Consider the following 60,948-nt stretch of genomic DNA (forward strand, 5'->3'; position numbering starts at 1 on the left):
CCCATCCTCATGCATACATATGTATATACATGCGAAGATTAAGCATCGCAACTTATAGCGCCTATAACAGTCAGGAAACCCAATTCCCAACACTGATTTCCATAGTGAAAATTTAAAATTTTCTTTAATACCGTTGCTTGCGGTTCAGCGTCATTACCCACACACTCGTACATACTACCTATGAATATGCAAGTCGTTAAAGCGCACACGAGCTGCTGCCTTGTTTACGATTTTCACTTTATTACTACAGGTCGACGGCGGTGAGCATTTGTACGTAAACATTTGCGCTTCTGCCTTTTTTGTTTACAGTGGAAATTGCCACCACAGAAAGTGCAACACTTTCCAGGGTGGGAAAATTTATTGAGAGTTATTTACGGTACATCTTCGTCTTTCTGCATAATTCGCAGTTCACAATTAATTGCTTATGCTATGAAATCCGTGAATTCCACATTTTCGAACTGATGCTCTTCTATAGTTAAAACTACTAAACTACATTGCAATTAGTGTCAACCAAAAGCACATCGTACTGTACTGTATAACGCCCACACAAACTACGAATATTTGAACTTTTCAAGTCCGTATATGAGAACGTCAATGGCTATGGCTTTGAGATATATTAATGAAAGTGCATCTTTTTCTGATAATAATGTGTTTTGGCATCAAAAACGGATAAAAAAAACATCCAAGATGTTAATTGTGCGATTTGTGTCAGGAATTCATAACAGTCCCGTTTCATAATAGCTCGAAAAGATTATATAACTGTGTAATTTGCTCATGTAAATGGAGCTAAATTCATCTCTTCCGTGTTTTAATTGTAAAATGTTGATTTTTCATTGTAACTACGCCCTCTAACTTACACGTATTAAAAATTATGCATAAATCTGTTTCGTTTCTGACCAATTCGAACTTAGTTAGAATTTTTATTGCGAACTGCTTTGAGGGCACAAACACATGCATCCATCTCTCTCGTATATTTAGGTGTAAAAACTTCTGAGAATACATAATATGATGATTCATCAGAAACACTCTCCGCATCGGTGTTGGAAACAGCACTTCTGAGAAGGGGAGCCGTACATTTCTACTTTGGCATACAATTTTCTTCAGATAAACAATAAAGTACTTGATGAACGGTTTTCAATTTGGGCAAAAGTCGTGGATGCACTCTAAACGTATGTTTCCGAATTTAATCTCTCCCTTTCTTTCTTAAATAAGAGCTTCTTCACCGTTCGAAAAAAAAAATATAATTGAATCATTGCTAATTGTATTTGTTGTCCAAACAAATTCGAAAAAAGAGAAAAGTTAATTCCTTAAGAGTCTAATTAAAACTTTCTTCGAAGAAAATAGCAGATTTTATCAGAATTCAAAGCGATATCAATTATTTCTCAAACTTAAAAACATGTTAAAAAACCCTCGACATTTTGTAGGAAAGCCATTTTTTCTCATAATGAAGGTATTTTTGTAACCTTTGCTGCGTCAATAAAATGATTCATAATTTTTTTTTGGGAATTTTTGGCAGCCCAAAGTATTAATAATTTCATTGAAACTACTACTTGTCCCTAACTTTCGAGCGTGCTTTGTGTCCTTATCATACAGAAAAAGTGATCGGCATATTCTTAAAACAATATAGTTCTAGTAAATTTTATAATACGCTTTCAAAGTGAAAGTTTTCCATTATTCCTTGTATTCTTAGAAGTGTGGCTATACAATACGAAGAAAAGACAGTTAGATCATGTTAGATCCGATGCTGAGTTCCATCATTTCTACAGTGTACCAGGCCAAGTAGATGTCCATCTCATTTACTTTTTTCTCTTTACCAGCTATTAGCAGCTGTTTATAGTAGTGTAGGGTTTCAAACTGCTTTGATGGCCATTTTCAGAACACTGCTCGCAACATGTTGCACAGAGTATTATGGTTATACTCTATTTAGATAGAGTACTCGTATAAGAATATATTTATTGTTTAGGATGACGAGACGAGTGGAAATCCAGATGTCTGTCTGTCGGTCCGTCCTTCCGTGCAAATCTTGGTACACATATTAGAATTATTAGATCATGTGGAAATTATTTGAGAACAAGTCTGGCAACAAAATAAAGAACAATTTACTCTAAAATGTAATAAAGAAAGTTTAAGAATCATACATGAAATATACTAATACGAATATCATCCATAACTGGCTTGAGAACAAGAACATAAATACCAATGATACCAAAGCTGATAAAGAATCTTCATTTGAAAACTGGGTTAAGTTGCAAAGAAGAACGCTATGAAGAAATTATCAAGTATAGAATAACAACTATTCCATTAAGTAGTCTGGAAAAACTGGTTGAATAAAAACTGAAAGGATTCAACATTGGCACAACGACACGCAAACCCGCCATCACATCTCCTTTCGGCCCAGGAATGCGGGCATGGAGAGCACAAGTCGTTGCTACACTCGCCTTTGTTATTGAAACTGCAATTAATATATGTTTGTGGAGAAAATCATTAAATTCAATAAAAGTAGTCTGCGAGGATAGAAATAGCAGTAACCATTTTACACATTTGACAAGCGCACAACTCACCAATCTACTAACAGACTGACTGACATATTGACTAGCTGATAAGTTGCACAGCTGCGCTGCCATTTAAGCATTCGCTTCATATACGCGCAAAATGCCATGTTTGGAGTTGTGGCAAATACGGCTAATGTTGCATTGTAGCAATTTCACTACATATCTCTAATCGGCATTCGGCGGTCCCTCCACTGCGCCATCCAGCTTGCTGAGCAACTGCATTAAACACGCGCCACCTTGCGAGCTAGTGACGCTGTCAGCGCATAAACACCAGCCGCCAGCAATTGTTGCAGCCAGCTTTCTTTCGAGTAATGTTGCTTGGCTGTAACAACAACATTAACAACAACAATGTGGTCATGACCATGGCGGTCGAACAACGTTAAGTGGCGACCGTTAGTGGCATGCAACTTGTGTTTTCATACAAACAGTATGCTATACAAGCGTGCGCTTGGTGGTGCGCCGTTAAGTACCTTCAATGGTAAACATTCAACGCTTTATGGCATTAAGTTTTCACGCGAGACACACTCATGCCAACAATAACAACTTTGGAGGCTGGAAATCGATTTCTGCTAACGATTCGGTTGATGCCACTTCCCAAGCATTGTTGTAATATTGTGGTTGTTTGTTTTGGCAACATCGTGCTTTGAAGTGACATGCATCTTGAAGAAGAGTAGTGGATCCAAGTACCAAAATATTTATAAATTAACAAGTAAGGAAAGGCTAAGTTCAGGTGCAACGAACATTTTATATTCTTGCAATATATTGCTATATTTTTATTAATAAAACACACTGATACCTGAGAGATTTACCGAAATTTTCGGTGAAAAGTTACTATGGGGCACTAAGTTCTTCATATTCGATATCCGGGGCATTGAAAAGTTATAGTCCGATTTCGACAATTTTTTCAGAAGTGATGACACAGCTCATATACAGTATTTGTGTAAAGTTTTATTTCTCTATCTTCATTGGTTCCTTATGTATATCTTATAAAGTGAAGGAATTAGATGGACTTCGAAATTGAGTTATATAGAAAGTTGTAGTGGTTGTGAACCGATTTCATCCATTTTCCACAAGTGTCATCAGGGTGTAATGAAAGTATTATATACCAAATTTCATTCGAATCGGTCGAGTAGTTCCTGAGATATGGTTTTTGACCCTAAGTGGGCGATGCCACGCCCATTTTCCATTTTGTAAAAAAAATCTGAGTGCAGCATCTTGTGAAAAAATTGTCGAAATCGGACTATAACTTTTCCATGCCCTATATATCGAATATGAGGAACTCAGTGCCTTAGGATAATTTTTCACCGAAAATATTGCTAAATCTCTCAGATATCTTAATTTAATTCAAAGTAAGTCTTTTTCTTCTAATAGTGTGTCTTTGTACCAAAAATAGTTAAAATCGGTTCATAACTTCCCCTAGCTCTCATATTACTAATTATAGGATTTTCAACAATACGATGGTCTTAATAGTTTATAAATCGGTTAATATGTGAAATATCTTAGCCAAATTAAATGAGCATATAATGTTAGATATAATATATGTTGGTGATAAAAATGTGTGAACTCGGTTCAAGAATTACCTCAGCCTATGTACTATATAAGATGATTTTCGATTTCCTATTGGACTTTATGCCGAATATATGGGTCAAATTGTGTGTTATCTTAATAAAAATATAGCAATAAATGGCGAGAGTATAAAATGTTCGGTTGCACCCGAACTTAGCCTTTCCTTACTTGTTTATTATTTATTAATTTGTTTTATTATTTGTTTTTATCTTAATTAATTATTGACTTATTTTCTTGTTCTTCATATTAAAAGCTAAAGGTATATGCGAGAGCCCCACTTTTCAGAATCAAAGCCATTTATGTTTTGTGGGTGTTTCTAGTTTTATAAACGTGCCTCTGTGGAAAATGTCGAAAACGCCCAAAGACCCAACCGTTGGCCGTAAATGGTTTAGACAGTATTTGTTAGGAATATTTTTATCGACTAAATGAAACATGGTAAAACTTTGGAGGTTCAGCAGGATACAGTTAGGACAAATTGTTAAAACATGTGCTTTTCAGCTCGTGAGGTACATTGTTGGCAAAAAACATAACGATCAAATAATTTCTAAGGTGTCAAGACTTACACCAGATCATGCGATTCTTTTACTACATAATACTTAAGTAAGTGTCAGTATAAAAACTTAGTGCTGTATGGTGAAAACTTTTACCGGATGCTAGCTGTAGAAGCTGCCTGGAGGAATACGAGGTGGAATCATCTTATCACTTTCTTCTGGAATGTCCCGCATTCGCGAGATCAAGAAATATATTTGTCGGATCTCACTTTTTCGAACAACCGAAAATAGAAGTCAGAAATCTGTGCAGCAAGAGCGCTTTGTCGAATACCTAACCAAAGGGTCCTGGCTTCACAAGGGACTGTCTTTTATATTATATGTATTTCTCTTGCGGAACAGCCTTACAACCTACCTAGTACTGTGAAAACTCTAGTCGAAATTAATCCATAATTTTCAAGACTCCGTTACAGATCCCGTTACTCCGAATAAAGTGGTCAATATAACTATAATTTGGTTGAAATCGTATTAGATATTCCCTGGCTCGGGCGTACCGACCGAATTACATTATACTGTATATATCAATAAGTGGATGAAGTCAGTCCAAAGAGTTCGCTAGCTTCCATGTATCCAATAAAATGATGTTAGCCTTTCTAATTAAGTTTACCATGTAAATACACTAATATAGGCATAAATGAAAATAAGTTATATTTTTATATAAGGGTGTGGGTATCAGCCGAACGCCTATATAAATATTTGCCCTCGCCCATTTACCAATTTCTGAGCAACAAAAGTTATCTTAACTTATAAAGTGAACCAACACACAAAGTGCGTTAAAAGGATAGAATATTTCCTAATACAAATTTAATTATTAACTTACCGTGAACTCACACGGGTGGGATCATTGAAAGCAAAATGGAATAAAGAGGAGAAATCCACATTAATCTTCGAAATTGGCAGTGAAAAAGTTTTCTAGGCGGATATTACAATTAATTCAATAAAAATAAAAATGTGTTTGTAGCTATTTCGTACTTACAGAGCTAAAAACAAAGCAAACCGAATCGTTAGGATCAGAAACCATTTTAAGGAAATTGCATTAATACATGATATCAGCAGCAGTATGCTGAAGTGTAAGTATGCGTGTTTGTTCAATGTTTTCTCTGATTGAATGCTTATTTGGCGTTCTAGAAGATTTGTTTGACAAAATCAAGCTACTCAATTTGTATCAGGCCGAACTCAGAGCTTTCGTATGGGAAGTATGCTTGACAAATACAAACATACACGAGTAAGTGGGAAAGATTTTGAGAAATGTCCTCTAGGAAACCACTTGACGTGCTCTGATGCTTATTGGTAGTGTTCGATTTCAATATATCTGAATAGAGAGATAGAGAAAAATTGCACGATGTTGGTGATTCTCTTTGCTAATTTTAAGCTAAAATAACTTTTTATGACTACTTTAGATTAAAACCAGAGCTATTAGTTTCTAAACTTCCAGTTTTCCCGCCGGGTTGCATGCACCGAAATACCAGCCGATTCCCGAAATCCATTAAAGTTAAACCAACCCAAAAGCAAACGCCAATTCAATTTACGAAAATGGCTTATAATTTATTTATATAAAATACATTCAAACATATGTGTAGGTATAATAAATAATTTAGCTAGGACATAAGATGGGCGCCCAACACTACAGCTACATACATGTAGAGATTGAGCAACTAAAATATTTACAATTCAACTGTCGGTGAAAACACGCACTAGCATATAACAAAATCAATGAAAACAACAAAGTCAACACTTGGATGAAAACAAAAACGAAAGCACAACTTCAAAGAGTCATGCAGCTGGGATGGCAGTGTAGTAATGGCTGTGTGCGGCCAACTTTCGTCGCAACCTAACTCTTCTGCTCGCTCTGTATATCCTTGCCGGTGTTGCGGCCATAATATCCCGAGTAAGCGGCTTCGTGAGCATCACCAAAGCTTACAGAGTTACCGCCATTGCCAGCAGTTTGGTAATTTTTGCTGTAGTAATCTGTGTATGGCTTCGAGAAGGAAGGATCCTGACGATAGAATTGACCATGTCCAGCGCCAGCACCTTCGTAATGATCGTGATGGTGATAATATGTGGCCGAGCCGACGCCTTGTGGTGAGTATTCGGGGAAGTTGTTTTTGTTGCCAAAGAGGCCAGAGAAGGCGCCGCCGCCAAAACCGGGACCACCTGGTGGACGACAGAGTTTGAAGTAGGCGAACAAACCGGGCAGTATGATAGCAGCCAAGCCAAGTATCTTTTTCAGACCAGCAATACCAAGGATGAAGGGCAAGAAAAGCAACAATTTCAGTTTGAAAATCTTGAGTACCAACAACAATGGGATGATCATCTTCTTCAACTTCTTGCGAGCTATTGAGAGGGGAAGAGAAGAAGTTCAAATATTTAATATCACATCCATAGATTTAAAAAAACAAATTGATGTGATGGCTTATTTACATGTTTTGGAGCGCGACTTACTGAAGACGGGCGCATGTTTATCCTCAATGACGTCCAATTCACTGTCAATGTCGTTTCCAATGAAACGAGCTGAATAGCGTCCCGCCTCGGTGAGCTCCTCGGGCACATCGATTTCCAACGCTGTGGACTTGACAAAGCTGCATGGGTTATAAAGGGAGAGAAAATGAGAGAGATAAAGTGAGTAATGACGATGGAGAATTAAGAGCTTGTGACACACTCACCGTTCAGCGCGCCTCAGGGCGTATTTAACCAATTGGTCCCAATCGCTATCCTCGTTGCGTGGTTCCTGAGAATACTCGAATGGCTCTTGCAAGAGTGAACGTTGCTGTGTTTCGGGCAAACGAATGACACGCGCAAAATCAGACAAACTGTAGAAAGGAGCAAAATTCAAAATTAGTTAACTATTTATTTCACATTCATTAGGGATGTTTGTCATGTAACTCTTACGCATATTGGTCACGATAAAAAATCTCATCGAAGCTTCCGAGCGCTTGTGTCTTGAAGCACTCTGATAAATCACCGCTCACGCAATTTTGATTTGTGCGCGCTAAATAGGGGTCGTTCTCCTGCTGCAGACCGATTAAACTCAAGAACGCTGAGCCCAAACCACGCTCTTGTCCATAACTCACAGCGGGCGATTGCTGTTGCTGTTGCTGCTGCTGTTGTGGATGCAACTGCTGTGGCTGTGGTGCGAAAATCTGTTGAACATTTTGTTGCTGCTGTTGTTGATGTTGTTGTTGCTGTTGAGGTTGCTGATCGGGCAAACGCAGTCCCTGACCGGCCACAAGCGCAACGCAGCAGGTCCAAATTAGCAACAGCGCCGGCCAAGTGTGCCTTAGGTGTGTTTCTGTTCGTGTTGTCATTGCTGGAAATCAAAAGAAAATAAAAGAAAAACATTTATTAAAGAGAAAATCAAATAAAGTGCAGTGATTAATGCTGATAAGCAAGCAAAAATTTTAGTTAATCCAAATGTGCAATATTTGCATGGACTTCGCAAACAAATTTCACACTCTCTCTTTTACGGCGAGGGGTTTATAAAACCCAACACAACAACAACTCTTACTGAAAACGATGGCTAACCACGCACGATTTTCCCGTGCAATATCGATTTTATTCCTCACAAACAACAACAAAAACATACGCGTGCACTTGCAAACTTGCATACCAGTATGCATTAAAGCAAAACCTGTACCAAAGGCTCGTGGCTGTATTGACAGCGTCTCAATCCAGTTTCGAAATGAAATGACCAAAAATCGCCAACAGTTTGAGAAACTCGCAAAGTCCACAGTCGTCGGTCTGCCAACGCAATGTAAGCTTTTCTCTTTACTGTGACGATCTCGATCGGCGCGAGCGCAGCACATTTCAGTGCTTTATAATAACAACAACAAATTATGTATGTGTAATAAGAGTAAGCCAAAAACAAAGACAAGACAATTTTAACAAATCATTTCCTTTTTTCTCAAGTTTTCAGCTTTTCTCGAAGAATCTCTTCCACATATCTTCATGTGCGTACGTCTTTATGGCAAAGAAATGCAGCGCCAACACAACGGAAAAGCGGCCAATCGCCTTTTGACTGCTTGGCGTTGACCGCATTTAACTTGTGGTTCTGCTGGTGACGCGGCGCAGAATCTCGTTGACATCTGGCATACTTTCGGTAGACGACGCAATAGTGGCCAGCAGATAAACAAGAGCGCGGCGAATGTATAGACTGCGCCACAGTTAGCTGCGCATGCGCGTACGCAGAAGCCCACTGTATGGCAATAATTTAGCTTTTTGTTGTAAAGTGACCGCTACCGTTATTTCCTATTCTGTTACAAATTTTTTGTTGCATCTAGTTTATTTGTAATTCTATATTATAATCAATTTAAATTTAAATGTCTTCTCTGCTTTGAGTGCGTCTCACCAATATCACCGCCGCCAAACAAACTTGTATGAAGCGCTTCGATTCGCCTTAAAATGCGATGCAAACCATAAATAAAACCAAAACAAATGAATTTCACTTTACTCTCAGTTGTGGCTTGGAAATTGTTGTTGCAAGCAGAATACATATATATATGGATGCCCAAACGTGTACTGGACCCACATATACATTTATATATGTATATATGTACACATGTACTATATAATTTGTGTTGCTTGACTGCTTTCAGCCAGCATTACTGGACTGTGCATTTGTGTGTGTGCTTTATTTTCTATTTCATAAATTTGACTTCAAACTTGGCCCATAAAGGCAAAAACAAACCTATCATTTGTCAATTTTTATGACGTATGTATATTATGTGGTACTTTGCAACCGAGACGAATTTTAATCACAAATTGATATTTGAATATTTGTTTTCTAGTAAATACAGACGAATATATTAGAATACGTATCAACGGATAAGTGATGAGTGTTGTATAACCATGAATTACCTTTGACTCTTTAAAGCTGAGATCAAATTTAAAAAATAATTTTTGAATGTTAAATTGATTTAAGTTATCAAAAAATATCAGAATAATTTCTTTCACTATAACTCTCTTAACTCTCTATTCTCTTCTTTCCCTGCGTATGTTTTCCTGTGATTACAAATAAAATTGTCATATTTCGGTCCTTCAGCCAGAACACGTCGAAACATACTCAACGCTTGCAAGACGCGTTTCTCTTTCTCGCACATGTTCATTGACTTTTGACGACTAACTGATTGCGGCGACGCGGACAGACAGTTTAACCGATAGCCAAAAGCAACAACGAATGACAGCGACAATTTGTAATCACCAAACAACATGCTTTGATTGTTGCTGATGATGCTGTTATGCCCGGCGAGCCACAAAGAGCGCTTGTTGGCCATGGCGCATGCGCCCAAACTCACGTCTCATATCAGAAAAAGCAGTGAACTAACAACACAAAGAAATAATGCGGGTAATTACAATAAATTGTTTGGAAATATTTTTGTGAAACATAATTTCAATAAACGGTCTCCGTGTAAGGTAGTATGTAGTACATCGTATCGGTTGCTATTCGCATGGAATTTATTTGATTTCAAGAGCAAAATCGAGGTTAGGTTAATGCTTTGTAATTCGCATTGCTAGCAAATATATTGTAGCTGAATTTAATTGAAAGCTTTTTGGATCTTTAAACTAGAATATTTAAGAAATATGAATAAAATTTCGAAAAGAAAAACATAAGTATTTAAAAAAATTAAATAAGTCTAATTTTTTATTTTCATCGGTTTGTGTATAATTGTATCCCTTTTCTCAAATTAGCTAAATAGACATCATTTCATCGTTTATACAACAGATGTACATGCATATTCACGTAATCCAAATCCAATTAGTTTTCTAACCGATGTTTTGCTAGTAATTTTTAAATATTTAGTATTAAAATTCCCCCTTATTAAAGACTCGAATACTCAAGTGAAAAGCGTTAAAGTGAATGGAGCACTTTTAATTAACCACCTCGTATCCATTTACAGTTAAATGTCAAACTTTTATTTCAACCCACAAGCGCAGCAGCGCCTTTCATTTATGTTTATATGTATGTTCCACAATTGCTTTGTGCCTTGTGACGCCCCAATCGTTAAACGTTATTCACATTTATTTATGCCTGGGGCGTTAATTCTATTTCTACACGTTTTTCCATTCAATTAACTTCCCTCAATAAAAAGTTATTGTATATGAATGAAAAATGAATGACAAACACGTTGTTTGCAGCTTTTCCATTTAATACACACACGCACACAAACACAACATGAATTCACCCGACATAAAATGTGGCAGGATCAGAGTGCCTTACAAGGAACAAGTGAGTAATGCCAACTGGTATTCATGTGGACTGGTTACTTCAATTGGAACTAGTTGCCAAACCTTTTTATAATTATTTAAGAATTGTTGCTAATTTTTACAGGTAGTTCAATAAGTAATTTTCCTGACTTGATTTCTTTTAAAGAACTTAATATTATGTTTTTTATAAAATATTTGAGATGAACTGAGCTCAAATAATACCCTTTTGACACTAGTTACGTTAGTCAGCTACTACTTTTTGCCTGATTGGTACAACTTTACTGTTTGATGCGCCAAGATAAATCAACATGTTTGCCAACACTCTGGCGCTAGGATATCATTTGTCAGCCTTAACAACGCCAGGGAAACTGGGAAGCTGGTAAGCTCAAGAAACAAAATCGTAAAAATGCATAAACTTAGAAATTTTAATAAATGTACGTGATTTGTTTTATATTCGAATGGTTGGCTTTGTTTTCGTTTGTCTGTCTGGAGCAATTTGCGTTTTTATTGATTTCTCTTGCGGCTAAAGTTGCGCTCTAACGCTGCTTTACACTTCTACTTTTTTATATTTCTTTTTTTCGCTGGGTTTGTGTGGTCAGTGCTTCTTCAAACACACTTTTGGAGAGCGTTATTAAATTTTCTATTTTTGTTGAATATTGAAAGTTTTTAAGTATTCACAACTGCCCCTATTATGCTGGTACTTCATGAGTCATACATATTTGTTTATTTATATTTGCTGAGGGCTTACATATGACTTTTCAATAAATCAATAATAGAAAGGTTCAGCACTTGGAAATAATTCACTTTATATTGATTTAATATATATTTACGGTGTGTGATTTATATGAAGTTGAGAGTTGAGTCAAATATTTCGGCAACCTAACAAAGTGCAATGGAGGTATGTTTTCCATATATTTTAGATGAAATAATATGTGCATTAATGAATATTATATATTAAAATAGTATTATTAAACTTTAAATTTTTATTTCAAAATTTGTCGTAGATGCCTATAAAATAGAAATAAAAAACGGCTTTCCTACAGGATGAATGACGGAAGAACGACTGGACTGATTAGGCATATCAACAAACCTAAGCATCCTCACTCCACCGCTACACATTCCGCCAAACTTTATACTTCTCTTTCTCGTTTCTCATATTTTTCCAATTTCGCTTTTAAACTACCAGCCTCTAAAGACCAAATTATTATTGTTAAGTGGTGAACTGCCACCGCATTTCCAACGCCTTCGGCTGCTAAGTGGCAAAAATATGCTTCGTGCAGATTTGTGTTATGACTCGTATGAAATTGCACAAATTAACAAATTACTCCCATTTGTGTCGTCGTAATTTCTTTGTTGATAATGCCGCGTATATGATACTACATATTATGGTCATAAATAGCACAGCTAGCAAAGCAACCCTTACTTATCCGCGTTTATGTGCGCTTGGGTAATGAGCTAAACTTTGTTTAGAAAGGCAGCGAAGAGTTGAAAATGTGTAAATTTGATAACAAAAGCAACAAAATCCAAACTAACTCAGCATATTTAATGCAGTGACGAAATTCGGCATGAGACTTTGCTTCTTTGCAACGCGCGCACCTGATAACGCTGAATATACCAATGGAATAAAGATACATGGAGTGGCTTGAAGTGGACCCCACAAGCAAGGCACCGACAATGCTTGTATGAAGGTGAAATATACAATAACAAGCGCTTGACTCCAACAAACAGCAAACACGCTGCATGGCCTTCTAGCGTATGGCTTGCATTATCCGATCATTTGGCTCTAACTCTGGCCATGACATACGAACAAGCACTTTCAAGTGCAGCCAGCGGCAACGAATGCAGCGCGAGTATCTGTTTACAATGCACGCGTTAGAAAAGTTACCAAAGCGACCAGACACTGAGGTTAAAATGCAGCTCAAAAGCGAAGTGGAAAACTCCGAACAAAGCGGTGTTGTATGCGCCCACATACAAATATGTCTGTGTGTGCCGGTGTAAACTTTTACTTTCAGTTTTCCCGCTACACGAACGCTTATCGCTTCATTGTGACTGAGATTTCATATTTCTTCACATTTTTATGCTTTCTTTTTTCTCCACTCCGAACATTACCATAATTTGCTTTCGCAAACTTTTTATCTTCGATCGTGGCATGTCATAAACGTGCGCTCTTACGTGCCGGCATAAGCACACACATTTGCTGTGTTATGGATATTATGTATGTGGTTGTATGTGTGAATGGTAGGTATTAGAGCGCTGCTTGAAGCCATTGAACCCACATGATCTGCTCTGGCGCTATTCGCTACGAAAGTGTGAGTGTCTGTGTGTTTGAAATATAAAAAATATAGTTTCTGTACTGAACTTTGACCACTTCAATGTTATTGTAATTTTTTAACATCACATCAAGGCCGACAAGACATTATTTATTGAAATCGTTGGTCGTAGCTGTTGGGAATTTCAAGTAAGTGGGATTTAAAGCAACAGAATAACAAAATTTACTAATAATAAATTTATGGCACAGTTGCTTTCACTAGTGGAGGGGCAGAAAGGGGCGTAATTACGATCGCCTAGAACGGATGAAATAGTGAACAAGCAATGAGCTCACTCGAAGAAAGATTCCACACAACTTTTTGTAAATTGTTCATATATGTTTTGGTATATTTGTTTATCGGAGAATGATACTTGAAAGTTATATTGATAGATTGATTCCTACTAAACAATAAAATAATTGACAACATTCGGAAATCATACATGTGCCACTCGCTTATGTGTATTCCTTTCCTAAAAGCTTTCTATAATTTATATTAAAATAATAAGCATATCTACATTGAACCTGTAACCTGTCGTCTCGATTAAACTCTCATCGTGTGTTTAACTATATCACCACTGAAATGTCCTTGCATTTATAGTTATTGTAACAAGTGTCAATGCTGCCCTTGCATTATTTCATTAAAGTTGCTCGAAAATCTACTTTAATGGTCTCCGCTAGTACTCTGTTCTCAGCCTTTAATTACTTACAATAACTGCACGTAATGCCAGCGTGTAACGGTATAAACGTAAGTGAATAACTTTATAACTCGCGCATGCCTCAATCAAAAGTTTTCACCACAATGACTAAATTTATCACAGATGTGATGTCTGCAAAAGCTCAAATTTCATTTGAAAATTGTTTTCAAGGTAAATTTCGGAATGCTCGCTACTTGAATTTCCAGACCGACAGATTTTCTACCAATTAAACTTTTTAGAGACAACTTTGTCAACAAACTGTTACAGGAGGAGGGTTGTATGTTGTTAAGTGCTTGGGAATTTCTGTTTGGTCGGAAGTTTTTGCGTTGCTACGGAAATCGACCAGAATTTAATGAAAGGAAGCTCTTGACTTTTAAACTTTACTCAATTTGGCAGCGATGTGTGTGATAAGCATTTAAGAGTTGCTTCGCAGACAAGCGAGTGGTTTGCATTTAAATATATTTCGCATTTTAAGAAATTTTCAACAAACAGTTAATGAAGCGATATTTGAATTAAAGTGTGGTCAAATTTAAAACGTTTATGAAACTATTTAGTGCGCTTAATTTTCATTCCTCTAATAAAATGTTGTACACGCATGAGCTTTTTAATACACAGGAAATGCACACACAACCACTAAGCCATAGCCGTCATTAAAGCCAGCCTAAAAATATGCTTCAAAAATATTTAGTGCTTATGTAATGAAATCACGATGCGAGTTATATTTGTATGATAGTCCACTCGCCTAAAAGTATGCAACTGAGTGTACCTTTTGCTATTCGATTCTATTTCACTGATTTCTAATTTGTCCACACAGCGTAAATTCACGCTTGGATTGTTTACCAATAAAATAAAAAATAAATAAAAGTCTCCAATAAAAAAATATTTAAATGGAATCTCAAATTTTTAACTGTCAACTGTTCAAAATCTGTTTGTTTTCAACCTTACAAATTTACATACCCATATATGTATATCCATAAAATCAAAAATAGATTTTCATAAAAAAAAATTGAATTTCATAACTGTTAACGTTTTCACTCATCATGCAAATTGTTAACTCATCAAAAAATGTAAAAGCAAATCACTTCGTTTTGTAGGTGGATATTTAAGCTACTGTACTGTATGAAGTGAAGATTTCCAGCGAAATGAAATATACAAAGAAAGTATGAACGAGACTTTACAGCGACTTATTAAGCATTCCTGCAGAAACCAACGTACAACATTGAAAAATTATGAAAACTAAATTAAACTTTAATATCTGCATTTGTAATTTGTTTATTTTGACGATTCAATGTCAAATGGTAGCGACCTTTGGACAAAAATACGATGTGGAAATGTATGAATATTCCGCCTATTACAGACGAAGGTCAACAAATGCTTATGAATATTTATACGCCATAGCTCAGACTCAACGCACTTAGTGGGCATGCGTGTGTGTATTTGCGAATATATTTGCATTTCTTTTATATTAAATTTCGCATACTCAATCGTTTGCATTGCGCAACCGCAAGCGGCTGCAGAAGGCGCCCGTTCACACACCACACACACACTCACACATGAATGTGTGCCTCGCAATTAGCGCTAAATGATCGCCCATTTAAAGCCCACAACTCTTTCGTCCAGTTACACCGACACAATGAAAGCTTTCGAGCGTTGACTCACCTCAACTTTTTGTTTACTTTTATAATTTTTTTTGTGTGAACATGTACGTATGCTATTTTTACCTTTCTTTAGCGCTCGTTGCTTTTGCGAGCTTTCGTTTTCATTGCCAGTAGCCTCAGCTCGACTGGCGACCTCTTTATTTCTGTGGCTGTGTTTGGGTTTGTTTTTGCAATTTTCTTTGTATTTGCTTGCGAGATTTCATCTCTTACCCGTTGGCGGCCGACCTCTTTCGCAATTTCAACGGGTTGCAGCCGCAATGCTTAGCGTTGTTGTTGCATGAAATGTTGGCAAATGCGGTGTTAATAGAAAAACAAAATCATGCAAATAATGTGTTTGCATTGGCATTGTTATGAAATACTTGAAGCGTCTGACACATTTACACTCACTCGATTTCGTGGCAACAATTATCAACCATTATTGCGGTTGTGTTGAGATAAACTTTGTTGCAGGAAGGGGAAGTGGAAATGAAGTAGTTTGGGAAATTTTGAGGCAATTGCCGCTAATGCTTTACATCAGTTTGGTTTCCTATGTTCCTGGTTTGCAGTTAAATATACCGATATTGAAACAGAAAACTTTCCAAGTAATTTTTGCTGGTTATTATAAATATTTTTTTACACAAAGTGAAATCTTTAAATAATAAATTATTTCTCAATATTACATTTGAACAATAAAACAATATTTTCTATTTTCTAGCAAACATTAAGAAAATCTATTACTGTTGTAGTGGTAGAAAATACTCTCCAAATAATATTTAGGGATATTGTCCTTGGCTGGATGAAAATTCAGTACTGTTTCGGTTATGTAAATTCCAGAGTTTACAAAGCTGTTTAAGCTGTCTTAAACATCAATTAGTCGTATATGTTTCAAATCACAAAAAAGATGATTTAATTTAATTTAATTTCTTGTAATCGCTTTGGAGTAGGTTAACAAACTACTTGTATTTTCAAAATACATTCAAAATCCCCTTCTGTTATTCAGAAACATCTTTAATGAGCCGAATTTTAGGCATGGGACATTATTGATGAAAAACCAAAAATCGAAATTGCCATATTGTACTTCAAAACAAAAATAACGGTTTAAATTTCAGTATTACTAAAATAATTTCGATCATCATCATCACGGCTCGCCCGCTCAATAAAATCACTAATTACGAATCATGTCTTTATCCCTTCACTTCACATTCACAAATTGCAATAATTATTCAACAACTAGTTACACAATCGCAATGTTGAACATAACTATTGTAACACAAATTTTATTTTTTTTCTTTTGAAAACACACTCAAACACCTTCCGTACACTATGTCATAAGACGACTGCTCACCTTTTGTTGTTGCTTGTAAATGTTTAAGTGTTTTCATAAAATATCCTTCGGCGGTTGGGCGCGTCTACCACTACTTTGCACTGCTGGCTTTACAAATGAACTGTGCCAACTCCAATCGACCGCAAGCAATTTATATGAAACCAAAAATTTAGTGGATCACAATGCGAAAGAGTAAATTTCGTCTTGAAACGTAATAAACAATGGCGCCGAGTTGTGATGTTGGTAAAACCGAAATTGAGGAACACAAATAAGCGGAGAGTAGGAAATGTGCAAAGTGTGGAGGAATAAGCATGTGAAGGTGCAAAATCAAAGTAAGCCAAACAGTTGACACAGTGATTAGTTAAATGCTGAGCAAATTAAAAAAAACAACAACAACAAAACACACACAAAAAATAAATAATCACAGATTCGGTGCGGCGTTAAAGCGTCACTGTGATGCGTGTTGTCTCAAAAACAACAATAACAGCAGCTGAAATAAAAAACTCCAAAACAATAATAAAAGAAACAATAACAACAGCAACTCAGTTGCGGTAGGTTGTTGATTGTTTGTTTTGATTGTTTTCTACTTATTTTTGGCCATTTCCTTTTATACGGTTTCCCATTCGGCTGCTCACCGAAGTGTGCGGTGTCTGCAAACGTGTGACGTTAACCCTTGCTGCAGCGTCGCATGGGCCCAGCATGCACCTTGAGAAAACCCCAACATTCAGGTTGTAGTAACGCACCGCTGCAGCCTTGATGCTTGTACTCGCGGCAATAGACGATGGTAGCGTTGAAATTAATGCGACGAAAAGCAAAATTTGATCGAAAAACGTGTTCACCGTGTATTATTGGTGCGGGTGAGTCATCGCCGGGCGGGAAAATACCGCAATGTAAGCAAAACGAACGCATTGGCGTAACAACTGCATACAAACATACTACATTTATTTGTATGATAAATCATGCGTTCGGTTGTTGGTGTGCGTCAACATGCGAAATTATGTAATCCATTCAACTGAATCGCCTTAGCGCTTTGCCATTCAATCCACATGAAGTCGTACAACAGAAAACGCATTCATTGTTATTCATCAGCTCGATGTTTGTCTGAATCTCGCCTGGATGTGTTTGGCCTGTGGTGAATAATCACCAATTATTGCTACAGCATCGCACTGTGAGATTGTCTGTCTCAACCGGAGTACAGTTAAATATGCTTTCACACACACACACTCACGGATCGTAACAAATTGCATGCATGCCAGTTGTCTAAAATTGAACCACATTTACTTTTTCCACAGACAACTGGGTTCACTATCTCCTTTGGCCTATGAAGCCCGTACAACTTTCCGTCTTGCTCTTTGTTCGTCCGTCTTGTATGTGGCGAGATTAATGCCTTGTGGCCGTTGCTGTCGCTCTCGATTGCTTGCCGTTTGTCACAGCTGTTGCAACACACCCACTCGTTTCGTTAGTTGTGTCCTCTGTTATTGGGGTTTCACTGATTTTCAAGTGGGTCCACTTGAACGATGTTCAATGATTTACATATTTAAATATCACAAGTTGTTATGGGCTTTTGCTTCGGGCAGTTATTGAACGCGTGACATTCAAATTCGGATGAGGCTGAACTTTATCTGGGTCGACTGCGGTCAAACTTATTAAGTTTGAATCATACAAAAGCATATGTTAAGATTAAGTTAACAGCTGTGTTGAACAAATTGCATTTCTCTTTGTTTACTGTTTTACTTTGAAGTAGAAAAAACCATCAAATAGGTAAGGAATTACAATACTAATGACTGTGTTCAGCCAGGTTCCATCAGATTTATGACGACACATGGAAGCAATGAATATTCATTATTTAAGTGGAACCACTAATTTGGTTTATTTTTTTGGTGAAACTTATGTTTCTAAATCGCTAACTGTATGGCATATGAAATACTGGAAGAATGTGGATGAAGTGGAGGTTGTAATAGTGCGAGACCGTTTCTAACTACAATATGTAATTCTCAAATTTAAAAACTATCAATTGACAAATGTGACAGAATTCATCGACTTTACGATGTTCTACCACATCAATCATCATGGTGTTGATCGGTCGGTACAATACTGATATCCTCTAGCAATCAACCGATTGAGTAATTAACGGTATTGCTGACAGGAGATTTTGGAAACTCGGGCAATATTCGTGTTCAAATTGATATATTTTCACACCAGTTACTGAATTGGAGAGCGGTAAAATTAAATACAATTGCTTTGGTTTGTATGCCAAATAACTTAAGTATTTAAAGAGAGATTGTTTCATTCATCAAATTCCCGGACATCCGAAACAACTATAGAGATCTTTGTTGATATGAATAGCTAGTTAGCAATGTTAGCAAAAATTAAGATTGAAAGCAAAACTTCGAAGTACTCACATACATGCATATAAGTGAGTTGACATCGCTGTGAAAGCAAGTGAGTCTGTCCATTATGCAACACAATTTGTATACTACATTTACAAATTATTTGATCCATTTTGATTTGATCCAAAGCTTAAGATCTTATAGTTAATAAGACTTAAAAACAATTGGAGTTGGAATCGTATTCCTTGGAAGCGATTAAATTGAAATTTTTGCATTTGGTCGAAATATAATGATGAAAAAATCTCAAAATTAAGATTGGAAAAGAGTTTTTTGCATTATTTTCAAGTCAAATCCTTGAGTTACAGTATACTCTCGAAAAGTAAATCGATTGGTATTTTGGGTAATTTACTTTTTCGAATAATTTACTTTTCCAAATATATACATAAATTTTCTGTTTTTATAATATTAAATGCATTTTTAAACTTAAAAAATTCATTCATTTATTTGCTTCAATAAAACATATGGATTTACATGAAAAACATACATACATACATATGTATTTACTATGAAGAGAAAAAATCTTGAATATTCTTTTTTTTTCTTTTGCAATATATTTTCTGACCATTTTTGTACGACAATTCAAAAAGTCTGACACCTGATTTGCATCGTTTTCATTTTTAAACCAGTGGATCAAGTAGGAGAGTTTATTTACTAAAAAGACGCGATAAACAAGAGAGTAAGTGTTTTTGCAACATCGTAAAAAACGCTGCTTGCTTGCTTCGTTTCGAATTTTTTATCACACTCTCTGAAAAGTAAATTAAAAAATTTACTTTTTCGAGGTGCATGTGTAATCTTAAAGGTGATTAACTTTTCCGCGATTACTTACTTTATGAGAATTTACTTTTCGAGAGTATACTGTATTTCAAAAGCTGGACGAATGTTAACATCGACGGCAATTTGTATTTTCTATGTTGTTACGATTCAAGTAATGTCGAGAGTGATTTTTGTTAAGTAAGGCTGAATTTATATCCAACGATTTCAATGAGTGTTATTTAATATTTTAATTTGCAGTAAAACCCAAATGGCATATAAACCATTTCATCATCGAATCTGACACACCAGTTTATGGTAGAAAAGTCTGTGAGTTTACCAACTAAGAATACAGTCGGATACTTAACCATGGAAGACATAATTTCTTCTTTGTTTACACAAACTGACGTTATTTTTATTTGACTAATAAATACTTGCCACCTTCATTCAGCTAATATATGAATTAAATTCTAAATTATCTTGAAAGATTCAAAATGTTTTTTATAAAGGTGTCCACGGTCTAAGTTCGTGTGTATAGTATAATAGTTTATAAAATATCTCACAAATTTACTGATATTTTCGGTATAAAGTCACTCAGAGACTCTGGAGTCTTAAAATTTCGGGATTTTGAAGACTATTATTAGATAAGGGATGTCACATTTTGAAGGCATTACTATTTGTTTAAAGTTTATTACGATGGCCAATATAACGGGTAGTCATTGTTAATATCAGCTATAATTTTCTATAATTGAGAGCTGTGTAAATATATAAAACCTTTCATAGGGCTCACTTTTCAAAACATTTTTAACTACAAAAGCTATATCCTACTATGATCCCCTGTGCCAAATTTTACTTTTATAGTTATTTATACCACTTTATAGCTTTTCGCTTAACGTTATTCTATGAGCGTATATATGTATGTATGATCTCTCTCGTTTCTTGCGTAGAGTCATTTATAAAAAGTAAAATGAGGAAAATTCGAACATGACATTTTTGTGTAATGAGCAAAAATTTGATAACAACCTCTAGCCTTTGATGTTCGTTGTCTTTCTCTCTGATTATGTAGGCGTTGGAAACGCTCAGAGTTCGACTCCCTAGTGCGAGCTTGTATATTTCGATATTTTTTTCTTCAATCCGTACTCAAATATCTACCGCGTACTTGGGTCGTTCTGAAATTTTGTTCAGCAATCAGCTGTGATGGCTCAATAATCGATTTTCGCACATGTGCTTGTAAATTATTTGCTTAATACCTATAAAAATTTAATTGAAAAATCATAAGAAATACTCGAGTCGCTACGCTGTTTGGATAGTTCAAAGTAACAATATATTATTTACTGAAAAAATTAAAGTAAGATGAATTTAGTTCTGAAAAGAACTGAATATTAGTTCTGATCATTTTTCATGTCCATAAAATATTCAGAGTGGCAACATGTGCGAAAATCCCGTCGGATAATCCATGCTTCCGACGTTTTCATGTTCTTTGGGTTAATTGTAATTTAGCGTTGTGAGATTCAAATCAAAAACTCTAACAATATGTACCACGCGACCACGCGACAAATTTCAAATAACTTACATTTTTAAACTCGTGATTCTTTCGAATGGATTAATACCGAAATATAAATAACGGATTTTATAACGGTGGTATTTGAATACATTTTTATATAAAAAAACACTTATTGTGACATAACTATAATAGTTAGACATATGCTGTCGCGATATTTTTTGTAGATATTGATATGTTATTTAATATTGTAGAAAATACTGTTGTTCTATCATAAATAGTTTTCTCAGCGCATTCGACGAAAGATGTAATAGGGCACTTTTTTACAACTTGGATTATGTTAGTTAATGATTTTCAGTTTCAGATTAAGATTCTCCATCACGGAGTCTTTTTGATACCCTCACCTGGGAACTATTTCCAGACAGTTGAGATTCTAGCAATAAATACTGCCTATATTACTCGGGTGAATGTAGCTTTTCAATGGTGAAAGAATTTTTGAAATCGACACAGTAGTTTTTGAGTTTATTGATTACAAACAGGCATACAAATCTTTTCTCTTTATAATAGTTGTATAGATACGTGTACTTGTATACATACATATATAGATATGGAAGATTTTGCTGAAAATCAAAGTGGTGCATATAAAGAACACATTCGATTATCCCTAAAATTTCTGAAAAATACCATATTGGATGTAAACTAACTTGTAATGAACAATAAAAAAATATTTCGCTTTCCTTATACGTCAAATCAGGGAGAATCGCTTTTCATCGAGCTTCAATTTTTTTACACTTACCAAAGTTTCCCAAACCTTCATCCATTTGCAATCAAGTATATTGAATAATATTTCCGTTAAATTTTTACTAAATTTTATTGGCAATCGGCTATTATAATTATTAAGTATAACAATGATAATAATAAATATAAATAATTTAATTGAACTGTAGTGACTAAAAGTTCGCCATTCAGGCTTCAACTTAAAAGTTAAAATATACAAATAAATAGCAAATTTATTCCTCTACAATATAATAAATATAAAATAAAATTTATGAATATTTAAATATTTTCAAATTTTTCAATTAACTTAAAGCAGAATAAATCGATATTATTGCTTATATCCTAGATAATACTACAAAATTAATAACAAAGTTCGTTTTGTATGTAAAGCAAAATAAATAAATAAATTAAACTAAAAGCACAAATATACTTGAAAATTTCTATTTCGAAGCTCTTCTAGTTTAAGTACTATTGCTGCAGTAATGTATTTTTACTTTAAATTTAATATATATCAAATAGCATGAGACCTCTTCACTTTTAATGCAATTACGGGTAATAAAAGTCTAACTCAATAGTTCAATCTTCTTTGATTTATTTAATTGAGTGTTCTTGTGAAGGAGTCTTATATGAGACATACATACACATAAAAATATGCCAGCACTTGTCCCGAACAAATGGAGAACTAAACTAAACATGTATGCTTTACTAACTTCAGTTATTCGTCATACATATCTAAATAAATAAATAAATATAAATAAATATTTATTGTTATATAATAGATATTATTGTTATATAATAGATAATTGTTATATAATAAATTAATATAACAATAAATATAGGATATATAATTTCATACGAAAGATTTATGCTCAAGTATTTACAAAAACTGTTTTTCATTAAATTAATTTTATTTTCATTTTCATTTCTCATAGTAAATTCGTAAGGGTGTACATTTGGAAACTTTTAACTCTCTGCGCTGACAAGAGCCTCGTCTTATAGTGTTTTCTTTTTTACGACGAGCCTCTAAATTTTTACAAAATTTATTCGAATATTACTAGTGCTTTGAATACTGAGCAATATTTTTGTGTGACGAATGAATTCTGGATGGTTTGTTAAAGTTCTATGTACATGATTAATTGATTCGTGATTTAGCTTTCTCTCTACAAATCTTTGCATACATAAAGGCCACACTGAACTCGTACACACACAAGTATGTGTGCTTGCATGTCAATGACCTCAATTCTCGCTCGTTAATCATTTTCCTTTACGCACATTCACTTCGTCTGCTACATTTTGTCAGCTGCACATCAGTGGATACGGTGCTGCTAACCCTTACTAAGTAGGTTGTAGTAGCATGCCCATCTACGTCAACTTTCGTGCTGACACCAATTTGTTGATATCGTGATATGTTGAGACCATCGCTGGATTTTCGAAATCTTTAAATTCCTGGCAACGATCAAACGATTTTTCACAATCAATGCCATCCTGCCCGTCCTTGGCGGCGCGCATATACTTGAAGAATCTCAAAATATCCGGATTATCAGAGGTTGGTTTGCGCAGCTCATTCAACTCACTGCAAAGAATATAAAAACAAACCGAAATGAACCAAATGAGAAATGATAAGAAACAGTTAAATCACAAAATTCCACATGTTTGCCAAATAAATACAAATTATCAAAGGGGATTTTCCCATAAACTTCAGCAGACATTTGTACAGGCGATGTGTGATGCCTTGCTGTGAACTTTAAGGCAAAAGCTCGTTGTTAGCTGTATATTCACACACATAAGCATACAACTACAAAGTATAAAATAAAGTTGTACATACAACACTTCACTGCCTCAAATACTATTGGCCACACTCTAACCCCCAATCTAACATTTTATTAAACTTTCGGTTTGGGTCCAAAGGTTGCCGTGTCGTATGAGTAACCCGCTTTGAACGCCAGATGTTCTGCATATATGTATGTATGTATGTGAGTAAAGCTGTTTCTTTTGTCTTTTGCTCATCTGAGTGGGCATTACAAATGCATAAACTCACAAGTACGCCGGTAAAGTGGCTGGTTAAACGGCTTTGTTAAATCACAAATACAAAACGTAATCAAACAGAGGATTGAGTGAATTTATTATGTAGGATAAAGGCTGCTTAGGGAAGATAAGAACATTTTATTTGGAATCAAAATAGCCCGTTTAAATTTTTTCAACAACCGAATGTATAGTTTGTACAATAGTACTGTTCTCATTGATGTATTGAACAATAGTGCAGTATTTTGATTTGAAGTATAAATTTAATTGCTTTTGAGAATAATTGAAACACATTTTCATGTACATAAATCACACTTTGAGGTATCTATTAGAAAATGTGGTTTTTAATACATAGGAGATTCAGCAGATACATATGTTCAAAAAACTCAGTTTTATTACTTTCAGATTTCCGTCATAAATATACCAATATGAAACTAGTTGAAAACTTATGTACACTTCAGATTGCCAGAAGTTTTAATTCCAAAATAACACAAATCCGGAGCGAAGCGTTTCATACTCTCAGCTCCACCTCAGAAATAAACTAGCACACATTTCAAGCACTAACTGCCTACAAATAATATTGCCTACTTTTAGGCATATACATGACTGATACATGAGTCATACTTATTTTCAGACAACACTTACCGCGATAATTGCGCTGACACAAGGTTACTATAGGGCGCGTATTTCGCTGGATTCGCATACATTAGACAAATCAGTTTTTCCCTGCAGTTCTCGTTGTCCGAATTTAATTTCAGTTGTGCAAACACCGAGTCCAAACGTGAGAGCAGCGGACTGTAGAAGGGGTCGTAGTTGGAGAGTAGCAGCGATGAGGCCGGCACCTTTTGGAAAGTCTGGAAAGTGTTTGTGTTTGCCGGTGCAATTGGCTTTGTACGCAAAGGTGCGCCAAGTCCACCGCCGCCTAGCCCACCACCGGAGAAACTGCCTGAGAGCGAACCGGAATTTTTAAACGATGCTGAACCTATGGTCTGCAGTGCACTCAAGTAGGTGTCGGGCATTTTGTTCTGCTGTTCTATGCGGTTTATGCCACCCGCCGAATTGTAGGTGTAGTGAGTTTGTGAGGCCTCTGCGAATAATTTACAATAAAGAAAGATAGCGTATTTAATGGGTAAACTTACCCGCTTGATTGTAAGCGTATCCATCCTCTTTTGTGCCCTCCTCAATTGCGGCAAACTTGTCATCATCGAAATTGATGCTATTGTCACGGAAGTCGAGATCCTGAGGAGCTTCTGCTGGACGTATGAAGAGCGGTGCAGAACCGGAGACAATGCCTAAAAAACAGGTATATGAATATTTACCGTTTTACTTTTAAAAATATTATACTACTGGGAACTAAAGGTATATATATATTGATATATCGTTGCAAAAATATTCTCTTTTGACATTTCTCTTCAGTAAGGTTTGCGATTTCATCATAGAAATGTATACAATCCAACAACGAGTCGAAATTATTAAAATTTAGTACCGAAATTCAGAGTCAATTGCCACAACTTTAAGAGCGCTATGTCCAATTTATGGTCGTCATAATCGTACTGTCAGATCAACAATTGAGTGTCTAGTGGAAAAATTTGAATCCACAGGCACAGTACACAGGCGAATTTTGCGAAAGATCTTGGCCTACATTCTTAAAAGTACAAATTAACACTAGAAGTGAAACTGCTGAAACTGAATCGTCCTATGTTCGTGAATTAGGCTCAGCAACAACTTGAAAATTATACGGATTTTCATCGAAAAATCCACTTCAGCGATGACTCCATGAGTTACCATTGCATCCCGTAAAAAGTACGGTTTGCTGTGGTTTATGAGTCAAGTAATTCCGAGTTGCTCAATTTTAAATTTAAAGCGAAATAATTTCAATATTTAAAGTGATCTGTTGGGGGGTTAACATGATTGCAAGCGCCCAGAAGCAACGATTTCTCGCTTGTTAAAGCACGCATAATTTGCTTAAATATGTATTTCTCCAATGGCCAATAAACGTAAAATTAAAATCACTTGCCGCTTTTGATCTGATCAGCAAATTAAGTTTGCGCCAAAATAATGACCTTAGAGCCATTTCGGCCAGATGTTTTGCACATTAAAGCAATTTACCCCGCGTTCAATTAATGTTACTAATACGCATAATTACACAACGCGCTTGTAATTCTCTGTCGGCTGTTTAACACTCACCCGACTGTGTTGAGTCACACTTACCCTTGCCCAGGAACTTGGTAAATGAGCCAATCAATACTGGCATGAACATAGCCAAAAGCAGCGATTTCAGCACCTGTAAGCCAATATAGACTGGCCACAACGCCTTTTTCAAACCTAGATAAAGTAGTTAACAAAAAAAAAAATGAATTATCGAAATATACGCAAAAGACATATTAAAACGCACCTGAAAAGAAGAGCAGCCTTCCCGATTCCAAGGCACGCGGTATATTCACACTCACTTCGCCACTCGACTTGCGCATAACGGCCGGCAGTGAATGCTCATGGTGGTGCAGATGGTGGTGATGGTGATGGTGTGGGTTTGGGTCAGCATGTCGCGTCGGACGTTCCTTGTGCGGTCCACCGACAGTGGTGTGATTTCTTTGTAGTGCATTCACCAATTCACTAGAAGGCTCATATTGAGCTTTGTTAAAGAAATTCTCAGCATATTCGACTAACAAGGCCTCCAGCTCCTTTATGTCGCCACCGACTACATTGTGAGAAATATCCGCAAAGTCTGTTGCTGTTGCTGTGGACTGTGGCTTAGTATTCACTTTGTGGCCACTTTGTATCTTTCTTTCTTCTGGAGTTATCTGGTCAGCTGCATAGGACTTCGACAACGCCTTGCGTTTGTGTAGCATAACTGTTGCCGTTGTTGGGATTTTAGTTGGCGTGCCCACCTTTTCACCTGTTTCTGCCACAGCTTCTGGTATGCCATTTGTTTGTTCCTTCAACTTTGGCACTGTCGTTCTTTCAGCCGTAGTTTTTATTGTTTCGTCTGTAGCCTCACTGACATCCCTCACCATACTGGTATTGTTCTGTGTTTTTAGTGTATTGACATTCGCTTCAGCGCTGTCGACACTGTTTACCTTCTGCCCCATTGTCATTTGGACGCGCAAGTCGCTTGGTATCGGCTCGAACACGCGATACTGACCTCCTTTCGTAAACACATTTTGCGCAATATATTCCGGACTAATGTCCTTGGGGATAATCGGCCGGAAACTATTGTTATCTTCATTGTTCACTTCAGCCTCACCGGGCAACGGTTGGCTATATTGCGCCGCTCGCATCGCTTTGTGTCTGGCTCTGGTATCAAAGTGAGTGTTGATTATTCCCCTGCTGAGAGGGTGTGATGTTTGCACTGCTGTCGCGTTGGTAATTGCGCCGCTGTGACACATCAGTAATGCTGCTATTGTGAGAAGTAGAAGAGTCCCTGGCATCCTGACTTGTGCGCTGATGTTGAAGGCAATATTTTTGTTGGTGGGACAAGTGACACAGGAGAGTCGTCGTCGCTGTTGAGCGTGTTTTCTGCTTGTATTTTTGGTACTGTTACGTTGTCGTTGATACTCGTTTGTAAGTATCACTGTTGTTATTGTTTTGTGTTTTATGTGCGTTCTCATAACGGTTTCAGCCATGTTTGCTAACTTATTCGGCCTCTGCTCTTCTGATGACATTACTAAGCTTGCCACTTCGAATACTATCGTTCGGTTGTGAATTATGTCACTACTGCCACGGTGTGTTTGCTAGTTTTCCACAGTGCTGTTTCACTTTATTGTCCTCAACTGCATGTTATCTACCTCATCACGGAAAAATGCGGCTGGAGGACTAAATTTGCTGGCTATAACTTGTATTTATCGTCTGCTTTTTTTTCGCTGATTTTCTTCTTCTGGTTCGTGTGAGATTATATTAAGTCAATTTGTATCCTAAAATGGTCAGAAGAAAAAAGAATAAAGAATTTGCTTCAATCAACAAATCGCCAAACAAAAGTTAGATGAGTGCTAATATTTAATTGTGTGAACAGTTAACTGAAGACATAGTGGTGGTTGTAAATATCAAGTTAATTACTCAAAAAGAGTTTTATATGCGTTGTATATACATATGTATAATTAAAGGCTGCTTCATATTTCTTGATTTTTTTCGTTGTTAAATAACCACAGAATCAATTAAAGGGAATATTTTTACATCTCTTCAGATGTTATATTCCCTCATACATATATGTATGTATACAACACAATATAAAAGCATAAAAAATAGTATTAAGTAAAATACTACTCTATGACTTAGCAATAGAAGATACTTTATTTCTTTATGCATTAAAGTTAAGGAAATGTTAAGGCACATACAGTGTCGGACAAAACTCATTGGACTAAATCGAGTCTCAGACATATTCTGTCATAACTTTTTACATGGATGCATTAGAAGAATAATTTTGCAAAAGAAAGATCGCATATTCTATATTAAGAAACAATTCAATTTTATTTTTCAACTTTTATGTACAATTTATAACTTATAACAGAAGGGAAAAAAGTAAAAAGTTCTCGCGACATAACTCATTTGACTTTAGCTGAATATGAAAATAAATTCGTTTTAAATTAATATTTTATTGGGTAGCCATTATTTTTAATGATTGCAGCACATATTTTAGGCATAGATGAAATTAAATTAGTAATATATGCATCATTTATTCCATTCCAGGCTTGTTTCAGGGCATCAAATAGCTTGTTTTTATAACCGTGGACCTGTTTCCTATTAATCTGCCTGTTGACAATTTCCCATAAGTTTTCAATCGGGTTTATATCAGGAGAATGGGCGGGCCATCTAATAACACAAACTTGTTCTTCCAAAAGCCATAATCGGCCTACTGAGTGTACTATTCGCAAAACCGTCACCCTTCTTGAGACCCAGTATTCATTATTGAATAATATTCGACCGAATAGACCACGTCCACGGCGCAGTGAAGAAAATATAGCCGCCGTAGCTGAAAGTGTACACGAAGACCGATATTCGACCGAATAGACCACGTCCACGGCGCAGTGAAGAAAATATAGCCGCCGTAGCTGAAAGTGTACACGAAGACCGTGGAGAGTTGATTCGGCGCCGTTCGCAACTCGGACTGTTATCGCGCCATGATAACCGATATTTGATACATGAAATTGAAGCCCGAGATCTCGGCGACATTAGGTTTCAACAAGACGGCGCAACTTCCGGCACATCGCATCAATCAAGTAAATTTAGAAGTCTGTTCAACCAAGTTTGAAGAAAAAGCAATTTCGATAAACGTTTTGTTGTCAAACGATTGCGTTTTTCGGTCGCAGTTGCACCCGCTTTTGAGAAAAGCCGCTCAGCTGGTACAGAGGTACCAAGTAGATGACAATACTTTTTTGAAAGTCCGTACAGTTTGGGTAAACGGTTTTCATTTCTTCCCAAGCCTAAATAGTGTCTCGACTTAGTTCTAATACCTGACAATTCAAATAAAAGCTCAATTCCTCTTGTGGAGATGTAAAATCGTTGTCCTTCCTCCTTCTTTTGTGCACTAGAATGCACAAAATGGTGTCAGTGTCATCATCATTTAGGGAAACATTGTCTTTACTCCTAGATTGCAGAGTCTAATTTGTACACATATATTTATATATAACTAGTAGAAATTTAAAATGTAATACTGATTGCTCCAACTTACCACCAATTTGCAGGCTACAGTTGCATGCTTTAATTTTAAATGCTGCAACATATTTGATGTGTTATTAGAAAATTGTAAATTTTTGCAGCAAAGTTGACATTTAACGTTGCATTGCTTATTTTATTAAAAAAATGTCCACACTTCGATTTTAACTGGCGCCATTGCTCTTCAAACAACTGAACGTTAAATGCGTTTGACTTAACTGTAAATGCAGTGTTACCAGACATTCATTTGTTGATATTAAACTACGTTGACATATTAGAATTTAACTATGTTTACACCGTTTGCAATTTCGACTCTTGTAAAATGTATTAAATTTCAAAATGCTGTTTGCGATTATTTTGCAATTACTCGAGGAATAGTCGAGTAATTAGAAAAGGTGTTTCGATGCAATTAAATCGTAAATTGAATGAAAATAATCGAATAATTTAATCAAATGATTAATCGTTGCCATCCCTACTCAGGACTACCCGTTAGCTTTGTAGTCCATGTCGTAAAGTCTTAGTAAAAACGATTTTTATATAAAATGTGTCACGACCAAGTTCATTTCTCCGCTGCTTGGCTGCAGCCGGGTCTGTTCTGCTCTTTTTATTTTCTATTGTTATCCACATAGCAGCCATTTTTTAAGCTTCACAAATACTATTGCGATTTTTCAATCCTTGGTATTACAAAACTTTTTGTTGGAGCAAAACGGTATAAAAAATGTTATATACATTTTTTTCGTCTGCGCTTGCAATTCTTCAAATATGTAAGCTACCATGTTCAAGTGTGCGTTCAGCTGATTTTGGTTATATTTAAAAATCATGTTCTGTTATTTTTGTAACATATATCAACAGTCGGCATTCATAAATATAAAAATGTAAAATGTTTTAAGGAAAATGACTCTTATATATAATATTTTTAGTTGAGTTTGCAGGTTGAGAAATTATGTTATCACAAACACAGTTTAGTATAAAGGCATAAACTGAAGCAGAGAAATGCGGGGTTATACCGGAAAAATACGTTCTGTATAAAAAATACTGATTAATATAAATCTTGATAAAACCGATACATAAATATCGTGTTTCTTTTATGTCTAATATAAGTATTTTTTTTTATTAGAGATGCAATTACTAGCCCTGGTGGTCATATACTCGTAGAAGGATCGAATAGATCGGTTATAATATTTTTGAAAACTGAGTACTAACCTGGCTATATATATATATGTCTATAAATATTTAAATTATACAGATTTTAAAAACGAGTGTTGCCATATTTACCAAACTGACCTGCTTTGAACCCGGGATCTTCATAATGAATGGTAAATTCAATACAGAATGGTAAATAAAATACAGGAATTTGGAGGTCAGCTCAACAGAATCCATTTTTTGTAGTTTTACGACGCTTACTAACCCACTGACTTGTATATGACATAAGATTGAAGTTTCAAGTGTAAGCTTGAAGCGTATTCGCTCTGGAAAGCAGTTGAGATAACTAAGATATTGAACATCTGGACCATATCCTCGGCGGAAAGAAATTTGAAATTTCGTATAAAGAAGTTTCGCCGCTACGGAGACCTTATTTTCAGACTTGTAGAAAAGTAACTTATTGGGCCGCCTACATAAATATCAGATTTTATTATTTTGCAATGGATCACTCATTATTTAACCTAGGAATGATGAGTATTGTAAATGAATACGAAATTTTCGCAATAAACTTCAATTTTTATTTTGTATTTCTGACGACTTCACTTAATTAGTTCAAAGAAATAGCTGATTTTTACAGCTAAAATCAATAGTGATCCAAAAACAAATCAAATGACAATAAGAGTTCACGAAAATAGCAATTTAATAATGTTTGAAGAGAATAGATAATATATACAAGTTTTTTTACAAAATACATGAAAAGATTTCAAATGGTAGTCTATTAAAGTGCTCCATATTTTTCTTTGTCATGTCTTTATGTATGTATATATATAATATATCTATGTCTGCATGTGTGTGGAGTTTAATGTTGCCAAATTATGCCGAAAGAATGACAGTAATTTACTGGACCACGAAGCAAATAAAAATGCAACAATAAATGTGAGATATGGCAAGGAGAAAAAATGGAAAACAAAATTAAACCAAAAGAAAATTGGCTGAAATTAAAAAAACGCTTTAATGGCATTTTATGTACGCAAATACTTAAAACTGTACATATGTACGTTTGTACGAGTATGAAATATTTGGCGCCAAAGGCCCCTGCTGCATGTGAAAGTGGGCGAGGTAAGTGTATGAAATATAGAACGTAAGTGGCAACCTGAAAGCATACTCGAAGCCAACTCAAAAGTACAGCTATACACTTGTAAGTGTATACGAGTATGTATGTAAGTAAATTGAAGAGCGCACCTGCTTCTGTTTGGCGCGCTGCCGCCCGGGGCGTGTACAGTGGCAAAATATGAGCTACAATTAAGTTGATTATGAAGTGCGATTTATTTGCAAAAACAAAACAAAAAACAAAGTGGAAATTAAAATACATGAGTACCCCATTCATTTTGTTGGAGTTTTTGGGTTGCTGCTTGAAAACAAATGAAAAGAAAGTCACAAAAGGAAAGAAGAAAGCAAGAGAATTGCTAATTATATTTCACTTTTGTGAAGGATTTATTTTAAATTTCTTCAAGCTTCTTTTTCAGTTGTGATTGCTGTAAGTGATAACTATGTTTTATTGCAACTCCCACTTTACTTTTGGATTCCGAGCGCAATCAAGAAAGTTTTCGAAAATATTTTTTAATGTCAAAAAAAATAGATATCTTTGTTTCTCTTAATATAAATAAGGTTTTATCAAATGTGAAACACAAATTATTTAATATACAGACCGGATTTTTCTCATGTTTGAACTTCACAATATAGAGTTGGCAACAAACTGTAAACTTTGACACACCGTTGTTAGTGTGAAAAAATAGGCAATAACATAATATATGATGTATTTATTACGCATATATTTTAACTAGATCGTTTTAAATTATTTGTCAGGAGTAAAAGGAGGAATTATTTGAACTATTTAATGTTTCTAAAGACTAATTAAGCAGTATTTAAACACAACAAAACAAAAAATGTCTTTTACAAATTCATATAAGATTTCAAAAAAATTATGCTGTTCACAGTTAAGTGTTATCTTCCCAGGCAATAATCCCGTATTTGCCGATATCTATTTTGTTCTTATTTTACGTGAAAAACAATTTCACCACTATGCCCGCTGTGTTGGGCGTGTTTATTAATTGTGGCAAACTGGCATATCTGATCAGCTGACTTTATTTACATTATCTCATTTTGGATATCTCAGCAAACATTGAGAAGTCTAAGTTACTTGTTACGAAATTTAGTAATAAATCACTGTAGTATGGAATTATGAACAATTGATTTTTTCTGCTACAGATTTTAATTTCCTCGAAGAGTGCACGAAAGGTCCAGTGTTATTTAATATTTCTTCTCTTTATTGTTTAACTGTCTACGGTTTCCATCTCCCTCTCATTACACTCAAGTACACTGCACACTATGTGAACTTATTCGTTTATACAAAGGCAGGCAATTTGTTCACCTTTCTTTCCACCACGTGTGCTTTGCACTTTGGTGTTGTAATTTTCGTTTTATAACTTCACTAAATGTGCTGCATTGTTGCATGCAATATTTGTGCACGTTCATGCGTATTTTTGTTGTTGTCATTTAATTTGCTAAAGAAAGTGAAAATTGGCGCGCTGGCGGGGCCATTCGCCTGCAGCGATAATGCTTTATTGTTTTTCATTCGCTTCTGTGTATGTTTTATTGCTGCTGTGCAATCGAGAAATGCCGAGTGTTTGTTGTTTATTTGTTTATGTACTTTTTGCAGCTAACTGTTTGGGTAATTTTTGCCATAATTTAGCTGCCATTGAATCATTTCGCTTTCACGGCGCCAATTAAACCGTCAACGTGTGTGCCTGCACGTGAAGTATGTTACGAAAACATATTTACTTAAAATGTAATTTAATTTGATGCATATCACATGCCAATTGCAATTGTCACATAAATACATATGTGTGCCTGTGTTTGTTGTAGTGTGATATGGCAATGCCTGGCCATTACGCAACAAAGCCGTTATCTGCTTTGACATATCATCCTCCGCAGAAGAATTGCATGTTCACTGAGTTATATTGCATGTGTGTATGTACATGGTTATGTAATTATATTGCCTCTGCTATCACGTTTCTAACATTTTAATTTGCACATATACCGCGAATGTTGTAATAAAAATGTCATCGACTTAATTGCCCACATGTTAACGTGCACTTATATTTATTTATAACTGTACGTACATATGTATGTATGTATGCGCGTACGAATATCTCTAATCATAATCATTGTTACCGCACTAAATAATTGTACTCATTTTTGTAAATTACAAAATTGGTTTGCCTAGTTTTTAATGCGATAATCGTAATACCGCTTTATGTAATACTTTATCTAATCTATGTGGCACAATCAAAAACATGATTTGGTGGATATCTTTGATGTTAAAAATAAAGAATTAAAGAATTCACCGGATAACTCGAATAAAAATTAAGATATCTTGACGAAACGAAATGAGAAAAATTGGGTCAAGAATTACCTCAGCCCTCATATACTATATATGATGATTTTCGTTGTTCTATTGGACTTTATGCCGAATATATGGGTCAAATTGTGTGTTATCTTTATAAAAGTGCATGAATAAATTGCGAGAGTATAAAATTATCGGTTGCACCCGAATTTAGCCTTTCCTTACTTGTTACTATATTAATTTATTCTTTATTTATGGACTGATTTTTGGGATAAGATTAACCGAGAAGATTGATTAACCATTTCAGACTGCATTTTAGACTAGAAAGACGTGCGTAAGAATTTATCCTTGTTTGCCACCAAATCTTGCTAAATCTCATTTCCTTACAAAGTTGTATTCAGTTATGCCCGTAATTTGAATCATTTTTATATATGTGAAAACATAACTCTATACCTGTTAAAGGGCTATCGTTGGTGAAACTATATAATTTTGATTTACACTCTTGAAAACTGTGTAATTATGATTTCTATTCCAAATTGAGAGGAAACCGAAATAATTTGGTCTAATGTGCAATTAGGGTCCCAAAAACATAATTCAATAGGTGGAATAGTGAAGAGAAAGTTTTCGCTGTTCAATCCGCACGTAAAAGCAATTTTCTCAAAAATGCATTTTTCAAATCGGGCTACGACAGTACTTTAAGACTATCCCACGTATTCACTTGAAATTTAATAAATTTCACCGTAACATTATATAATGCAGTTTTCTTTTATTAGGCAATTATTTATAAAAAGTTAGCCATTTCGAGAAACATGGATTTAAAGCTAGTTTAAATTTTGAGAAACAACTATATAAATAGTAAATATAGGCACTACCAAGACTTATCTGTTTTATATTTTGTTCCATATAGCATGAGTTTCTAGATTCTCTGTCAACCGAACAAGCTGATACCGAAGATTGGTCTAAGATTTTGCATCAAAATGTCGATAAATAAAAGTTATTGAGTCTGAAAGAGAAAAAGTCTATTCCTTTTCCATTACTCTCAGAACAAATTATCAAACTTAGTCTTTAGTCTGACCTATCCTTAAAACCCTCCAACAATATACACAATATTTAGACAAGACGTTCGTAGTATACATTCCGTTATAAAGGGTGATTTTTTAAGAGCTTGATAACTTTTTAAAAAAAAAAAACGCATAAAAAACAAAATCTCATCGGTTCTTTATTTGAAACGTTAGATTGGTTCATGACATTTACTTTTTGAAGATAATTTCATTTAAATGTTGACCGCGGCTGCGTCTTAGGTGGTCCATTCGGAAAGTCCAATTTTGGGCAACTTTTTCGAGCATTTCGGCCGGAATAGCCCGAATTTCTTCGGAAATGTTGTCTTCCAAAGCTGGAATAGTTGCTGGCTTATTTCTGTAGACTTTAGACTTGACGTAGCCCCACAAAAAATAGTCTAAAGGCGTTAAATCGCATGATCTTGGTGGCCAACTTACGGGTCCATTTCTTGAGATGAATTGTTCTCCGAAGTTTTCCCTCAAAATGGCCATAGAATCGCGAGCTGTGTGGCATGTAGCGCCATCTTGTTGAAACCACATGTCAACCAAGTTCAGTTCTTCCATTTTTGGCAACAAAAAGTTTGTTAGCATCGAACGATAGCGATCGCCATTCACCGTAACGTTGCGTCCAACAGCATCTTTGAAAAAATACGGTCCAATGATTCCACCAGCGTACAAACCACACCAAACAGTGCATTTTTCGGGATGCATGGGCAGTTCTTGAACGGCTTCTGGTTGCTCTTCACCCCAAATGCGGCAATTTTGCTTATTTACGTAGCCATTCAACCAGAAATGAGCCTCATCGCTGAACAAAATTTGTCGATAAAAAAGCGGATTTTCACATTTCGAACCGAACACTGATTTTGGTAATAAAATTCAATGATTTGCAAGCGTTGCTCGTTAGTAAGTCTATTCATGATGAAATGTCAAAGCATACTGAGCATCTTTCTCTTTGACACCATGTCTGAAATCCCACGTGATCTGTCAAATACTAATGCATGAAAATCCTAACCTCAAAAAAATCACCCGTTACCAAAAGCTTTTCATCCAGCATAACTTCCTGTCAAAGGTGGCTGGTAAAGTGATTTATTCGAATTTTTTAGCTTAAGACCAAATCACTTTCTAACGACAATTATGAAGTACTTTGCGGCTTAATAAACCGATATGTAAAGAACGTATATACAATTTTTTACAAACACATATTTATAAAATACTTACAGATATGTGGAGTGTGTAAGAGTATACTTTGTTGCATGTACATATGTATTTATCAATATCATACAACAAAGAAGCTCCACGCACAACCTTGCCAGCTTGTTCACGTTTCCAAGTGCAAGGCAACAGAGCAAGTAAAAAGTACTTCGAAGAAAAAATTGAAGAGAAATTTCCATTTGCGAGCACAAACAGCGTTAGCATTGTGAAAACTTTTTACATTAACATTTAAATAAATTTTTGAAGTGACAAAGTTTGGCATGCCATGTTGACAACTGTGTTGCGTTCTGCTTCACAAGTCGCTCGCGGCAGACAACAAGTGCGCAACGGTGTCCAGCGGTAAATGGTATGCTGTATTACATTGTCTTTTCACTTTGCAATGATTTGTTCGGCATAATCTCTAGCTATCTGCACGGAAATGGTCAATATTTCGCGTTATTTTCACATTCCTGTAGCAATAACTTTTAGTCTATATCCGCAGTTTCCCACTGGTCGACACTGTGCTCAGCGGAAAGTATAAACTTTGTCGTTGTGCGGAACCGTTATGACATGCTGTAACTGAAATTTGTCTTTGTGCATAATTTTGTGTTAATTGGCTTGTAACTTGGTCGTGTCTTGTCGTCGTCTTGTTGATTTAATTACAAACAAAGTGGAACATATGTAGTGGATTGTGAGAGTATGATAGGAACATGGCAGACTGTTTCAACTTTAACTATCAACGTTTTACTTATTTTATTCTTTTTTATTTTTAAAGTTTGAAAATCAGAACGCACCTGGCATAGATTTCTATATGAAAAGTATATTGAGCTTGCCAGAATTGTTTTCTATTTATAAAAAGTGAGTTTACTATATTTCGTACTACCCAATGTCAAAATTGTTGCCCTTTAAAAGTGGTGCGAAGAGCTTCTCTCAAAAATATCGTAAAAGCCATTGGAGTCACATGGGTTTTGCCGCGTTAAAAAGGCCTATTTTCAATATTTTTTTATGTAAAAAATTATTTATTTAATTTAAACTTTTTTCGGTCTTATAGATTCATATTTAAAGAATAATTTCTAAAATTTTCAAAAAAAAAAAGTAAGGCAGGGCTAAGTTCGGGTGTAACCGAACATTTTATACTCTCGCAATTTATTTATTTAACTTAATTAATATTATATAATACACAATTTGACCCACATATTCGTCATATATGGGGCATTCTCTGGAAAAAAAGCCACTTGAAAAAAAAGTTCTTTATTTTCTTTGGCAATTATATATCTTATAGTACATATAAAACCTAAAATAAAACATATGGTTTTAGGTCTGTGTAACGCGGGGTTGCCTATTATAAGGGGCCAAAGTTTTTTGTAAAAAAATGTTCGAACCGCCATAACTTTAAAACTAATGAACATATTTTAAAACACCATGTGACATTTTTGTACAGAATTTCTCAAACTTTGAAACTGCATATCGTAAAAATTTTTAAAATTAATATTTCATAGCAAAAAATGAAAAATTTTTTTTTTTGGGATTTTTAACAACTTATGCCCCCTTTGATTTTTTCCGAAAATATCTTAAAATGTTCCTTATTTCATCACCTTTTTTCCCCCCAAAGGGAATTTTGGGACAGCAATATTTGTATGAGCTACAAATAAAAAACCAACTCAGAATATGATGAAAAATCAAAAATTTGAAAAATACAAAAAAATTTTAATAATATTAAAAAATAAAAAAAAACAAAAAGGGATTAAATACCTGCTACGTCCACGTCGTTAATCCTGGGTTACGCTAAATTATGATAATAATAGTGCACAAATCAATGATTTTTCATCATGTTCTGAGTTGGTTTTTTATTTGTAGCTCATACAAATATTGCTGTCCCAAAATTCCCTTTGGGGGGAAAAAAGGTGATGAAATAAGGAACATTTTAAGATATTTTCGAAAAAAATCGAAGGGGGCATAAGTTGTTAAAAATCTCAAAAAAAATTTTTTTTTCATTTTTTGCTATGAAATATTAATTTTAAAAATTTTTACGATATACAGTTTCAAAGTTTGAGAAATTCTGTACAAAAAAGTCACAAGGTGTTTTAAAATCTGTTCATTAGTTTTAAAGTTATGGCGGTTCGAACATTTTTTTACAAAAAACTTTGGCCCCTTATAATATGGCAACCCCGCGTTACACAGACCTAAAACCATATGTTTTATTTTAGGTTTTACATGTACTATAAGATATATAATTGCCAAAGAAAATAAAGAACTTTTTTTTCAAGTGGCTTTTTTTCCAGAGAATGCCCCATATATTATATAAAGTCCATTGAAAGTTGGACACCCTAATATTAAAAACATATGGTCCGATTTTGGCGATTTTTAGAATGGGGCTGCCACACTTTAAACGTAGTATTTGTGCACAGTTCTGCACTGATATCTTCACTAGTGCTTACTTTATATATTGTAAGGTAAACAAATCAGATCGTCTTCAAAGTTCTGGTATATAGGAAGTAGGCGTGGTTGTGAAGCGAGTTGGCCAATTTTAACAACATATTATTGGATGGTAAGGAAACTATTACAAACCAAGTTTCATTGAAATCGGTCGAGTAGTTCCTGAGATATGATTTTTGACCTATAAGGCGACGCCACGCCCATTTTCCATTTTGTAAAAAAATCTGAGTGCAGCTTCCATCTGCCATTTCTTATGTGAAATTTAGTGTTTCTGACGTTTTTCGTTAGTGAGTTGACCCACTATTAGTAATTTTCAACCTAACTTTGGTGGTGAGGTGGGCGTGGTTATTATCCGATTTTGTGGGCGTGGCAGTGGACCGATTTTGCTCATTTTTGAAAGCAACACTCTCATGGTCCCATGTGTTCCAAGTTTCATTAAGATTTCCCAATTTTTACTCAAGTTATCGCTTGCACGGACGGACGGACGGACAGGCATCCGGATTTAAACTCCACTCGACATCCTGATCATTTATATATATATAACCCCATATCTAACTCTTTTATTTCTTGGTGACACATACAACCGTTATGTGTACAAAACTATAATACCCTGTGCAACAGGTTGCGAGAGTATAAAAATTAAAACTCCTCCATTGTGACGTCATTTCCGGTGAATCCTCGGAAAAAAAGTATAACTCCTGACAGGATCATCCAAAATGAAAAAAACAAAAATATATGTTTTAGGTAAGACCATAAACTCGTGCACGAGTAAATTGTATCTCGAACACCTGTGCAAAATCATAATCATAAAGACCGGTTGAGTAGTTCTCGAGAACATTTGTCAACCAACACAACTGAAAACAGGGTTCCGAGAAAACCGTGTTTAAAGTTTTGAGTAACAATAATACCTGACTTGGAGCGCACACCTTCCAAAGGCTGTATCTCCGAAACTATTATTCAGATCGACTTTAAAATTTAGGATAATATTCTTGAGATGCTGTAGAAATTAATAAGGAAAAAAACAAAAAAAAAAGCATTTTTTGAATCCACGAAACCCATGAAACCCCTTAATGCAACCTTTTTCTTAGGAAAAATTTGAACAAAAATGTATTTTTGTATGATATAGTTTCTCAATTCGAAACTAATACATATAGAAGGAGAACTTTATGTGGAAATTGCTTTAAATCAAGCTTCGTAAATGCATACAAGAAAACTTAAACATTCATTTTATGGGAGGCAATTTTAAATTTAATCAGCTTATTGATATGCTTTTTTCGTTTCTATAATTTTGTTTTAATATATACAGTAGAATTCATTTATAACGACGTCGCTTATAACGACTAACCGTTTTTAGCGTCTATATTATTTACTCAAGTTAGGTGTAATAGTTAGATACTAAGTAAATGTAACCGTCTAGTGCGACTCCGGTTTCAGCGACAAACCGTTTATAGCGACATTTTTTACGATAATTCGTCCGTTTAAAACAACGCGCTTCACCGTTCAATTCTCCTTATTGGCGCGCGTAAATCACAGTTAGTGCCTGGACTCAACTCAAGCAAGGAACAATTTTTAACTGTTACAAACATGCTGGTTTTGTCTGAAGCAACGTCGAATGTACCATAACTTCAGATGATTTTAACGAAAAAGACGACGTACTGCTGAACATTTGGACGAAGGCTATTGATAAGCATCAGTTACCCATAACAAACGAGGACTTTGAACAATACGCACGTGTCGATGATGCTGTCGCCACTTGTTAAGAGCCGTCTGATGAAAACATTGAGGATAATATCATCGCAGACGACGCGGATAGAAAAGATAGCGACGTTGATGATGACGTACCAGAGTTTTATCCAACCTTGTGTGTATCTGAAGCTCTGAAGGCTGCGGAAACGCTTAATGTATTTGTTCAGACTAACTTTGATGATGACCATATGAAAACAATGATGTCAAGAATTCACAATGATGTCCGAAGTTCTTACTACCAAACAAAAGTCTGTCAAAAACAAACCCAAATAACAGATTTCCTACGTTAGTGACATTATTACAGTACATTATGTACTTATGTTTGTAATTTGGTATGTACTACTTATTTGTGTATAAGAATAATTAAAATAAACATAAATACCTAAATAGGAAAATCAAACTTTCGCATTTATAATACATAATTAAATACATATGTAAATATCCGTTTTATACGTCATCCGGTTAGTACGACTTAATATCGCCGGTCCCTTGAAGGTCGTTATATCCGGATTCTACTGTATATACTACTCGTGTATATAATTCCCAGTGCGGTGAGCATAATAGTGGGTCATAAAAAGGCACAATTCTCAATTACTATAAAGTGTAAAATGGTAATTTAAATATGCGATTTGGTTTATTAAATGCGAAAATAAATTCATATGAAAAAGAGATGAATTATTAAATTATCGTTTAAGCTTCGTAGAGCATTTATTTACAACATTGCGAATTTAAAAATTATTTAATCTATGAGATAAAATTTTTAATAGATGAAAAAGTCTACCCAGCTCTCGGTTATTAACTTTACTGAATGAGGAGAATGGAAATTTCGGTTATGGTACATATATTACCTATCTTAGGTCCGGGAAAAATTACCATAGAAATTAGAAACCAACAGAGATACTTCGCCGCGTTATTTCGGTTTGCCTCATGGCAACTAGTCTACCCTTCCACTACCCTTCTACTACTAAGTAAAATATGTTTTATAAATATTGGTTCCATTGAAGAAGTTCAGCGGTCTGATAATCGATATAAAGAGATTTCCAAGCAAAAGTTTTTCAATAAAATACCTGGTTAAGATTTTTCCTATAAATAAATCACTCCGGCCTAGCTTTCAAAACTCGCTTTTTGAAGTGGGCTGGGTAGTGCTCGTTTAAAGTGAAAGAAGTTGTTCAGCAATCTTATTTTCAGTACAACGAGTCTTAGAATATTAAATAATTGTCAACAATTTTATTTATTTAGTATTTTCATTTTAGGTATTTTGAGACTGAAGCTAGAAATTTTGAGTCTACTAAGTATTCTAGTTGTATACACGAGTAAGATTGTGAGTAAGCTATTCACGTTGCCCTCTATATACAAAGACTGTGAGTAAAGTTGTATTTTCTTCGCATGTTCGTGAATTTCCATAAGAGATGTATGAGTTATGTTCATTGATGTAATGTAAAGATGCAAAGCAAATAATGGTTGGAAAAAGAGACACGACCGGCATAAACACATTAGCCTAGTTAATCGCTCTGGCGTCTAAAAGCGACGTATGGACCTATGCTCGTAAATTAATTAAAGCGAAATATCTAAAGAGGAACATATGGCGCAGTACATATGCTAAGTAGATTTAGCTTGAGAGTAGATAGCAAACTAAAATTAGGCAACATAAGAAAGTATGCAGAAAGGCAGCATGTAAATGTAATAAAGAACGCATAAAGCCGCTGACCACACAAGTAGCAGTTCAGCAAAAACTATAGATATTTGTGCTTGTACACAATACATACTATAGGGTGCATATTATATAATAATCTTATTACATTATTCCTCTAATAAGATCTAGGGCTGTGTTTGTGTATATGTGCGCTTTGTTACTTTATCATTCTCTGGACTTTATGCGTCCGTTATTCCTTTGTCCGCTTTGTCTACTAAAAAATTACAGTCTTTTGTCGCTTAACAATTTTAAACTGCCCTTTAGAGTTCCGTAACCATTTGTCATCCAGTTTTTGAGCACTTAACCGGTTTACCTCAAAATTAGTTGCAACGCTGGTTAAGACATAATACTCACACATTCAAATCTACATATGACAATAGACCACGTTTAGTTTGGTTAATGAGTCAATGAAGCGCATTTTTTTACTTTCTTCACAATAAAAAAAAAAAAATAAAATAATAATATAAACTGTTTTTGATGTAAAAAGCGGACATTACATAATTTTCTACTGGCGTTTAACCGTATATTCGGGTCATTGTCATCTTCAAACACCTTGCAACAGGCGAATAGCGGCACGCTAACAACCGGCTCGGTTTTTAGTTTATACACAACGGGAATTGTTCATTACGGTACGAGCGGCGAAATTGGTATTAGAATTGTTTAGAATGTGGTTCTGCACCAATTCGCGCTTTGATTTACTCATACACTTATTATTGAAGAGTCGCAAGCTTGCCTGACTGTCCATCAGCGCAATATATAATCAATGGATATGAAAGTATACCAATTACTTTGTTTCTCTTAATAGTTGCAGAAATAAGTGGGCAAAGATACTACCATTTGCTGTACGGTTGTTAGTTATAAATATATAATTAATACCAATTTTACATATTGCACTTGATTAGTTTCGATTTTCTAACGACTTTGCATATATTATAGAGGTTGAAATCGGCTCATGACTTTTCTAACATTCGTATACCAAATATTCTCCGTCGTTTTAATCGACATTTTTCTGAATAAATTGGACAGTTGTTCAGATAAATATCTCAATGAAGTTGGGTGAGAATGTTTTGTAGGATGTTGAGAATTTCTTCGAAATATATCCGAACCTTCCGGTCCATACACTCATAATTCTTCGGTACTAAGTAGTTAAATCTTAAATTCTAAGTCATAATGATTTCAAACATTATACTGTAAGCGATTAACATTTTTTGCTTAACATTTCGCTTTCTTTCTATTCACGTGGCCATTCTAGCCGACTAATTTTACTTCACATCATACATCATCACATTGAAATGTGGTCGAAAGAATTGATTGAGATATCTTTAAAAAAATTCTATTACTTTATTTCACTTTAATAGTACGTAGTATTTAGCCAACCAAAGAAAAGCCACAATAATATCATCGTTTGGTAAAAAGACATCGCATGAACAAGAGTGTGGTTATTAATGACACCTCCAACTAGTCGTCTACTACTACTCCACTGCTTAGCTCAATTGTCGCAAGAATTCGCAAGGAGCAAAGCTATCACATGGCAGGAATAATTGTAATAGAGACGAATACAATGTGATAAGTGGACTTGTTGCCTTTTCCCCATTCTTTCACTCATGACATTGTGTGTCTCAATCTTTGCAATCCATTATTCTTGTATATTTTCTTTGCACAAAACTTGAATAATGGACTTGACAAAATCACACGCGTGTAATGTCTTTGGTAAAGAAAGTAGTTATTTTCGGAAGAATAATTTTCTTTGCGGTCGGTCATTGACTGGGTTGACTAAAACAAAGGCAAAAATTTTAATAAGAACGACAATTATTTTCAAAAAACTGGAAAACTATTTTTTACTACAATTCCTAATTTTTTTTTTCACATATTGAATGCTCTAATCCAAATAACACTGCTAATAACCGCTAAGAAGATATGTATATATATATATACATATATACATATATACATATATACATATATACATATATACATATATACATATATACATATATACATATATACAGTAAGTAAGCCCAAACTCGAAACCAAGCATATTTTGTTGTGAGCAATTACGATGTCTATATTTAATATCCATCAATTCTATTGCTTTGCGGCGCTAAATGCAATAAAAACAAATTCATTCTACGGCGAAGAAAAACACAGCACAACACACACCAGGCAATAATAATACTATAAGCGACTTATGTGCGTACACTCGTGCTTTAACTATGGCGAAGAAGACAATGAAGAGACAAAAACAGTAACAGTCACTCGATGGCCATGAACCGCATGATACAAAAAGGAAATCAAGTTTAAGGTCAGAGAAAAAAATTATGTGAAAAACGTAAAACTGTCATTGTGCATTGTAATTTAATAAATTCTCACTTATTTAGCTAACGCATTAATGACCGCCATTTAATAAAGAAAAACGAGCAGAAGAAAGATGGCATAATACCGGGATTAACACCGATGTCGATACTGAGCTGAGTGTCTTGCAGAAAATGCTGAATGAACGAGATTGCTTTGATGCGATTAAAAAGCTTAGTGTTCTTCTTAATTCCGTGAAAAAATAAAGCTAGCTTAAGCGAATATATATTCACAAATAAATCATTCGGATTTTCACACTTGGACACGGTATTTAATGCAAACTACTTTAATGTCTACAGAATTAGAATAAAGCAAGCATCACGGAACAACAACTATGTGTATGCTAATTCTAGATAAATAAATTTTCTATATGTTAGTAAGTAATATGTGTTTTTCAAAAACAATTTAATAATGTTAATAAGTTGGTTTAAAAACTGAATTAAATTGTGCGAGTTCTCTTTCGATGTCAACTAAGAGTGGCCAATTTATTCAAGCGCTCTAAAGTAATCGCTCTGCACTTACACAAGTCCAAATTTCCCTGAAACTTGCCTACACAAGTTATCGGCGCGCTTGTGAGCATTTACCGGCAAATCCGATGCTTCTCACTTAAGTCGAAACAATTAAGTTTCCATGCTAAACTTTGCCAAGCGCTCAACTGAAGAGAGCCACGCGCCATGCAAAGAAAACACTAGCGCGAGAAATCCAAACACTGCACATTGTTGTACAACAACTTCGTTAACAACTTTCACTTATAAGCCATAAATGCTCGAAATGGTTACTGGGGATTTTGTTCACTGTCATTTGCCGGTTCGATTATAGATAATCAACTTTTTTATTATTACTACTAAATAGTTTGGTAACTATCAAAAAATTCAGGCAGTCACTATGTATTGCTTCAAGTGTGCGTGTGAAATTAATAGCCCTCTTGGCATTAAATATTTGTTTTATGAATTGTGGCCGATTACCACTGTATACTGTTGAGTCATTAACTTTTTCACTTAATTTTTTTATGGATTACTTATAATAAAAAAGATGAAATTCAGTAAATTAGTTAAACATCGCATATAGAAAGGACTTAAACATATTTTTTGATTATGATCTGGATATCTTAGAAATCGGAAAATTAGTGGAGCGCAAAATGAACAGTTTTTTTGAATATGCACAATTCAGATTTTATGGTTCTCGTAAAAAGGCAGATGAACATCCTTTATGGATCTTTAAATTTTGAATTTTGCCATCAATGTATAATTTTACAATACCATTGATGAAAAGGTCTCGAATTAAAAATTTAGAATCAAAACTCACTCCAAGATTAAATACTTTACGAAGCCCATTTATTCCAGAAATAAAATGAGGAAATTGGGGGTTTGAAAATTGATGATGAAATGAAAATAAGGACTTTGAATATTTAAAATAGGTAATATACATTTTAAATAAAATCAGTAATAAAATGTAAACAACGAGAGAATACTTATTTGGTTACTTTAGGGAGCAAAAGAGAATATTTGATCTTATCGAAGGCGATAAAAAGTGTCAACCCGTTTACAATTAATAACAGCAAGCAGTTGTTGGTGTAATTAAAAGATCGTTTGCTTCTTTGAAAGCCAACCTCCTACTGTACTTGCAACTCATCATCCATCAGCCAATAATAGCCGAAGCGTAAACGCCAATTAAGTATATGCTCACTGTCATCGTCAATAACTTCTAATTAAACATTCTTGTGTACTATGTAGAAATCAATGTACACTAAGCAAACAAACCTCATTGAATATTTACCGCATTAAAACCGCAATGCAATGAAGCGGTTTATCTTAGCGAAAGGCCATAAGAGCAAACAGCACTCACCAGACAAGAAGATGAAATTAATAGCACATATTTGTTGATGCATTAGTATTTACACTCGAAGCTACGACTTTAGTAATCTTAGGCTTTCAGAATATACTATATCGTAGTGCGCCAACTAGAACTTTCTAAACTTCTTCTACTAGTACTAGCCACTAATCGAACAAGTAATTGTGTGAGTTATAGAGATGCGTCCAATTAATAGGTACAAAGAACTCACAAAGAAATACAATGGAACTTCTCTAACTCTCTCTCATTAAAGCATAAATTTTACAAAAAGCTGTAAAATATAGATTTACCCACAGTTTTAGTTATTTACTTCGCAAAAAGTTTAAACCCTAGACGGTCATCCTTCGTCAAAATGACTACGAACTATTTTATTTTCACTGTAAATATGTTTTTAATTGTTCGTGTTGATCGTGTTTTAAGTTAAAAGAATATAAGTTTTCCTTTTTATTTTTGACTTGTATTTATTAATAATGAAATAAATAAATAAAAAAAAATAAAACGCGTTAATTATTTCATATTGACGAAGGATGACGTTAATGTACAAAAAACAAAGGATGACCGTCCAGGGTTAAATATTTACATTAAAACGTGTATTCTGTAATTTTGTTTGTTGCATTTTACTATTGTTTGGCTCTTGACGTCTGTAGCTCATGCCTTTGTTACACGATTTATGAAATCTATAAGTGTAATATCATATTTTTTTGTTTGCCTACATACGAATATGGGGACTACTTTAAAATTGTTCCTTGATAGTAAAATTTTAAATTTTGTATTATGCCCTAGTTGAAAAGTTCGATTTATGGAAGGAAATTTGTATGAAATTTGACTTCTATTGCCAATTCAAAAGTTCGAGTTATGGAGATCTTCGACTTATGGAAGTTCCACTGTATTAACAAGCCGACTGTTATGTCATGTTTTTTGTGTCTCCATCAAAACTAGCTAAGTTCTTATGAACGCTTTTAAAATTGTTATAAAAGTTTAATAGGAACTTGCCATACCTCAATGTTTGTTAGTCTTAACTTCTATTTCTTTAGATGTTCTTATTTAAAAGCTTGATCAAATATTATATACACCAATAAGGTGGAAATCTTTGAGTCCTTTGTGCCACAAGCTCAAGTTTGCACAAATATTACTCACCAACATGGATGAAAATTGTCCCTTAATAGTGCTGAAAACACGACTTTATTGCTGTTTATTACGACCTTGTTTGCAGTAAAATTTAGCCGTATGATTTAAAATTTCACTGCACCGTTTGAAAGCTCATAATCGGATGGATACAAAGTATAAATTGTGTACTTAGAACTTCGACAACTTAAATTCAGCGTTTCTTAACACACCTATGAGGTTATTTTCCTTCTTAACCTCTTAAAATTGAAATATTAATAAAGGCGAGTTTAAGGAATTTTTGTATGAGACAAACATATTTGATAGAAGTCTATAATAATAATTGTCAATAAAATGGAGTCTATATATATGTATATTTGGCGGAGGAACCGCTTTGGCGATTATAGACGAATCCACCAGAGCACGCCACTCATTCAACGGAATTCGCTATTGCCAATGTTCAACCGTACCATAAATCTTTCGCAAAACTTGTCGCTCGAAAACTCCTAGAGTGGCCTCATCCGATGTTGACATCGTCAACGCTTCTGCACCATAAAGTGGGACGGAAATGATGAGAGACTTGTAGAGTTTAATTTTTGAGGACTTTACTTTTCAATTGCCTACTCAGTCCAAAGTAGCACCTGTTGGCAAGAGTGATTCTGCGTTGGATTTCCAAAGGCTGACATTGTTATTGCTGTTAATGCTGGTCCCCAGGTAAACGAAATTATCCACAACTTCAAAATTATGACTGTCATCAATGACGTGGGAGTCAAGACGCGAATGCGCTGACTGTTTATTTGATGACAGAAGATATTTCGTCTTGTCCTCGTTCACCACCAGACCCATTCGCTTCGCTTCCTTATGCAGGCGGGAAAAAGCAGAAATAACGGCGCGGGTGTTGATATCAATATCATCGCGTACGCCAGTAGCTGTACACTCTGCAAATAACTATAAAAATTTTTAGTTATCGGATGTATTGATGGTACACATTTTGGCCTTTAAAAACCAATTGCAAATGGACATATGGACAATGTTTTTCTACAGAAAAGGTTTCCACATTCTTAATTCAATGATAGTAAGTTTTTTTAAGGTCCAGATCAATAATTTTAAGCTTTTTTATAAAACTCAACATATTTTTAATTTCCACATTTCTTTTGAATTTTTTCATGTTACATATATGTTTAATTCTGGTTCGAAGTTATTTGATTTTTTCCCTTTCTTCATATGTCTTCTTCATGATGTTCGTTAAACCGAGTACTTACAAATCCCCGATGTTCGTTATTAAAGGTACTCAAAATAACAAATTTGTTTGTTCGTTATAAGCGGTTTTCGTTACAACGTTGTTAAAGAAAATTATATCAAAAAATTAGCATCAAATTAAAATATATTGCAGATGATTTGTCATCTTTAAAATATTAAAATTTTGTGGTACTTTTGTCTCAATCAAATACCATTTCGGAGGTATAAAAAATAAATTGCAATATATATATATACATATATACATATATATATATATATATATATATATATATATATATATATGGGATATACGAAATCTGCAAAGTTTTATATATAAGTAGACAATGGAGGGGATTAAATTCCTGTGGAAAGTTTGTTGGGTTGTTGCGGTCAGAAAGGCAGATTAAACATGCACGCACAGTTATGCATATACATATATGTATACCCCTTCGATTACTATTCGTATGTCATTAATATACAATTTAAATTCTCAAATTAAAGCTTCTCGCAATGCCCATGTGATAGCGAAAACGGTAAAGTGTAAGTTTATTGCACAATAAAATAATATTTAAAAATATTATGTTAGTTTTGTAATTGACTTTGCTTTAAAGCAATTACGTTATTCGTATATCGGAGGTCAGATGGCATATTTTTCATAATTAGGAGCTAGTTACTATTAGTGATGAGCGATATTGCTATTTTTCACTGTGATTTTATATTGCTATTGTGATCGCAACAAACAAAAAACGAATTTATGAGAATTTGTACTCCAAATTTTTTTGAATTTTTTACATTACATTTTTATTAATTTGAACAATATCCAAAATTTACCTGCTTTTGTAATCACAATTAATTAATTAATAAATTTTGGATACATTTAACTGATTTTGTAATCACCGTATGCAAAATTATCGAAATCGCCACTAAAATTGCTACTGTGATCACTGCACAGTGATTGCTACTTTTCGAACTGCTATTGCTACAGTGATCAAATTAGAATTACTAAACTGTTATGCGTACTGTGATCGAACCAAAGCACTGAACTTCTCTATAGCTACTGTGATCGAACTCAAATTACTGAACTGCCATTGCTATTGTGAAAAAATCACAGTTAGTGAAATATCGCTTATCACTAGTTACTATTGATAATAATTAATAAATATAACTTTTTTTTTATAATTTTATGTGATACGCGTATACCTTAAATATGTGATATATTCTCTAGCAATTCAAAGGTACATGCTTATCCCTTGAAATTGTCACTTTAATTGCTTAGCAGTTATTTCGCTACACAAAATACAAACAAATCATTTGGAAAATCGCATTTAATCTTTATTTCTTTAATGGCTTAATGCAGCAAGGAAGTTTAACGACTGCCAGCTGTGTAAAACTACCGCCACTCTGGTCACATCGGAATGTAATTTTACCAGAGCAAATATTTTATGAATTCTATGTGTACCTAACTATGTACATATGTATGTACCTGGAAGTAATGGCTACATACCCATGCTCATATTATACATTAAATTTGACTTTTACTCAAGTAATTCCTCATTTGCAGGAATTGCTTGTAAACCTTTATTTAATTGATAAATAAAATGCGTGCCATATTGAAAACCCATTGCGAAAGTTAATAAATAGCATAAAGTGAAATGAAAACAGGAAATAATATCATTGCAAATACATCTAAGTTCCTTTTGTTGTCGAGTCTTTAAACCCAAAATTGTTAGTCGGTTAAAGTTATAAATATCAGTCAATGAAATACGGGATATGCTCTTGCACTTGCACATAAATATATACATATACTAACATATATGGCTATAGTGTCGTCCGTTTTCACTCAGTCCATAACAAGTATTTTGTCTTTTCCATAAAAAACATTATTTCCACTTGAAATTTTAACACCTAAAGCGACTACCTCTGCGCTACCGGCTTTGCTACTTTTCTGCTGAGTACGAGGTTAGTCTGGTAATTCATTGAACTATTGAATTCTCTACCAATAGACTGCAGCATAATTTATTTGGATGCAAATGGGTAGTTTTACTACAGAATGTTTTCTTTAGCATTCTCCTCGTTGAATTAACGTGTGACGAAAGATCGAGGAGGTAAAAGAATCCAGAAAAGGGACCATATTGGTTATCTAAACATGAAACATTATTTTAGATATACAACACAGAAAGGCTAAATCTAATGATAAGGTATTTTGATTTATATCTTCAATGATGATGTTAGATACACTTAGAAAGAATTGAATATAAAGAAAGTAATTGGGACATAAATAGGTCTCTCGATTCCAAAAATAAAAGCGGTCGTTTAGCGAGGTTCAATGATGACTTCAACACTGGGTTGTTTTGAGGTAATTCTAGAAATATGCATGTATTCTAGATGATAGATGGAGGATTTTTGATTAAAAAAATATTATTATATTAAATGGAATGAAAATATTTCCTACTTTCTTTAGCAAAATTTATCACTTTAGAGATATATGTTCGAGGGTTCAAACTGCTCTTATAAACAGCAAGTTTATGACTTATCAATTTACACTCGTTTCTGACCGCAACATTATGGGCATAAACGTACATACTATAGATACTAGTATATAGAAATATATCCCCAACCACAAATATACCTCGTTTTAACGATTTAAAGAGGTAAAACCAAGAGTATGGATATTTATGTATACAAAAGCTTATTGTAGTTTTAAAGTGATAGAGAGAAGGATGAGTGATTTGTTTTTGCTGTCATTCCACTTCATGACTTTCATTTGTTGCATTACTCAGCAGACTTTCCGGTATTGGGATGAAAGCATTTATATTCGTTCAGAATGCATAAAAGTTTGTAGAATAGCAATTTCAGTTAAATCAAAGATTTATTGTGTATCTCTATCGGTGTGAGATGGTGAAAATAAGTGGACTTCATTGTTGCAGAATTATGAAGTTTATCTTGATGAAACCGGTGTACGTGCTTTTAGAATACTAGATGGATTGAAATTGCTAACGCAGAAATGGATTTTTACTTAAACTACAGTATGCAAATAATCTAATAATTTTATAACCAACTGGTGTAGAAGGTGTATCCTGCGAATATTCCTCGATGTGTCCACCGTATCGCAGACCTAAATCAACATATTTACTTTTTCCGAATTTCAACCCATGCTAATATTGAGTGAATAGTTTCAATACGCTAGCTTCACTTATAAGTTCTTAAGATAATGAGATTCTCAATGTTTGTGCCGCGCTTTTTTATGTGGATATATACCCGGTATGTGGTGGGTTCGGGTACAAAAGTCGGGAAAGTCGGGTCGATTTTTGGTTTACGTTTGTCATCATAACTCCGGATTCATGGCATAGCAAGCAGAGACGTTTCCAAAAAATTTTTTAAGTTGGTTTAAGCTATGTATATTATTTACAATATATTTTCTGTACTATATAGCTTTATGTTTCTTATCAAATAAATGTGAATTATCATAAATTTTAAAAGACCTTCCAGCGGCGAATTTGCAATTTTGGGAGGGCTTAACAGTGTCTTCTATTTACGAATATTAACAACTTTTTTTTAGTAACTAATACTTTCACCATGTGGCATCTATGTAATATTTAATATTTTCTTATCGGAAAAGAGTTATACTCAAGATATATATATATACATATAGAGCCAAAGAGGTAACTTTAAACATTTGAGTGTTCTATAAAAATTGTAACATAAAGTTTGTGGTTATGACCAATATAAACGGTAAACAATTTCTTTCATTTCCCTTGAGTTTAATAAGGGTGATTAACTCACAATATATAGGAAATTTTTTTCAGAAAAAGCAAGTGTCATTTCTTTTTCAAAGGAATCCTAACTGGAGACTTAACTCAATCACACATTCATAAAATATTCATAGAATTAATTTAATTACTTTCGAACTCACATCTCTCGCTGTAAACTCTGTCGACCAGTGACGACTTTATAATTAACAACTCTGTGCATATGAAATGAAAACTTTTCACTGAGCTGTACACAGCTGAAACTGGGCATATACATATGTATGTATGAATGTATATATGCACAACAAGTTGAAGCCTTGCTTTTGTTGTTATTTGATGTAATTGGGATTGTGGGATTGCTTATGCTACAGCTGGAGATCTCGCTGCTGCGTAAACTCAATCAAAGCTTGGTGCGAAAAGCGTCTGCTTCCCGTGCGTGTGACTTGTTTAACGCTGTTATTTTTTGAATTTGTGATGACTTTTCGTTTTAACTTTTTCGTTTCAACCACGCAATTTAGTACTTTTGAATAAAAGAAAGTGTCATCAACATAAGGTGGTCGAATGCGTGGTCACCATAAAAGGTTATATAAAAACGTAAAACAATGGAAATGCTTTCAATTTCTTAGCGCAGCAAAGTGGTCAATATCAAAGCAGATGCGATTAAGAGATTACTCAAGGCTTGCTGGGTCTTTTCTTTGGCTTTGTTTATTATTGAAAAGTTTTAAGTAGTGGCTATGTTGATAATGAATACGGCTCGGAGAAGCTGAGAAGTTGCGAATGAAAAGATGTTTGGAAATTAACACGCAACTGCTTGTGATGGCGACAAAAGTTTTTCAAATGATTCATTAAAAAAACATTTGGTAAAGGAAATTATGTAAGAGTTGGAATTTTTTGTTTCTTTTGTATGATAAGTTGCTGAAATGTCAATTTGCTTTTCATATAGAGTTTTATATTGCACATTTTCTTCTCCCTTTTTTGTTTGTAAAGCAAGAAGAGCTCAATAAATACATACATCTATTTAAAAAAGAGTGATTTAAATAAGTAAATCGTCCGTATTTCTTTAATAGTTTTAGTAAACGAAGATTTGAATTAAAATTTATTTTTTTTATAGAGGGAAGGAAGTGGAAAATGCTTAAGGCTCATGAAAAATGTGGAAATATTTAGAAACCTGTAACTAATATTTGAATACAAAATGATATATCACAGACTAATATACTTTTTTATTTCTTCCTTTCCAGAACTTGAAAACAAACAATATATTCTGGGAGACTAAATTTATGTTAATAGTAGACAATAGTTCTCATCCAGAGCGACCAGTCTGTTGAATAGCTGGTTCGAGTGTTACCGAACATTTTATACTCTCGCAATTTTATTACGAGAACACGCATGGCCCACCGGATATTTAAAAACGTATATTAGCTATATGGGAACTAGGGGATATTATGAATTTGACATGGAGTCACATTAATAAAAGAAACATATTCAGGCAGGTTATGGAATTCGCTTCCAAGTGAAATTCAAGCAAATTCACTTTCAATCCGATATTTGGTATATTTGGTTTAGCGAATTTTGATTTTACTTTTCTCTGAATATCTATAAAATATCTGAGAGATTTAAAGATATTTTCGGTAACAAAATAGCCACAGGCGACAAGTCTTCGTGTTCTTTAGTGTTTCCGAGTTAGCGCATGTTAAATAGTTCTCAACATAACCTTTATATGGGGAGTGGGCGAGGTTATTTATCTCATTTTTGTGGTGTTTGGTGGCCTGCTGGTGATGTGTCCAGTAAGTTCGGTTTATATAGATTTAGTAGTTGGCGAATTACAGTGGGACTTCCCTAACTCGAATCACAATAATTCAAAAAAAAACTTCGAGTTAGAAAGACTTCGAGTTATAGAATTTTCATTAAAACATAAAATATGGATTTATATCCAGTTATATTTTTATACTTCGCATAAAGTGTTATGTGCATGTGTTTGGCTTTTGACATCTGTGTCCCACGCCTTTGTTACATGATTTATGCATTCCATTAGTGTAATATCATATTTTTGTTCACCTCCACTCGTCTCTTTTAAAATTTTGCCTCGATAGTCAAATTTTAAATTTTATTTTATGCCCTGGTCGAAAAGTTCGATTTATGGAAGGAAATTTGACTCCTCTTGCCAATTCAAGACTTCGAGTTATGGAAAATTTCGAGTTAAGGAAGTTTGAGTTATGGAAAGAAAATTTATATGAAATTTGATTCCTGAACGCTATTGTCAATTCACAAATTCAAGTTATGGAAGTTCCACTGTATATATATTCAAAAAAAGGGCACGGCTACTTTCCCAAATTAAAAAATACATCAGAATATGCCCCTCCATGTAGAGGTCTTCTGTAGCAAATATATATTTTTTACATGTAAAACAAACTTTATTTTTTCGCACGTTAGTAATACTCGTAGCAGCTCTTCCACTGTAAGAAATATGTGTGTCCAGTTTCATCAAGACGATTTCATCTCGATGGGTCATCCTGATCCAGATTTTTGTGAACGGACTTGTATGTTAATACATAATTTTTTGTAAATGTTTTCCTTCTTAAAGTGTAGTAGAAACAGCGCCTTTTTATATTTTACCCTGCTATTTTTATATGTACATACATATGTATATAAGTAGTAGGCTTATTTTTATTGCTCAATGGGAAAATTACGCTCAATTAACCATATTTGGTTCAGCGAAAATTAATGCGGATTAAGAAAATATTTTTTTTTTATTATGAAAACAGCTGTTAATGTTTAATGCTTGCTGTTAACGGGGCTAGTGACTGAAGACAATTGACAAAAGCTATAAAATAAATGCGTTAACTGGAGACAATGTCTACTTACATACATATACATATAGCCAAAACTGTGTAAAAGCTGACATCAGTTGGTATCAAGTTGGAGCTTAGGTCTTTTCGAATTAATGCTTCAACTAAAATCACATATTAATTGAAGATTGTGAATTTATTGGATTGTTGGATATGTGAATTTACACCTATAGTTATCCTTGAATAGCGAGAACCATATGAGCTGTATTATAAACTCAAATATAGTAAATGTGCACAATAGCTACTAACACAGATTTTAGAATTTGCAATTTGTAGAGATAAATTATTGAGGGCTATTTAAACTATTTATTTTTGGTAGAGCACATCTCTCAATTAGCCAAAATTTTCCATACACACACAAATGCTCAAACTGGAAATTGCGGTAACGTGGGGAAAATTTGTTTAGTGAATTTATTAATGAAACTAATTCTTTGCAAAATGTTACCACACAACAGTGTTTATAGTTTTCGTTACTCGTATTAGCATTTGTGAATTTTAAGGATTTGAATTAAAGTTGTGTTTCCATCTATATTACTAAAGTGGTCTAAATAATGCAATGAATATGTAAAAGAATATTTGAAATACTATTACCCTACACTCATCATAATCGAATCATAAACGAACACACAGCCAAACTTTAATAACACTATAAAACACTCGGATGGGTATTGTACCAGTAAGATTCAAGATTTGGTGTGGTTTGTTGGCCGATGGAATCATCGGTCCATATTTCTTCAAAAATGATGACGGTGAGAACGTAACCGTCAATGGCTACTGTTATCGCGTCATGATAACCGAATATTTGATGTCCCAATTTGAAGCGCGTGATCTCGGCGACATTAGGTTTCAACAAGACGGCGCCACTTCCCACACATCGCATCAATCAATGGAATTATTGAGAGAACACTTCGGTGAGCAAATAATTTTTCCTTTGGGGTCGGTTGATTCGCCACCAAGATCGTGTGATATCACACCTGTGGGGAGTCTAAAGAACAATCACGCTTCGATCCAGGCCTTGGAGCAAAACATCACGCGTGTCATTCGCCAGTTACAAGTCGAAATTTACAAGATCATCTGAGACGTAGCCGCGGCCAATATTTGAAAGAGATATTCTAAAAAAAAAATAAATGCCAAACTATGTTCTTTCGAATGATAATAAACATTCCCAATTAAATTAAACATTCACCATGAATTTTCTGTGTTTTTTTTCACATGTAAATTTTAAAAGCAAAGTTGTTTAATTTCTGCTCTGTGTCATAGGCTGAATAAGTAAATGAAATGGTATTTTTTGTATTTTTGGCATTTTTACATATTCACAGTGCATTTTTTAAAGAATCTTCTTACAACTATTCGCACCGAACCTAATGATACATTTTGAAATCGGCTCTTAATGGTTCATATAGTAGCTTATATAACATTTAAAATTGTTATATTACGAAACCACATTCAATTAAAAGTGAATTCAGTCAAACTGTTTTGAAAACTTGCGTTCACTTACCACTACGGATGTTGGGAGGCGCTTCACTTTCTCCTACGGAATTCCTTACAACTTTGTACTTTCAGCTGAAAATACAATTCATTACGCTTCTTCGTAAAACACATTGATAGGGAGTGAAATATCAGAAGCGGTTATCTTTCGAACTCTCTTTGCGAAAGATTTCACCATCCAAGTAAATGCATTTTTGTTTTTGTGTATGTATGTATTTATCTTTTCTTCACAGCACTTAGTATTTTTTACCTTTTCACATTTAAAAACACAAGCACACAAATAAATACGTGAAAATAGCTGCAAAGTGTAAGGAGAAAAAATTTAATACAATCCAGCTCAGGCGTCCACTTGGCGCTTCAACTGCATTTGTCTGCCACAAAATCTAAAGAAAACAAGTTATCAAGTGGCAAAGGATGCAGCTTCACATCAGTAAGCAAATTGAATGTTGTTGTGTTGTTGTTGTAGTGTTTTCCAGTGCATTTAACTCCTTTCACTAGAGGCGAACAAGACACGCACAAAAATGTTGTTTTACTTTCGCAGAGTAAATCAAATAAGCGCTTGCGTTTGTGTAAGCGGGCAACTTAAAACCGAACTAAAAATTTTTAATAAATATTTTTTTTATTTCGCTGGCACACTGATTTATTTCGCGTAATATAAAATTCCGTTTTCCTTTTTATTACTTTAAATTTCAGAATGTCTTCAGTGTAATGGTTCAAAATGTTTCATTCACTGGTTTTTGGGCAAATTTTTTATTGTTCACTTTTTGTTTTGATTCGCGAAATTTAAAAGTAATTTAATTACTTGGCCACTTGTTTAGAAGGTCAATTTGAGTGTGAACGATATGAGTAGTCAAAAGACAAATTGATATTATTCGCAAGAGGCAATAAACTCAATTGTTACAATTTCGGCAAAGTTGCACGTAGCACCTAAGCAAGCCGGAAGCTACAGCGCCGGCACGGGAGCTGTTTAAAAGGGAAATTAGAGCAATTACTTTCGAGCGATCGAATAGTTTAGGCGCCACTTGCTCACCGTGGCACACAACATACACAAGTTTTCAACTAGATTTTCGCTTGTTGCCACCGTTGCAGCAACTGAACTAACACTGAACTTGTTCCAAGCGCCAAAAAATGAAAACAAACCGAAGTTCAAGGCAAATCGAACGGTGTAGTTTCTTCTATGTTACACGAATTTACAGTAAACACTTTGTTTTCCGCACACGCGACCGTTGTGTCTCAAGCGAGTTCGTTAACTGATCACTTTAAACTGTCTTCAGTGCCGCAGACTTGGCTAAGAAGAGTGGCTAAAGACAATCCATACGCATGCGTATAGTAAACAAAACGAAAGAGTGGATTCATTAGTTAAGCGCAATTTCTACGTCTCATTCAGAGCGCAATGTTTATGGCTGTGCACTGAGTTAAGAGTAACTTGAAAGATACGTCCTCCATCAGAAGCCTCTCTTTTAACAACTGGCCTTAATACTCTCTTACACTGCCTTGGTTGTTGGCTCGCGCATATTTTTCTTATTTTTCAAGCCCGTTGCGTGGCTTTTTGGTGCAAAATCGTCGTTTCTATTTATTATTCCGCATTTGTCAACTTGCCACCAGCACTTAGCCATTGTCTGCTGCTGGCCAAAATGAAGTGACAAAGTGTGTCGGACTTTTTGTTAGTTTCGCCACGGCTGCTTTTTTGCCGTCTCTTTGTGGGGGTTTTCATATGCAGCCGTTTGGAAAATTTGTCACTAGAAAGTTTCGCCCGACACGCATTGTTCCAGTTGAATAAACACATATGCATGTTTCTGAAGCAAAGCTCTTGACGTTTCATGTAAAAAAAATGTCTTAGAAATACTAAAAGAGTTAACTGACTTTGTATCTTTATTACAATTTTAAACATTTTATTTATATAGAAGGAAATAATTCAAAAATTTTATAAATATTTCTAATAGTTTAGTAAGAAGAATATACTTCAATAAAATCAATCATCTCCACAAACCACAAGAACTTAAAACCAATCTGGTTCATAGAACACAATTTATGAGATGTAACAGACTGATCATGGTAAGAAAATTAACAAACCTAGTATCTATTGCAAAATTCAAGTGCGAGAAATCATAATTGATATCGAATTTTTTGAGTGATCGAAACTTCCAAGCAACCATACCATTATTGGAAAAGCCGTTTGCTTTGTTCATTGGAGAACGAACGCCTAGTAAATGACACGGATTTGATATATTTATTAAAAGCCGTTTACAAGGTACAAGGTTGCATTGATGACAGGCTTACAACTATGGCTAATATGACAGAATAATTTTCCGAACTATTCATTAATATTTATGTATTATATAGTAAATATAATATTTTATAAGAGCAAACTCTATCTGTACGAATTTTACCAAAATTGTACGAAGTGTAGCCATTGAGGAATTACCAAGGCTTTTCAATATATACATAGATGTAGCAACTAGGTTGCTAAGCTTCTATCAGTTAATCGGACAATAAATTTACGAGTATATAGTATTTTCTAGCGTTTTATTTCTTTGCATTCAATTTCAAGAATGCTTTAATCTCATTCAAGTCATTCCTCTTAAGGTATCCTTTTGTAACCGCTCTATTGGCGACAGCATGGAATGCAACTAAACCCAATTGCTCACAGTTGCTTTGTAGCCGATGTGCTTTATAGTCACTTAAGCATGATGACATTGCAAATGTACACGGCTTTGTGACTGGGTCATAATAATGTTCTAAAATTCAAATACAGCCGCATTTCTTGGTCAAACTTTGGTGAAATCTTCATTTAAAAAATAAGCTTATCACTGGCATTGTACATTTTGCAAGATAAGGAGTAAGACTAAATTCTTAACATGACAACTTTCAGTACCTCAGTACATCAATTTTATACACGGCGAAAAAATGTGTAATGGCAGCATTAACTTGCAGTTCTAGAAGCTCTTGTTTCTTGCTGTCAATAACAGTAGCACATCTGTTTTCAGCTGATCAGTGAACGACACTAGTTCATCGCTTAATCTGTTCTCGAAAAAAATTTCATAAGCACTGACCATATTTGAGGCGTTTTCCAAAATCTCTTATATTTTAAGGAATGTTAGATCCAAATTCGCTTGCAAGCCTTTTAGAATTCAATTCCATGTAATTATCTAAAAATGTGATTTTCCTTGTACCGCATACAACATATAATTGATAAAAATCCTAGCTAATTCAAAACTAACCTTATGTTATTAATAATAATTATTTTTTTAAAGTACAACAACTATGTATATTTTCCAAATTAATAGAACGGTTGAATATGCGAGCATTCGGCCTTCCCAGCTAACCGCGTTAAATTAGTCAAAGTAAATCAAGAAACGCACTTCCAAATGAATATAATCTCTATGGTAAATAATTAGTAACGCCATGAAATAGAAATAATTAGGAAGCCAAATGATTAGTGCGCCCAAATACATGAGGAATGAACTTGAATTTGCGCGCATCATGCGATAGATGTCTTTCGTGTTGATGAAGTCACAATTACACGCGTTAATGGCTGTAACGTGACATTGATGCTTGCCTGGGTGTTCACCGAAGCGATGCCATATCAAAATACTACACACATGTGGTGGAAGAACTTCTTAAATTAATGACAGTATGGTGGAACAATGAAATGTTTCAGAAATACGAATCTGAGAAAGTGTTTGAAGATTATAGTGTCATTTTGTAAAAATATGTTTCTTCATC

General features: G+C 34.6%; 2 protein-coding genes across 5 annotated transcripts; both read right to left on the reverse strand.

Annotated features, from left to right (window-relative positions):
* Nucleotides 1-6,174: 6,174 nt before the first annotated feature.
* On the reverse strand, nucleotides 6,175-17,013 carry LOC105212387 (uncharacterized). 3 transcript variants are annotated; one of them, XM_011184326.3, is made up of 5 exons: nucleotides 16,853-17,013; nucleotides 7,556-7,973; nucleotides 7,330-7,476; nucleotides 7,088-7,245; nucleotides 6,175-7,000 (listed from the first exon to the last, which is right to left on the reverse strand). In XM_011184326.3, exons 1-5 carry the CDS (start codon nucleotides 16,887-16,889, stop codon nucleotides 6,498-6,500), a joined length of 1,263 nt encoding a protein of 420 aa, XP_011182628.1. In that variant the 5' UTR covers nucleotides 16,890-17,013; the 3' UTR covers nucleotides 6,175-6,497. The 3 variants fall into 3 exon arrangements, with proteins under 3 accessions (XP_011182628.1, XP_054092069.1, XP_054092070.1); XM_054236094.1 differs by lacking the exon at nucleotides 16,853-17,013 and adding an exon at nucleotides 8,172-8,326; XM_054236095.1 differs by lacking the exon at nucleotides 16,853-17,013 and adding an exon at nucleotides 8,172-8,325 and having other exon boundaries at nucleotides 7,109-7,245.
* Nucleotides 17,014-23,579: 6,566 nt separating this feature from the next.
* LOC105212386 (hypothetical protein) lies at nucleotides 23,580-58,475 on the reverse strand. 2 transcript variants are annotated; one of them, XM_011184325.2, is made up of 7 exons: nucleotides 58,363-58,475; nucleotides 57,233-57,520; nucleotides 26,667-28,182; nucleotides 26,483-26,596; nucleotides 25,411-25,563; nucleotides 24,917-25,358; nucleotides 23,580-23,822 (listed from the first exon to the last, which is right to left on the reverse strand). In XM_011184325.2, exons 3-7 carry the CDS (start codon nucleotides 27,931-27,933, stop codon nucleotides 23,612-23,614), a joined length of 2,187 nt encoding a protein of 728 aa, XP_011182627.1. In that variant the 5' UTR covers nucleotides 27,934-28,182; nucleotides 57,233-57,520; nucleotides 58,363-58,475; the 3' UTR covers nucleotides 23,580-23,611. The 2 variants fall into 2 exon arrangements, with proteins under 2 accessions (XP_011182627.1, XP_011182626.1); XM_011184324.2 differs by having other exon boundaries at nucleotides 58,325-58,464.
* Nucleotides 58,476-60,948: the final 2,473 nt, after the last annotated feature.

This window comes from Zeugodacus cucurbitae, chromosome 2, assembly GCF_028554725.1.
Source record: "Zeugodacus cucurbitae isolate PBARC_wt_2022May chromosome 2, idZeuCucr1.2, whole genome shotgun sequence".
Taxonomy (NCBI): Eukaryota; Metazoa; Arthropoda; class Insecta; order Diptera; family Tephritidae; genus Zeugodacus; species Zeugodacus cucurbitae.

Excerpts from the sequence above, each read along its gene's own strand:
- LOC105212387 (XM_054236094.1), bottom strand. The coding sequence starts at position 8,283 with ATGCATACTGGTATGCAAGTTTGCAAGTGCACGCGTATGTTTTTGTTG. Across the intron at positions 7,477-7,555 it reads TTTTATCGTGACCAATATGC|TTTGTCTGATTTTGCGCGTG; the intron begins GTAAGAGTTACA and ends TCCTTTCTACAG. Across the intron at positions 7,001-7,087 it reads TAAGTCGCGCTCCAAAACAT|CTCGCAAGAAGTTGAAGAAG; the intron begins GTAAATAAGCCA and ends CCCTCTCAATAG.
- LOC105212386 (XM_011184325.2), bottom strand. The coding sequence starts at position 27,933 with ATGTCATCAGAAGAGCAGAGGCCGAATAAGTTAGCAAACATGGCTGAA. Across the intron at positions 26,597-26,666 it reads AAGGCTGCTCTTCTTTTCAG|GTTTGAAAAAGGCGTTGTGG; the intron begins GTGCGTTTTAAT and ends TACTTTATCTAG. Across the intron at positions 23,823-24,916 it reads GTGTCAGCGCAATTATCGCG|TGAGTTGAATGAGCTGCGCA; the intron begins GTAAGTGTTGTC and ends TATTCTTTGCAG.